Here is a 72,089-nt window from a genome sequence, read left to right as displayed (position 1 = left end):
CTTTTTTGGGTGGACTGTAGGCAAAATTGACAATGGGCAGGGCAAAAATATACTAAGTAAAATACTTTACTTACTGTTTTTACAGCTTGAGTCATAAACAGTAGACTGTTTCTTCCACACAGGAAGAAAACTTAAAAATCAATTATCATGTAACTGAACAACAACTGCCAAAAAATTTGCCACACACAAAGTAGTTTGTTTATCTTTGTCTCTGAGTAGCCAAGATGATTTCACTTCTGGAGAAAGAGAATTCTGATTATATAATGGGGAGATCAAGTCAGCTCTTAATTCTCAAAATGTAGGACAATTGAAGAATGGTCTACAGAGTCAATTTTGTTGCTGTCACAATTGTAGAGTCTATCTGAATACGGAAGTCCACTGAACCTTTCTAGCATCACAGCTGAAGGAATGGCATAAAAGCCCTTCTATACTTTGGAATAGTTACTTCAGATAGGTAATTTGGCATTTTTGTTGGAGAAAGAATGCCGACTGAGAAGGATGAATATGCTCTGTGTGCTCTAATTAGTGTGCTCTTATAATTGAAGACCCTAAGACATCCTCTGATGAGCTGGGTCAATTCTTGTCTGCTCATTGTTTCCATCACATCTTGGGTAATCCCCAGGCATTACAATTTGTGATCCAGTAGTCTATCCCAGGCCATTTTCACACGTCTTGGATCCCTTCCTCTAGAGAACTCCTTCAATAAGCAGGCAGATGTTCAATCAAAAAGGGTTTTTTATTTAAAATACTCCAGATCAATTGCTCACAAAGCACACAGCACACACACAGCGCTAACTAGAAAAACAGGGAGGAAAGTTGGACAGAGTTGCTGAGTTGGACTTACAGTTATCAGGAGCATCCAAGGAAGAGCAGCTTCAATGACCAGCACTTCATGGCAAGAACAGGGAGAAGGGGCTCAGACATGGTTTCTGAGAGTATGTGGAACATCCAAAGCACACACACACTGAGCACATGGTAGGACAGTCATATATACTGTGAAACATGCCCTGAGGCAGGACTGAGAGTTAGACATGGGCACGAATGGGGGAAAAAAACGAACATGTTGTTCGTTGCCGTAGACGAACATGAACAGACGAACAGTAACGAATATGTCCCGTTAACTAACATGTTTAGTGTTCATTGTTTGTGGGGGCCAGAACGGCCCCCGTTAGACTTAGAGAGCCCATATTCACAGGGAATGTTCAGCAGGCTCTCCTCCAGCAATCACCCAAGTTTGATCAAGGTTGCAATACGGATCTTGTAGTTATACATTCCAAATCCAATTCCCCAGGAAACTCCCATTCGATACAATTGGAGCCACCAGTTGACTTTGGCCCCATGTACAAGTGGTGGACTCGAAGGTGGGCCACTTCCCTTCTAGGGGGCAGGGGGGTTGGCAGCTCACCAGCAGGACCCCCCATGTGCTCACCCACAAGGCCTCCCAGAGGCAACTTTCTGCATGGCTGGAAGGTGGGTCAGGTCGGCGGCCTCTGGGCCTGGTGGGCTGGGAGAGGCTGTGGTGGGCTACTTCCCCTCTAGGGGGAAGGGGGTTTGGCTACTCACCAGTGGCATCCCCCATGCGCCCACCTGCCAGGCCTCCCAAAGGCTACTTTCCACCAAGGCATTAATATGGGTTATGTCGGTTGCCGCTGGGCCTGGCAGGCTGGGGGAGGTGGTGGTGGGCTGCCTCCCATCTAGGGGGTGGGGGTTTGGCTGCTCACCCACAGCACTCCCATGTGCCTGCCAGCCAGGCCTCCCAGAGGCTACTTTCCGCACAGCCAGAACGTGGGCCAGGTCGGCATCCTCTGGGCCTGTCAAGCTGGAGGAGGCAGTGGTGGGCTGCCTCCCCTCTAGAGGGAAGGGGGTTTGGCTGCTCGTCAGCACCATCTTCCACGTGCCCACCCACCAGGCCTCCCAGAGGCTACTTTCTGCCAAGGCGTTAATATGGGTTATATTGGTGGCTACCGGGCCTAGTGGGCTGGGGGAGCCAGTGGCAGGCTGCCTCCCCTCTAGGGTGCATGAGGGGGTGGCTGCTTGTCCATGACACTCCCCATGTACCCACCCGCCAGGCCTCCAAGAGGCTACTTTTCACCATGGTATGAATGTGGGTAATGTTGGCAGCCACCGGGCCTGTTGGGCTGGGGGAGGTGGTTGGCGGGCCATCTCCCTTCTAGGGGGTGGGGGGTTGGCCACTTGCTGGTGTCACCCCCCATGTTCACGCCTGCCAAGCCTCCCAGAGGCTACTTTCCGCATGGCTGGAGGGTGAGTCATGTCGGCGGCTGCCACATAACCAAATGACCCAGCAACAGTTGCAAAGAAAACCCTCCAGAAAGACATGATGGCCTTGCACACACAAACACACACCCTGATGGGTCAGAGACCTTGAGCTTGTTTGGAGGTTCTAGCAGGGGAGCACAGCTATTGTATACACTTGACCGAAGAATGGTACACTCCTTCTATCTGGGATGGTCGTCCACTTCCACCGAGCGCGCAGCTTCGGGAGGGATGCACATGGAGCTGTGAGGGAGGAAGGGGACACCCGCCTAGCCAGTCAGATCAGTCGAATCAACCCTGGCGATCAATGGGGTGACAGATGTCGCAGCCAGATCGCCCTCACACCCAGGGTCAGAGACACCAATGTACGTCCACCAGATGGGGACACCATGGCATTGGGGCCAATGCTGTTGTCCACACCTCACATGGTGCAGAGGCTGTTGCCGCCCAAACACACTGGCTGGACATGGAGCATTGGATGTTTAGGTACATCCAATAGACAGTTGCATAGCTGTATGGGATACGTGTATAGGATAGAGTGATGCACGTATACATGCACGGATGCACGGATACATTGAATACCTGTATTGGATTGACAGGAGAAACAGATACTGTGTACAGGGATATTGGGGAGACAGGTAGATTGCATACATATCTGGGTTATCCTGTCATTAGAAAGTTGGAAGGAAAGAACCAAGGGTGGGAGGTGGGGTCTGCCCCTAACATGTAGAAGTGGAGGTTCACATGCTGGCCATCAAGGCAGTGGAGGATGCCTTCCCCCCCCCACATCGTAAGGGGGCATTGGTTCCCCTAGGAAAGGGGATTGTGGGCAGACAGGTAGATGCCCATGTGGGGAGCTGTGGGCTGCCCCCCACATCACTCACCTGCCTGCTGTCACCGACGTGGCAGTCTATTCAGCACCTTACAGAAGATGGCAGTTCCACAGAATCCACACCACTCAGAGACACCTTACCTGTGCAGGAAGTACAGGCACTTCTAATAAGTAGTGCAGGCTGCCCCTGCATCACCCACCTTCCTGCCTTTGCAGAAAGGATGGGAGTCATAGCCAGGTCCCATTCCCCTCTGCTCAGAGTGGCTATCAGGTGCCCATGGATTGGGGGCACCGTGCTGTACAACCATATGTGCAACAGCCGCTGAGGTGTCCCTCGTGCCCAAAAGCAGCGGCTGCAGACATGACCCACCTTTCTGCCTTCGTGGAAAGGATGGGAGTCACAGCCAGGACCCATTCCCCCCTTCTCAGAGGGGACAGCAGGTGCCCTGGATAGGGTGCACCGTGCGGCACAACTGTATCTGCAACAGCTTTTGAGCTGTCCCTTATGCCCAAAAGTGGCGGCTGCAGACATGACACACCTTCCTGCCTTCATGGAAAGGGCAGAATGGGCAGGACAAGAGAGGTTGCGAAGGGTCGGAGTGGTTCCATACTGAGAGGGAGAGGTTGGAAGAAGGACCATCAGAGAACTTGTCAGGGAGATGAGGGCAAAGGGTTACCAGCCGCATTGCGGAGCAGGACCCAGAAGACACAAAGGCGGCGGCAGTGCCAAGGTAGTCCCACATGCCCAACAGCGGTGGCTGCAGACATGACCCACCTTCCTGTCTTCATGGAAAGGGTGGGATGAGCAGGACAGGAGAGGTCATTGGGAATTGTAGGAGTGGTTCCAGACAGGGAGAGGTTGAAAGAGGGACCAGCAGCCCCAAGAACTTAGGGGGGCTAGAGCATTTCCACAAAATCCACACAACTCAGAGACACTGCACCTGAGCAGGCAGTACAGGCACTACTAATAAGTAGTGTAGGCTGCCCCCCACATCACCCACATTCCTACCTTCACAGAAAGGATGGGACCCATTCCCCCCTGCTCAAAGGGGAAAGCAGGTAACATGGAGAGGGGGCACCATGCTGTATAACTATATGTGCAACAGCTCCTGAGCTAACCCTCATGCCCAAAAGCAGCAGCAGCAGCAGATAGCACCCACCTTCCTACCTTCACAGAAAGGGTGGGAGTTGTGGGACCCATTCCTCCCTGCTCAGAGGGGACAGCAGGTGACATGGATAGGGGGCACTGTGCGGTACAACTGTATCAGCAACAGCTTTTGAGCTGCCCCTCGTGCCCAAACGTGGTGGCTGCAGACATGACCCACCTTCCTGCCTTCACGGAAAGGGTCGGATGGGCAGGAGAAGGTGTTGAACAGGGTCGTAGTGATTCCATCCGGAGAGGGCAAGGTTGAAAGAAGAACTGGGACCTTGTCCGGGATAGGATGCGATGAGCAGGACAAGTCATGGGGAAGGGTTGGTTGGGCACCATCCAGAGAGGGAGAGATTGAAAGAGGGACCGGGAACTTGTCAGGGAGAGGGGGACAAAGGGTTACCGGCTGCATTGAGGAACAGGACCGGGAAGACCCCTTCATTGGTGAGCCATAAGCCAAGAAACCCATTGAGTCACGGTGCAGCGTAGGCAGCTGACATGATCCACCTTCCTGTCTTCGCGGAAAGGATGGGATGGGCAATACAGAAGAAGTTGGAAGGCATCTGAGTGGTTCCAGAGAGGGAGAGGTTGAAAGGGGGACCATCAGGGAACTTGTCAGAGAGAGGAGGACAAAGAATTATTGGCTGCATCGAGGAGCAGGACCAGGAAGACTCCTTCATTGGTACCAGAACTTGGAAGTGGCCCCAAGAACTGAAGGGGGCTAAAGCAGTACCCCACCACTCACAGAAACCTAACCTCAGCTGTCGTGGGAACAGGTGATATCAGTAAGTAGCTTTGGCCCTGCAGCCAGGCAGCAGGCCAGAGATCTTGAGCTCGCTGCAGTGCGGCTTGGCCTAGAACCACAGCTGACAAGGCTTGCTCAGAGCCCAACTAGGTCAAGGTCCACAAAGGGATATACCAGCAGGTTGAGGTTGACCTTAATGAAGGTCAACATGTCCATCAGGTCCGGATGCAGACGAGCATGGCAGGAAGGGAGGAGGTCTCCAAGGAGGGAGAACACCCGCTCGCTCTGCATGCTGGTGGGAGGGCAGGACAGGATGTTGGTTGCCATGATGGACAGCAGATTTACTCACCCAATACTTCAAGGGGTTGGAATGGGGGGGTTCGGTGGGCTCTGCAAGGTGCTCTCACACTATAGCCCCCGCCGAGTCCTCCACTGCAAGAGATGAGCCTACTGTACTGCAGCCAACCACACAGCCCACTAACGAGGCCCAGAGATCGAGTGGGCCCATTTGGGTGGGTCTCTCCTGCCGTGGCTCTCTTCCCACCTCCTCCCCCTCCTCATCCTCCTCCTTCTCCACCGCCTGCCCCTTGCCTCTGCCTGGTTCACTCCATCCTGCCTTCTCTGCCTAGAAATGGAGCACTGCTCTGCTCAGCTCCTTTTTCCAGTGCTGCACCTCACCTGCCCACATGGCAATGTTGCCCTTGATACGGGGGTCACAGAGGGAGGCCATTTGGTAAGGCACCTCATGGCGCACAGGATGGAAATGCTCAGCCATGCATGCCTGGATCTTCCTCACAAAGTCCCAGACCCTGGGGAGCAGCTCTTACTCATGCTCGTGCTCCTTGGCCAGGAACTGGTCATGCCCATGGATCAGGCGGATGACCTCGCCCAGACTGTCTTTGTACGAGCACATGAGCTTGGTGGCCTCCTTAAAGAGTTTCATCAACCGGGACATCATTGTAAGGACTCCCCATTCCATGGAGCTCAGGCTGAGCTCCTCTCCCTTCCTCAGAATGTCTGGCGATGACAGGATGTCCTGCAATGGGCCCTTCTGCTCCACCAGATGACTTACCATGTTGTAGGTGGAATTCCAGCGGGTGGGCAGGTTCTGATAGAGGTGGTGCTCAGGGTTCCCTCTCCCCCACCTCTGGAGCAGCTCGCAGGAAGAGTTGATGCTGCAGGAGAAGTGGGAAGTGATGCACCAGCAGCTGTCCAGCAGCTTGCACATCCACAATCTTCCCTCGTCCCAGCTGTTCCTCAGCTTGCTCCCTAGCCTGAGAACATCCCTCATGACCAGGTGCAGCTTGTGCGCCATGCACACCAGGCCTGGGAGGGATGCCTCTTTCAGGGCTGCCAACATGTTGCTTCGCGCGTACATCACCATGAAGCCACGGGCAAAGCCTTCCCCCCAGCTATACACTCCCTCAGAGCTGCCTTTATGGAAGTGGCAATGTTCTTCCCAGTATGAACCTCGTCCATCCCCAGGGCCTAAAGAAGAACTACCCTGTAGCCCGGTGTCAAGCTTGGCACCTTTTTCTGGGTGCCAGCTCTTGGCCTGGGGCAGCAGAGTTCCTCTAGTTGCCACCAGTGGGCAGTGATGCCAAGGTAGCCGTGATGGCAGCCACTCCAGAGGTCAGCTGGGAAGTGTACTGTACGGCTTTTGGCAGCCGACAGCTCCCTGAGCACCATGTCTCACATGCACTGGTAGAGGGCAGGCAGGACTTGACGGCCAACGGTGCGCCATAATGGCATGGAGAACCATGGGGCGAAATGCTGAAGCAGTCTGCAGAAACCCATGCCGTCCATGACGGATAGGGGGAATCCTTGTAGGGCAATCGTCTCTGCCACAATGCGAATGCCTACCTCCTGAGCCCTCGACCTCACCCTTTTCAGCGGTACTGTGCCCGACCCCGAGAGAACAACCTCCACAAGGGCGGCCTGCCTGATCATTCTGCTCCCACCAGCAGCAGCCCCGGAACAAGGCTTCTTGCTTGGGGTGGATTCCAGTGACCCTCCCACTGATTCCTGCTCAGAAGAGCGGGTAGTCGTCTCCCCACCCCCGCTGGATATTTTGCTGGCTGAGGACGGAGACCACAGCCTCGGGTGGTGCGTCTTCAGGTGCCTATTCAGGACCATCGATGACAGGTGCTTCGGGTTATTGCCCCTGCGCACCAAGCCATCACAGGCATGGCACTGCACCACATGGGGGTCATTCAGAAGGGCCTGAAAGTGCCTCTATATGGAGAGCTTGAAACGTGGCCCACTAACTGTTCCAGGGTAAGGAGGATGAAGGGTTACAGGCCGCGCTGCAGAGCTGGCACTAGAAGATGGAGTGGGGGTGGACTGCAGGCAGGGACAGCACTGAGATTTTGGGATGGGGATGGGATGGATGTTTCATCGAACCCCCAACCATTCCTCCACAGACCCCTGGCCCTCCTCCTCCTCAAAAAGTTTAAGAAGATCCTCTTCCCCTAGCAGCGAGAGCTCTTTGGCCTCCTTCATAGCAACCACAGCTGAATCTTGGGGAGCAGGAGATTCTGCTGCCCCTGAGCCCCATTCAGTACTGCTTCCCACATGGCAACTGGGACAATCTTTGCACTTCCCCCCATGACCACCCTTGCCCCCGCCCGAAACCTCATTGTGCCAGGAAAAAAGAATTAAGGAGGAATGAGGAGAGAACACTGAGCCCTCAGCCGAGCTGCCCACTGAGGTTGCCCCAGGGCCTGTCAGCAGCCCTGGAACCAAAAGGAGAGGGTAGAGCCCTAGCCCGGCACTACCAGAAACTTGACCAGATCAGGCACTGATAGTAATCAGTGTGAGCCCTCAGCCGAGGTGCCCAGTGAGCTTGGCCCCAGGGCCTAGCAGCAGCCCTCGTGTCGCGCACAGGGCTGGGCACAGCAGGCAGGAGGCTCACTGGTACTGCAGGGCTGAACACAGCAGGCAGGAGTTCAGTATTACAGAAGACAGCAAACCAGGGTCCAGGAGTCAGGCCAGGTGTCAGAGTCAGGCTATCAGTCAGAGAGAGAGGGGCAGGCAGAAGAGTAGTCAGTAGGCAGGCCAAGGTCAAAGTCCAAGCAAGCAGTAGAGCAGGGTACACAAACGTCCAGGTAGCAGGGAGTGGCGAGCTGAGTTGCTTCCACGCTTGGTTTCCTCAGCGTCTTCCTTTATTGCTGTCCTAATGAGGGACAGCTGTTGCCTCTCCCTCGAACAGCTCAGCTCGGCGTTGTGCTTGCAGACGGCCACTCCTACGCCTCTCCAGGAGTACTGCCTTATCTCTAAGTTTCCTCCTTTCAGCTGGCCCCAGAGGCTCGGATTTCGCTCTTGCCCTGGGGGAGTCTTTGTCTCTTACAGCCTCTGTGGAGGTTTCTGGCTGTTCCTCGTCCCTGACAGTCTCTGCAGAAGCTCCAGGCTGTTCTTGCTGAATTCCCTCTGGAGCAGCAGCAGTGGTTTCTGACTGCTCCTCCTCTCCCATAGCTTCTGCAGGGGCTTCCGACTCTAGAGGAGATCCTGCTGGCCCTTCCTGCTCATCTTCTGAGGAGGACTCTGAGGAGGACTCTGAGGCACTAGGTAAGGTGGCCAGTCGGGGCTGGGGCTGACTCATGACACCTGGGACCAAAGGGAGAGGGTAGAGCCATAGCCCGGCACTCCCAGAAACCTGACCAGATCAGGCACTGATAGTAATCAGTGTGAGCCCTATTCTGAGGTGCCCACTGAGCTTGGCACCAGGGCCTGGCAGCAGCCCTGGAACCAGAGGGAGGGGGTAGAGCCCTAGCCCAGCACTCCCAGAAACCTGACCAGATCAGGCACTGATAGCAACCAGTGCGAGTCCTCAGCCGAGGTGCCCACTGAGCTTGGCTCCAGAGCCAGGCAGCAGCCCTGGAACCAGAGGGAGGGGCTAGAGGGAGTAGAGCCATAGCCCAGCACTCCCAGAAACCTGACCAGATCAGGCACTGATAGTAATCAGAGTGAGCCCTCAGCTGAGGTGCCCACTGAGCTTGGCCCCAGGGCCTGGCAGCAGCCCTGGAACCAGACAAAAAATTCAAGCTCCAGTGCACTCTCCTTGTCTCTCTCCCAAAATGCTAACAACAGCTCTCTCCCACTCCACTGCTTGCTGAAACTGAAAGCCAGAGCTTGGAGCACGCTTCCTTTTATAACCAGAGATCCCTTAGAAAAAAGCAGGAGGTCTGTGGTTAGCAGTCAGAACTGATGTGAAACTCACATTAGAGTGGTTAAGACTTTTTTCACAAGATCTACGTGTTCTTCTTCAGATTCTGAATAAATTAAAACGTCATCTAGATACACCACTACTCCTTTGTACAAAAAGTCATGCAATACTTCATTGATCATGGACATGAAAACCGAAGGGGCCCCGGCCAGGCCAAGAGGCATAACTAAGTATTCGTAATGGCCGAGGGGCATATTGAACGCGGTTTTCCATTCATCGCCTTCCTTTATACGAACGTGGAAGTAAGCATCTTTTAAATCCAATTTCGTAAAGATCTTACCTTGTGCTACGACGTTGAGTAGATCCCGGATGAGTGGGATGGGGTAGGCGTTGCTGGAGGAGACTGCATTAAGTCCTCTAAAGTCTGTGCAAATTCTTAATCCTTTTTTTTGACAAATAGCACTGGAGCCGTATGCGGGCTATTTGCGGGTTGGATGAATCCTCTTTGAAGATTAGTATCAATGAATTTGCGGAGCTCCTCCCGCTCATTTGGGCTCATGGGATACAGTCTGCCTTTGGGTAAAGATGCACCCGGTAAAATTTCCATGGCACAGTCCGTCCTCCGGTGGGGAGGTAAGGAGTTGGCTTCTTCTTCGGTGAAGGCTTGGACATAGGCTCTATATTGTTTAGGTATTTGGTTAAGTTCTTCTTGAGTTAACAGGGCTTGTTCAATGAGAGTAGGGTTTTTACCCCAGTTTTGATTCCAACGATGATTTTCACATTTCTCATGGGAAAAGGTAATGCTTCCTACTGTCCAGTCTATATAGGGGTTGTGATCCCACAACCATCTGCTTCCCAATATTAAAGGGTACTTTGCTGTAGTACTAATTACGAATGATCTCGTCTCCCAATGTTGTCCCATACCTGTAATGACAGGTATGGTTTCGGTAGTGACAGGATTCATATTAGTGCCATCCATTTGTTCAAAAATGACTGGAGTTTCCAGTTCTTTTACAGGGAGTACTAATCCATTTACTAAGGCTGGTGCAATAATGTCTCTAGAGCAGCCCAAGTCTATGAGGGCTTGCACACGAATATGTGTTTTTCTTTCTGGGTTAACTAACGTTATTGGTATGAATAGTATGGACCCATGAGGCCTTTCTGGAATTGGAACTGACTGGTTTTTGATCTGCCGCTTGGGTCCTTTTACGACAGATCCATCTCGTTTCCCGAGGCAGGACTTTCGGGGTTTTCCTCACTGATTAGAGCTGTTGAATCATAGTCCATAATTTCTTCAAGCTCTAAGCTTTTTTCGGGAGGATTTCTGTGGAAAGTCCCTCTGCCTCTCGACACTCTGGGAGCGGGTGTCGGGCGGGCTGGCGTGGGCTGAGAGGTGGGGGCTGGACGCCTTGGTAGGAACGGATTTCTTTGCACAGGCCAGAACGGACATTGTGCCGCAAAGTGACCACTTTGGCCACACTGTAAACACAATCCTTGTTGCCATCTAGCATCTCTCGCTCCTCTAGTTGCATATCCAGCACCCTTGCTCCCTCTCACAAGTACAGATGAGCGCCGATGCCCAGCGGTTTGTTGCTGTTCGACCAAGCGTACTTCTTGCATACGATTTTCCACTTCACAAGCTAATTGAATCCACCCAAGAGTGTGGGGGGATTATCTTGCATAAGGGCTCTGTCCAATAGTCTGGGATTCATGCCCTGTTTGAACAGAATTATTTTGGTGGACTCCTCACACCTTGGACATTCGGCGGCCAGCTGTCGGAATTTTGTAACATAGTCTCTAGCCGACATGCTGCCTTGTCTAATAGATTGTAATTCGGTTCGAGCTCTACTTTCTTCCAAAGGGTCTTCGTATTGGGCGCGGAGCGCAGCTACAAGACCTTGTAATGTGTTTAATTCAGGGGCCCCCAATTCGTAAAGGGCTACATACCATTCTGCTGCTTTTCCTTGTAGGCGAGACCCTAAGTGTTCGATCTGGCTGGCTTCATCTCTGAACAAATGTCCCCAACGGTTAAAGAATTGTAAAGCTTGTACTAGGAAAAATCCTAATTTGGACGGGTCTCCGTCAAACGTGGCTTCCAGTTTTACCCACCCCATCGGCAATTCCGGGGGTCTGGCGACCGGCGCAGGCCGTGGGTAATATTCTATAGGCACTTGTTGAGGTCCCCCATCTGGGTACTGCGAATAAGGTTGTATCGGGGGAGGTTGTATCGGAGGAGGTTGTATCGGAGGTTGCTGGGGTCTCGGTTGAGGTTGTAAGGGAGGAGGGGGTCCTCTCGGCGCTGGCTGAATTGGTGGAGGAGGCCCCCTCGGAACTGTTTGGACTCGCAGAGGGGGTCCTCTAGGCACTGGCTGTAGCAGCGGCGGAGGTCCCCTCGGAATTGGTTGTAGCGGTGGAGGAGGTCCTCTCGGAACAGGCTGTATTGGGGGAGGAGGTCCCCTCGGTCCCGGTTGCAGTAGAGGACGGGGCATGGTGCCCCGTCCTATCGATCCCGTCAGCGGGTATTGCCATGGAGTGGTGCCCCGTACAATCGGTGCCACGAGTCTCGGCAGGAACGGCTGTCCTTGCTGTACGGTCGTAGTCGGGGGGGTAGCTGGTGGTCCTGCAGCAGAATTGGTGTGGGCGTAAGGATCGGAGCTTCCCCTGGTGGGTGTTGCGGGGTACCCCCGGGAGGCAGCGGAGTTCTCCTCGGCTCCTCTCTCGGTGGTCCCCCTCCTCCTGCTACTTCCTCTTCTTCCTCTTCTTCTTCTTCCTCTACTTTGGAGTCGTTCGGCTGCTCATCGACTGGCACTGGTGTGGGGTTCAGTGGCTGTACAGGTTGTTGCAAATCATCAGCTAACGGGAGTTGCTGATCTGGTACCACGGTTTCTGTCCACGGAATGATTCCTTGTAAAGTTGACAAGCTCTGACTGATACTCTGTACGCCTGGGGCCGTCTCTTGGCTCCCATCTGATCCTCCAACCACCAATATGGATAACAAATGGACTGCATGGGCCAGACTCTCTTCCATACTAGACAATCTCTCCTCTAGGATCTGTACCCTATTCGAGTCCACCGCTGTGGTCTCGGTTTCAGCATACTTCTGGGGAGGTTCATTAGGGACTTGCGTAGTCTCTAAGTATTCTGCATAGGATGCCAAGGTCTTATTTTTCCCATTCCCTGGGCCCCGTTACCTTGCTCTTCATGCGATCTCCCCGCCAGGATTCCTTTCGCTAATCCTGTGACTGCCGAAATTCCAGCATCTACTGCTATGGTTTGGCTCTGTAATTGTATCCACGTGTGTTCACTTGAATCTTGTTGCCCCGTCCACGGAGCGACTTCTGCATAGTCCCAACTCATCACATCGCGGCGGGACATTTCCCACGTTTGGGTACTCTCCGAACCTCTTTGATCCCACTCCAACTGGTCGGCCTCACGGTTCCAATAATGCCAAGGTTGGCTACTGGAATGCTCTGCAATCACACCCAAATTCCGTCGGCCTTCCATCAGGGGTTGCGTGAACACAGTACTCGCTCTCCTTTCCCTCGCGTCTCTAGGCCTCGATCCCCACTGTGTCGGCATTGGTAAGGATATTAGTGGGTCAGCTGCTGCTGTGGGCTGAGTATCCGTTCTGCTAGGAGCGAGGGTGTATATTGTAGTAACAGAAGACCCTGTTCCCCTTTGAACAGGTCCTTGAGGTTCCAGTCCTTCTGAACCGGGGGAGGCATAGGGATCGAACAAAGGGTCCCTGTCGGAAACGGCTTTGGTATCCGGCTGCCCCGGCTTAGGCATTGGAACAGATGTGATTCGTAACAAAATGTCAGATCTGTGGCTAAATAATAGTTGTATCCAGACTACCTTCTGCAATCAGACAAGAGTCCATTGTTTTCAAAAGATTTACTGAAAAAAGCAACCATTATAGTCCACTGGCCCAGATGCAATATCTGGGCTGGTACACGTGTATTGTTACGAATGAGAGGCAAAGAATACAGTACAAAGTATCAAGACTCAGTAGGCCCAGCCTCCCCCCATAGTTCTCAAAACAATCCCTTTGAAGCTGAGAAAGTGAAAGTTTCCCATGATTGGGAAAGCTGTAGTCAAAACATTCCTCCTCTGATAGATAGCTGCTAGGGAACATCTTGGCACCTGTGAAGAAAGCACTCAGAACACTAAAAGAATTAAAATGGAGTCTCTTTGGTTACAACATATAGGGAAACATTCTGAACCTGACACCTAACAGGGTTTACAGGGATGAGATTGGCATGCCCATGGTTACAGAACAACCCCCTCCCCCTCCCTCCCTCCTGGTCTCTGCTCCCATGTAACCAATTGTCACTAATTTGGAGCTCCACACTTGGAAGGAAGACCTGCCTATCAAGCTAAGTTGGGATTTGATTGGGGTTTCCAGGGCAACAGAAGGAGTGCAGACAGAGTTCAGGCAGTCCCTGCCTCCATTGCCAGGAGAATTGATTGAAGGTGCCCTGACTATCTGGCTTCACAAACAGTGGATGAACACAATGAACAAGGCTTGTGATGACCACTTGTTCATTTAGAATGGGGCTTCATGAACGGCTTGTTCGCGAACAGCCGATTGGGCTGTTCGTGGGTTTTTTTTAGTTCGTATTGCTGTTTGTGCCCACTTCTACTGAGAGTCTCTGCCCTAAAACAATGCCTTAATGGTTATTCCCAGGGTGGGACAATAGGATAGAGAAGGCTTGATTAGGTCTTCCTGAGAAGAAATATAGATGTAAAAAGATTATTTGATGGCCCATGATGGCTGGATGGGTGAGGCTATAATTGGAGAGTAGGTAAGGGTGGGATTGGAAAGGTTTGTGAATGGCTTCATTCAAGTACTTCTGGAGATCTCCATCATTCTATGGTTTTGCACACCTCTGGGCTGTGGGGCTGAGTTAGTTTTACTTCATGTCTCACATTCCAGTACTTTCCCATCTTCTACCTAGCAAGGCAGCTTGTCTGTGTTTTAAACACATGAAGAGAGGGGTTTGTGATATATCCACAAGCCTTCTTAATATCATGAGGGCAAATTTGATCTGTTACTAGGCAATCACTACAGTATAGCCAGTCGAAGCCTTGGTTTCTGTCAGTAAAAGACAGGGGGAAAGGGCAGGGCCTGTTCCATGGTTGTTTTGGCCTCAGAGGCATGACAGCAACCACCATGCAACTTGATACCATGTTAGTTGCATAACCTGCTCAGCTCTGTCTGTGAGGGTTGCCAGGTCCCCTTACTGAAAAGATATATTGTGACATACTAACTAAACAATAAATCAATTTTCCAATATTATTTGTAATAAATATTTTCTTATACATCCAGCAGGAGGGTGGGAACCTGGCACTCACCATTTTTATGTCTTTGAGGATGGCATGACGACGTCACTTCCGGGGAGTGACATCATCACACAGGGGCTAGGAGCACTTCACAGCAGGCTGATTTGGACCCTAAACAGGCCCAATTGGGCCTGTTTGGGGCTCAAATCAGTCAGCTGCGAAACACGGGATTGCTCCTGGGGTGGTACAATGGTATCATTTCCAGGAAATCACAACATTGTTCAGGGGCTGGGAGTATGCCCAGGAGGCCAATTCCCCTACCTTCCCACCCCTCCCGCCAGGTGAATGGTGGCGGGGGACAGAGAGTGGGAGATGAAGATCCCCTGTCCCCACCAGGGGACCGGGGATCCCTACTATCTGTGCTGTTCAACAGCAGCCACCACATCCAGCCAATGTGGAGCACTGATTAGAGTTTCAGACTAGTATCTTGCTGCAGATTTCAAACATATGATAAGACATCTCATTAGCTATAGGAAATATAGAACTTTCACTCATTATTTATTCAACAGAAGGGAAGGAAATATAAAAAGGTACAATTAAGAACTATGCCTAGATGGCTGCCATAAACATGTTTTTGTGCTTCCCACAGGTACAAGATATTTGTGGGTGTGTGTGAGAGAGATCATTTTGCTTTGATTTATGTTGCATCTAATCAATGATTCTGGGCATCTTTATATTGTCTCTTATGCAAACATCTGATGGCAACACAATTCCATCTGTTCCACTCCCCTAAAAGGATGCAGATTAGTAATCTTCACACCTTCAGGTTTTATTTCATAAGTGAGGCTGAAAAAATGCTAACAAGCTGAATAATCTCTGCAGTTGCACCAGTGGCTGTGTATACACTGTATGTTCTGGAAAGGAAAACAGGCAGTTCTTCCTCTGAATCACAGACAGCTAATTAATCCTATAGGGACTTCAAGCATGCTTGCCAAATCCTTGAGGGGAAAATCCCTTTGACAACTGAATCTGAAGGAGGACTTTTGGAAGAAAGGAAAATCCATCCACTGAGCATAATAGCGTTTGCACTAGGGAAAAAAATCTGTATTATTCATTGTTCTTTCAACCTGCCTAGTAGTATGCCCAAGAGACAAGGGTGAGCTGCTCACAAACACCACATATTTTCCTGCTAGCCACTTTGAAAACCAGTTCTAATGTAGAAATTAACTTTCAGAACTGTATCCCTCAAAGAGAGGCAAAAGAATTTTGTCAACATTCAGCAGTGATCAGTGAAGCCATCAGCATTATAACAGGTCCTTCTTTGAGCTATATCACTTGCTCAAATAGATAAAACAATTCATGAAATGAGGAACCCTCAAGAGATTTAAACTGTATGCTTAAATTTTTAAAGTATATGCTTAATTCTCAGTATGCATTCCATGGAGTAAGCCCACTAAATGTAGTATGAAACAACATTGTAGAATCTGGCTGTTTTATCAGCTCAGTCTATGCCATATGTTAAACTGCAAAAATAATATATATGTGGCAAAATGAAGGCAAAAGTACACAGAATCAAATAGCAAATCAAATGCAAAAGAAAATCAAACACAGAAATGGACTGCCCTCATCTATAGAATATTCAGCTTTGTCTTACATATGAGGATATGCCTCCTTATGTGTTTTTTGGAAGTATTCCAATCTTTTTTTTAACTGATTGATTGATTGACATATTAAGTGTCAGACTAGTTGGGTTTTGGTAGTGCTGGAGAAAGAATTGGATACTGGCTTCGTTAGATAGTTTGAGTTTTTAAATTGTTTTGATGTGCAATTTTGAGTTGTTACTTGTTCCTGCATTGAATTATATTGTTATAAATGAAAAGCTCACTATATGAAAAACTCACTTTAAATATTTAAAATATATGAACAATTTAAATAATCATGATGTGGAGCTAAAGTCTCCACAAATTTGTGGAAAATGAAATGAAATATTCTATGAGCCTGAGGACTCGGAAACATGGCTTTAGAAATGGTGACCCACAGAACTGGTTTGCTAACATTATCCATTGTAACTAAAATGAAAATCTCTGTTGTAATAACTGAATGAGGGTAATCTGTTTTCTAGTTTCATTTTCTTGCATTATTATCTTTCCCACCTCTTTTGCTGCTTCTATTGTAGCCTTAGCCAGAATGAAGAGACAGACACAGGTTTGGAAGAAAAGGGCCGTTTATTGATAACAATAACCATAACTAAACTACGGCAAGGGCCAACTAAGCAGTACAAGTCAAGCCATGGAGTGCTCTGTGGACCTCCGCCTTGACCTGTCTGGGCAAGCCCCACAGCCCCGGGTGTAGGCCATCCATAGAATGGCTGCAACCAGGCCAGTCAGGCAAATGGATCCCCCCATCAAGCTCCTAACACCCCAGCCGTACAACATGAGGGAAGGACTTGTCCCTGGGGATCCCTGCAGGCATCTGCCGTGCTGTGGTAGCCGTCACAAGCATACCACACTGATGGCAGATCCTGTTCCCCATCGCTGGGGAAGTGCCACTGGATGTTCACCGGCCCGCTCCCTATTCCCCAAGAATCTCCTGTCAGGGGAAAACAATGGCGGCACCCAGGCCAAAAACCTCAAACCGCTGCCAGCAGAGCAAAGTAGGCAAAAAAACCCCCATACTCTTCAGCCAATTAAGCATAAGGGCAAAAAATTCCTACCTTGCTCTAAAACAGCAACCGGCTAATCCTGCACTATGACAGGGTGAGGTGGGTGGGCTGAGCAAAGAAAGCGACTGCTGGCCAGGAAAGCGGAGCTGCCTGCTAAGGCAATGGCTCCGCCCCTGGCTAAATCCCCATATGCCCAGGAAGGGAGCCTGCCTCTCCCTCCGTGCAAGGTTGCAATGCACGGCCCCCAGCTAATGCAGCGTTGCTGCAGCTGGGTGTGCCGAATTCTCTCAGTGAAACTGCTTAATTCAGTACCTCTGATCATATAACCAAATAAAATATTCAGTCTTGTCTGGACCCATAAGCGTCAAGCTATTTCACCTTTTAAAATTCTGGTAAATATATGAATTGAATGGCTCTTCTCAGAACTACTCATGCTGGAACATTTCCATTAATAGACCCCTGTTACATCTATGGAATCTTTCTTCAATTGTATCTAAGGCCACAGCCACCTTATTCAGTAGGTGGGGCTCCAGGATGGATTTCAAGAAATCAGTTGAAAATCAGTGACTTCCTCATAACTTAACAGAAATTGCTATGATCTACTGTAAAGTTCTAGATAGAGCAGGGGTCCCTGGAGGAGGTGAGGGGGGCAGCTGTAAATTTTCTGCATTGTGCAGGGGCTTGGACTAGATGAGCTTTGGGATACCTTTCAGCTCTATGTTTTTATAGCTCTGTACTATTTTTGCATCTATTCATTGTATCAGAAGCATACATGTTGAATAAAATCTTTTTTTTTACATTTAGAAGCTTTAATATTCTTTAATGACTTCCTTCCTGAAATCAGTACATTCTTAGATGGGTCAAATCAGTGTGCCGTGTGGTATGTTACACCCCACTGCTTCTATGCCCCTTCTATTATTATGCCCCTGATTCTATCAGTCTTCTATAATATTATAGAGCAAGATTTGTTTGAGCTCAGTTTCTGTGGTGGAATGCTGGTGTGTGGAATGCTGCAGTGTGCTGGATCTCAGTTCTAATAGATGCTCCTCAGGTTATCTCTTCCCAAAGTGAATCATCAATATTTCCACCTATTAGTGAATTAAGTTCACGTGATATTTGCAGAAGTGTTTGTAATTGTGTATCTGCAAAGAGACAGGGTTATTGGTCTTTGATCCACAAGGAAATAAGCTGCTCAGAGGAAATGGTCCCTTTGTTTCATTGCAAGTAAAGGAGATAAACTACAAATGCTGTGAACTTAGTAAACAATGCAATTAATAGTCAAGTTTATAATGACTGAACTGATTGTTTACATGTGATACAAGCTAATCAATGGATCTGCTTGATGTTTTGTTCAAAGTTTGAATTGGATGTCATTTGTTTTTTTATGTATTTATATGCCATCTTTACTTGTGGCTCAAGGCAGCTTTTGCATCACTGTTAAACACTACACAATTTAAAACCAGTGGTTTAAAATCCCAAACAACCCCTTCCCCCAAAGAGATGCCTACAGGTTATACCCCTTTAAAAGTCCTGGCAAATGAAATGGCCTTGCAGTGCCTTGTGTATTTCTAACAATGGAGCTCCTCTCACCTCTGGAGGGAGCCTGTCCCACAGAGCAGAATGGTGATTTATGACAGCTGGGACACCTTAAAAGGGGGACAGTCAGTAAACAACACAGGGATGTATGTGAGGAGACAGCAATGTAGAATTGTCAGTCCTAAACTGTGAGGGTTTTAAAGGTCAAAACCATGCCAATCAGTTTTGCAACTGCACAAGATCCACTTTTACAGGCTTTCCTGCATAAGTTGATTCATATGCTGCAAAGCCATGGGCATTCCATAAGTAAGCAGTATTTGTAACATGTGCTCTAACTTGCAGTAAGTAGCTTTTGTACCAAAATGAATAAAATTTGCCCTTATAAAACCTTGAACCTCAAAGAGGTCAAGCTTCATATGTACAAATCTGGAGGACACTGCAAGTCCCATTTCTTACCACAAAGTGACAGATATGAACCAGAAAGCACTGGCAAGGTGACCTTAGTAGATAAAGGAGCCAGCCAGTACTTGAGTACTTCAGAAAGAAGTAAAAATGTAGACCCTTGGATTGGACTTAAGAACAAGGACTTAATTTCCTACCCAAACAATAAAAGCAGGTAATTTTAAATTGATTTATGTATGTTGAGAAGTTCAGGTGCCCTCTCCCCAAGCAGCAGAAGAGGATGCAATTAATTATGCTGGAAGTAGAAGAAAATAGAAGGAAGTATGAGCTGGTGTAGTGTAGTGGTTAGTGTTGGACTAAGACCTGTAACAAGTGGGTTCAAACCCCCATTCCATCATGGTAGTTCAGCAGAGTCCTTGGGCCTACTATAATATTTCAGTGTAACATACCTGACAAGGTTATTGTTGTTATGATAAAGTGGAGGATGGGAGAATAGTGTGATTGTCGAAGGCTTTCACGGCCGGAGGACGATGGTTGTTGTGGGTTTTCCGGGCTGTATTGCCGTGGTCTTGGCATTGTAGTTCCTGACGTTTTGCCAGCAGCTGTGGCTGGCATCTTCAGAGGTGTAGCACCAAAAGACAGAGATCTCTCAGTGTCCACTGAGACACTGAGAGATCACTGAGAGATCTCTGTCTTTTGGTGCTACACCTCTGAAGATGCCAGCCACAGCTGCTGGCAAAACGTCAGGAACTACAATGCCAAGACCACGGCAATACAGCCCGGAAAACCCACAACAACCAATAGTGTGATTGTTACCCAAGTAGGCAGTCTTCTAATTAGTTGGGGGAATTAGCTTAAAGGAGACAAAGGAAGAGGGGGTAAGGGGATTGTACCCTTAAGAACCAGGCAGATGTTCAACCAGGAAGGGTTTTTTTAAATTAAAAGAGAAATAAAAGGGCAAACGTACAAAAAAAAAAAAAACACAGGCAAACTAAGAGGAAATCAGGGAGAAAAGGAGGAGAAAGCTGTTTCGGGGAAGGTTTTTTTTTTTTTTTACATTAACTAACAATACAGAGGGAAAGAAGGGGGCAGGGGAAGGAGAGAAAAAACAACAACAACATATAACAACACTACACTACAAATAATGCTTTCCCTTCATACTGCCATTATTAAAAAATTAAAACTTTGTAAGATATTGATGGAGTGGTTGACCTTGCAAAAAACAGATTACAATCCAAATTAAGTCTTCCTCCCCCCCCCCCCCGGGCCTCGGACACAGTTCTCTCTGAGCAACTGCAACCGCAGTGCTCGTTCCCTCCCCCCCCCTTCAGACTTCAAAACCTTTTCTTCTTGCTTGGTGTCTTGCTGAAATTCTTGATTTTTGTCCTCAAAATCCCTTAGTTGATCTTCTGATGTTATCTTGTAAGCTTGATCTTTGTAACTAAACCAGATACCTTCCGGAAATAGCCATTTATACTTTATTCCACGTTCCCTCAGAAGAGCTGCAAACTTTTTATACTTAAATCTTCTTTTCCGAACTAAAAATGGAACGTCCTTCAGTATCTTAACTTTATTACCCAGAAAGTCCAGATCTGCATTGTATGAGTTGTATAGGATAGTGTCTCGGATCCTCTTAGATGAAAAATCGATGATGATCTCCCGAGGCAGCTGACGCTTCGTTGCATATTTTGAAGAAGCCCGATGGACTTCCAAAATGGCGCTTTTTACCTCTTCTTTAGTTGCCCTCGCGGGTGTCGCCAATAGTTCCGAGGCCAGATCCCATAAATCCTCATTTTCCTCCTCTTTCACATTCTGGATGCGCAAAATTGTCTGTGTTCATTCCACTTGTAGCCCGATCAGCTGGTTCTCCACCAGCTTTAACTGTTTATTCGTTGCCCTCATGAGTGACGCATTTTCCCGAGCAGACTTCTCTGCCCCCCCCTGCTGCTTCCTTAATGGTTTTCACTTCGCTCTCAATTAAGCCCACCCTTTGATCTGTTTCATTCAGCTTGTCAACAAAGGGCTTTATGGCTTCGATAACCGACCTCTTCACCAAGTCCTCGAGCGACTCTCCTTTCCCCTGCAGGGCAGCCGAGATTGACTTGCCCAAAGCGGGACCCTGCTTTTTCGCTGCCATTTTAGGGGGGGGGGGACCGCCGACCAAATTCTGAAACTCAGCGAGGGGGAAGAATGAGCCTTCTTAGCTTCAGATCCCACCACTCCTTCGCGTGCGCTTGTAATAACAGAAGGGATTCGCTTACTTACAGGCTTCCGCCTAGTTCTGCTCTTTGCCGTTTTCCATGGCCCAGCAGCACTCGAGGTGCTGCGCACGTCTGCCGGCCTCCATAGGAACAAATGGGCAATTTACCCCCTGCATAGATTTCAGGGGGCTCTTCCCGCCGCGTTCTGGACCCTACCTCCCTCACTGGGAGTTCTGGGGGCTAATCTTCGCAGATCAGCTGCCTGGTCAGGCTGCTCGGGCGCTTCCTCCCGGACCTGTGGAGAGGAGCGTCCGACATGGCCGAGAAAATGAAACCGAATCCAGCTGTTTCGGGGAAGGTTATAGTTACTAGTCTCAAAGATAGAAGTCTGCAGAGGCAACAGCAAAATAATCAGCAATTTATGAAGAAGAGAAGAGGCCCAAATGGATTTGGGGGCATACGTTCGGATCCAAAGACACACATACACACACTGGTGACTAGGGAGTCCAGATATAGGGCAAAATACTTCCTGGGGCAAGCTGATGTCTTCTCCCCCGAAACAATGACTTAATGGCTTTCTCTGGATGTGGACAATGGAGTTGGGAGAGGCTTAATGTGTCTACCTGAGGTGTACTATAGGTGTAAATGGTACATGATGACCTGGTAAGTACTGGATGGGAAAAGCTACCAGGTTTGCTGAATAGCTTTTAATGTTGCTAGATTAGGATAAATGGGTGACAAGATGAGTTAAGAGTTTCTTGGGAGCCTCATTGTCCTAAGTTATGCATCTCTCTGGGGTAAGGAGGGGGTGTTTAGTCAGCCAGCTGCTCTGATTCTCCTTTTAAAATATTTTCCAGGTTCTTACCTGGCTGGCATCCATTTTGTTTTATTTCAGGCCAGGCAGTGTCTTGCACTTATGCTATATGAGAAAGGGGGGTTATGATTTTATATCTATAAACTGCCCCTCAGCAGAAGAAGGGGTCTGACTGCTTACATGATAAAACTATTTGGGTTCTGGTTAGGGAGAAAAACAGGATATAAATAAAAAATAAGTGCTGAAAATAAAGAGGTAGTAGCCCTGGAAAACTTTAATGATGCTTTGACTGTTCACACAGGATAACCTGATACTGAATCACATTTTATGTTTCAAAAAATGCAGAAAAGAGATTTGAAAAAAGAAAGAAGATCAATAAGGAACATACTGAACAAGTTGCCAACATCATCTGAATTAAAACTGAGTGAATGAATCACAGCAATTCCAGACTAAATGACAAGTCTTAATAGGTCCACTTCCATAATCAGCAGAACACATACAAAGCAAAGAAAATTTATTAATGGCAGCTGCAAATCTGAGGGAAGGCAGTGTCAGAATGAAGAAAAATGAATTCTCAGTCCAGTCCCCAGCAGTTCCTCCTGAAGTCAGTGCTCAGAATCTAACAAGTTGCATACAGAGCCACCTCTGGGGTGAAAATAGAGTTATGGATGTCAGTCATAAATTTCTGTTATTGCTGAAGGCAAAGAGATATTTTACCAGAGTAATCTTTGCAGAGATTATGTGAAATGACTTGTGGGCTGGATGTGACCTCAGTAGAGCTGCATTCCTAACAAGAACAAATTTTACAGCTTTGGTGAAATGAAGCAGGAGCCTTGCTATTAATCATAATCTCATATACAGTGGTGTCCAAAAATCAGATACATTGCTTCTCCAGAGATGTTGTTTTTGCCTTAAAAAAACTTACCTTGATAACACACAAAATACAGTTTCCAAATGTTTTTGTTTTTATAACATTGGTTGGATCCCATAGATCCATTGTGTTAGCAAAGGTGCTTTTCTCTGGTGCATGCAGCATTTCCCTAATGCAAAAGACCCATCTATGGAATCTATTGCCTAACAAAAGACTGACCATTTATAAATGATATGATAAAATTCTAGACATCCATTGTCAAGCAAGGAACTGTGCTAAATAATTGGGACCAGCACAATTCACATCCTCTTGATCTTTAATGAGCATATGACAGGTGTTTGAGATGATTTCCATGAAGAACACATCGACAGAAACCTAACCTAATATAGCAGCACAAATTTTAATAAGATGGTTGTGGGAGATTCTCTAGAACCATCTCCCAGATAGATCAAGATAGGTAGCTGTGTTAGTATTTCTGTAGCAGTAGAAAAGAGCAAGAGTCCAGTAGCATCTATAAGACTAATAAAATTTGTGGTATAGTATGAGTTTTCGTGAGACATAGCTCACTTCTTTAGATACAGCTAGAATGTGAATCCATCCATCCTTATAGCTTGGAGAGTGGAGTGATTACAGAAGCTGAATGATAATAGCCAGTGCAGCCATAATTGATAGGGTGGGGTATGCAGAAGGGTAGTGGGTATAGAGAAATCAGCATTGGTAATGAGACAGGAAGTCATTGTCATGATTCAGTCCAGGTGGATGCATTGTCTTGATCTTTGTTATCAGTTGTAATTCAGCAGTCTCCCTAATATCCCATTGAAATTCCTCTGCAGGATAACTGCTGTTTTTAGGTCAGCAACTGAATGTCTTGGAAGGTTGAAATGTTCCCCCACTGGTTTTTGAATGTTGTGGTTCTTGATGTCAGACTTATGTCCATTAATTCTTTGTTGAAGGGACTGGTCAGTTTGTCCAATGTAGAGGGTGGAAGGGCATTGTTGACATGCGATGGCATAAATCACATTGCAGGATGAGCAGGAGTATGAACCTGAGATGGTATGGCTGATGTTGTTGGGTCCACTGATGGTGTTGTTCGGATCTATATGAGAGCAAATTTGGCATCTTGGTTTGTTACAGGCCTTGGTACTAGAGTCTATGTTAGTATAAGTAGTTTATCATTGTGTGTGAGTAGTTGTTTCAGGTCAGCAGTCTGTCGGTAAGCAAGAAAAGGTCCCCCCCCCCCCAGTGCCTGTGTGAGGAAAGTGTCACAATCCAGCATGAGTTGTAGGTCATTGATAATGTGTTGAACTGGCTTGAGTTGTGAGCTGTAGGTGACCACCAATGGTGTTCTGTTGTTACTTTCTTTGGGCCTGTCTTGTAGCAAGCTGTCCCTGGGTGTCATTCTGGCCTTTCCAATCATCTTTCTCACTATATCAGGAGGAGACTGAAGTTGCAAAAATGTCTGCTGCAGATCCTTAAAGTTGCTATCTCTAAGGGGTTGGAGCAAATGCAACTATAGCACAGGGCTTGGCTATACACATTGGATTACTTGATGAGGCTGGGGTGGTGCTCAAGGCATGTTGATATGTTCATTGATCTGTTGGTTTCCGGTATAATGGGATACTTATGTGTCCCTCATGTATCTGTACTGTGGTGTCCAGGAAGTTTATTTCTTGTGTACTTAGATTGATGGTGGGGTGGAAGTTGTGGAAAGCCTGGTGAAATCTCTTGAGGGCTTCTTTGCCATGAGTCCAGACAATAAAAATGTCATCAATGAATCTCAAGTAAAGGAGAGGTGCCATTGGGTAGGAGTTCAGAAAACACTGTTCTAGATCCACCATAACACATTTTCTTGCCATTCTGAAGGGGGCAGGAGGGGATGCACCTAGTAAGCAGTCTCTATGCTATGCTTCCCAACTGATCATAGCTTCAAAATTCATTTTACTTACTTTATTTCTAAGATCATGTTGAATTTTTTAAACTTATTGCAATGATGAAAATTTCAGCAGGATGTATTTGTGATGTCTTCATGAAACCATTCATGTGTGCAAATGTTCCTTTATTCCTAAGAGGTGGCTAATTCATTTGACTTCTTGGCGAATGTAGCAGTCAGTCACTTTACACTACTGTTGTTTTATTTGCGGTTTTCAAATATGCCCATGACTCATCGCTTATCCTCACAAATATCTCTCTCTGTTGAGGGATCTATTTTATCATCCTATAATGTTCAGTATATATAAACAGTATATACAGTATATAACAGTATCTATTGGTCTTAGCTCTACTTAACTTAAAACATTCACTACCACAAGATGTGTGATAGTCATTGGCTCACCTTTAAAGGAGGATTAGGCACATTCATGGAAGATGTCTATTAACCACGAAAGCAAATAAACTTTCCAGTCTCCTACTGAATATGAGATGTGGAAGACCATTACTGTCACTCCCTGCTTTTAAGTTTCCCAGAAGCATTATCAGCCTTTTTTAATGAGCCTGAAATGAACCTGGAAGTTGCTTTTTGTGATCAACTTATATCCTGATAATGCTGGCCTTCTGTTACTAATGAAAAACCTCATTGTGGATCACTAGAAGACTTATGTCTTCAGAATACCTTCTGTTTGTGTATAGAAATTCAGTTATTATGATTACACTTCTTCATAGTTTTGGTTTCCTCATTGGTTCCATTTTTTATATTAATTGTTCTCTCTCTCATGCATCCAGAGGTCCTTTGTGAATCAGGTACAATAAACATAACAAATGAATAAATAAAAAGTGGAATCCAAGTCATGAAAGTTCTAGACAAGTATAGTAATGGAATAGTTCATATATCAATGGTGTAATCATAAGCAGAATTATTCCATCTAAGACAATTCACTTCAGTGGTCTTATAAGGGAGAGACTCTGCTTAGGAGAGCACTATAAATGTGGTTGATGAAGGAGTAGTTTGGGCACATTCCTAGATGCTAAATGATATAGGAGTTTGGGGAGCCTTTCACTTGCTTAAGAAAATGATTTTGTAGAACACTAGAGGAAGCATGGCAATGCTGACATGTTACAGGTTCAAGTGCAATAAACATGTCTTGTTTCTTCCCTTCTTCTTTTACATTGCCACATTACACAGATCATAATATTGTCCTGAATTATTGGTAATGTGTTTTGTAATTCATTGTGGTTATTCATTATTAGTCAAGTTCAAAGGAAGAATTCTATATGTGCTGATTAACAGAGAGAAGTCAAGCTTCCAAAGTGATTTGCCCACTGAACAAATAAACTGGCAATGTTGTTCATTACAGAGGGGGAAAAAATCAAGGCCAGAATTGAAGATTTTTCATTTTATGAATGCAAGTGAAACCCAGTTGACAATTTTCCCTTAAAACCCTGGATCTGAGAGAGTTTCAAACAAGAGGTAGTGATCTTTCTTCCAATACTTGTTCTATTTTATATTTTAAACAATTATTCATATTTCATACATATTTAATATATCCTTTATATTTAATATTTTAAACAAACCTTGCAGATAATCTAAGGGCCTGCAAAACAATATTTTACAAAGATGAAGAAAAAGTTGCTTTTCCTATGTCATGTGTTCTGTACCCTTTATTTACTCTCTGCAGTACTGTAGTTGTCTAGTCCTATAATCCTGCTCAGTTACCAATGCTGTATTACTAGACTGGTAATCAATAGGAAGAGCCACAATGCCATTCACAGTGACTGCTGCAGTTACACTGTTCCCTATCACTTTGTAAATCATTCCAGGCAATCTCTCCTAGCAAATTTTCATGAACAGTACCAGTAAAAAGCAGCAGTGTTTTGTAAAGCAACATCCAGCCTGTTGCCTTTATTTCAAAAGTATAGAAAAATATAGCAAATCTTCTAAAGATGTGTGAAGGCTACAGTCCCTTTTCTATAGTCGTATCTGTAGATCAGTAACTAGAATTGCTACATTAGGAATCAAACAACGTGATTTGGAATTAATGTTTCTGATTTATACTATTATTCTTTCTCCTTGGCACCAAGCCTTCTACAATGTATGTGATCCATGCAAACTAAGCTTGTTAATTTGCATAGGTGCCCTGAAGCTCAGCATCTCTTTAAGGTCACTCTGAGAGTGCATCCCTATGATATGTTTCTCAAATGTATGGATAATAGTGTTGGTTGACAGAAAGAATGGCATCCACTACTGAGCTCTATCCAGAAGTCCCTGTTAAAAAAGAGATTTGGGGTTAGCTGTGGAGAATATGAAAAACCACTGAGGTTAGCAATCATGTTGTTCTCACAGTTCTGTTGAGGGCATGCCTTTCTTTCCGTCTCTGGGACTCTCTTGTACTATTTGGGCATTTCAAACAGAATGCTCACACAGTAGAAATGTATTGTGTGGGCATATAGTTAATCTCAGTGTCAAGGGATGATGTATTGTATGCTCTACATGCTTGTTCCTTTAAGATTTAACAGAACTTAGAGTCACTCGACTCTTCAGGAACTCAATTAAGTAACTATACTGCTGTATTTGCAGGTTATTCTGGTGTTACCCAGGTGTTACAGTATATTGTGCGGTTTAAAATTGGACAAGTGCTATCTAATACAAAGTATATCTTTAGTTATTATCTGAAAATAAACCTTAGTAATGAGGTTTTTAGATCTATTGGTAGTGCACTGATAATAAATTCTCTGTGGAGTTGACTCCAACCTATTAAGCAAGCTGGTTCCTGCCATCACAGTTGTTAATTTGACAGGACTGTGTCACATTAAGTAGAACAAACATGTTTTCACCACTCAGCCATCCAGAACAGACATGGCTGTTACTCTAACAACTGGATATTGATTGGAATCATTCACCCTTCCCGACCCAGAGCTGGTCTACGAAAGCAGAAGCAAGGCTGATTAAGTAATGGGCATGTGTTTTCTGCACATGTGCTCAGTGTAGATGTTACCTATCAATCTCCAGTCATTTGACTACCTGTCATGTTAATGCTTTGAGCACTGGATCTGTCACTCACTTCCCAAAGGGCTCCAGAAGCCTCATTTATCTGGAATTATTTATTTATTGCAAATATCCATGCACCCATCTGGCCAGACAATGCTTGTGCAGGCCCGCTGCCCTGCATATCCAATAAACAGCTTACAATCAGCAGCTGTAATAAAATTTCAAAGTGATTGCTTGCATGGTCCCAACAGGAAACTTTAATCAACCTATTAGAATGTATGAGAGAGAGATGTATTTCTCACGTTAATCTGAGAAGGGTGGATGAGAACCAGCTGGCAGTGGGGATAGATTTATACCTGAAATAGAAAATCTTTTTAAAAGTGGAAATAAAGGATGGATTCAGAAAAGTCAGGATTCTCCACTCACATTCTTGTTAATTACAGTGGGACTTGGATGGGATATCTAAAAGTGAAAAGAACAAACACTGTTCTGCTGAAATCAAAACTTGGTTTGTTTTCAGTGGATCCAGACTGTCACTCTAAATGCACAGTACACATTTCTTTTACTTTATATAATGACTCCACTTGTCACACACTTTGGGTCATTTCACACATCATTTTACAATAAATACATATTTGCTCCTAAATATACAATCAATTAGAAACTATAGCCAATATTGGCTCTCTGATTAAAATCTCTCGGTGCTACATGCATTTGCAAATGTTTGCCACAGCTACATGTGAATTAGCATCTACTGCTACATCGTGTCCTGTACTTAATTTTTTCTGAGTTTAATAAAGGCTGCTATGGTCACACAGAATATCAGACACTCATATTAGTCTGTCTTGAGATTTGATTAATAGCATCCTAAGAACACTGGGAGTAAGCCCCATTGAATAGACTTGAACAGGATTTAGAATGAACCTGCTTTGGATTGCTCTTTATGTCTCTTTCACTAAAATTAATGAGACTCCACTTTGGCTGGATCATATAATAACAGAAAGCTATTTAAAACTGGAAAATTATTGCAAAGAATGTTTAACCCATTTTGTCTTTTATTGTCCTTCAAAATTGTTAAAGAAGATGACCTTTTTGCATCATATGGTTATTTAACAGAATGTGGACTGTTTATGTGCCATCTAGTTTGCAATCAAGCCTAGATTGATGGTTTTCACTAGGGAGCTACCAAGATTTATGTGTGGGTGTTCTGATGAAAAGTGACTTTGGCATCACAGGGCTACAATAGAATTAAGGATTCATGAGAGCTCTGCTGAGGGTGAGAGAGAGAGGAACCTGACTGAATGCAGAATTAGTCACAAGGGAAAACATAGGCAACACTGTGAATTTCAAACAAGCAATGCCTAGCCTTCTGATACTGAACTATAAATATTACTACCAAGGAAAATCAGGATTCCTGTTACAACAAAAAACGCAGGACCAGAGACCGATCAATGTTTAGTTATACACCAACATTAAGCATATAAACAAAGACAGACCCCTAAGTACTTAGCCATTAATTACAGATATTGTCTCATTTACTGTCATTCTAGAATTGCAGTCACCATGCCAATAGGCCTTAAGTTCATCCAGAATAGCTTCAACATTTATACAGCTGCTCATTTGTGGATTTTAATATTTTACTTGGAATAGAGGCTCCAAATAATAATTGTCATTTCCCACTAAAACTTCTCCTATGATAGTTCAGCAGAAAGGATAGCCTAAAGAAAAACAAAGGTTTGTCAATGGAATATTAAAGGTAGGCCAGATCATTATGCCTTGTTCTGTAACTTGATCACATGACAATCATGCCACTGGATGGGAATTTTGGCTGTCTCTCAAAATATACATTATTTAAATTAAATGTTTGAAATATATCTGTAAAGAGAAATGGGGGTGTGTGAGTTTTATTTGACATTTATTAGAACTAATAAAAATTTTAAATTATTATACATTATTATTAAAATATTATATAAACATTAAAGACTATACTGATTGTAGACATGCAGGCAACAATATAAGCCATATGGGGTTTTTAGCAGTCACTGATGATGTACCTAACAGGCAGTAAATGATGATTTTTTTTAAAAAAAAGATCTACCCAGATCAGGTCAGAACAAGGATAAACAAAATTCTTGTATGTTCTCCTATGAGCACTATTTTTTTTAAATGGAGTCTGACTAACTACTGTCCAGGAGAGTTTCCAAAGAGTACCCCCTTTCAGGCTACAAATCTCACAGTGGCCCTAGCAAGCAGGACATTTCCCAGTTGGAAATCACCATAGGAGACATTTATTTTCTGACAGAAAAGCTATTTTCTTTAGGGAATATATCTGGAATTTCTTCAGTTATATCATCATTCACAGTCACCCAACCATTTTACACAGGAAGTGAAGCATTAGGTAACTCCCATTATATATGGTGAATGTTATTCTCATGTAGTGTAAGGAGTTAAATGTCTGCCTAGTGACAGGAGAGGAAGGCTGGAACCTGTGTATGCAGTTTTTAGTGCCTGACAGAGGAAAAGTGGGATAGAAATGAAATAAATACATTGTTTATGGAAAACTTGTTTGCTCCCCCAAAGCTTACTAGCATCTGAACCCCATAGGACATATAAAGATCAATATATGGCAGTTACAGTAATCAAGTGAACAAACCAGGCCACCCAAAGAAATTTACAGGGAAAATGTTAATCTGCCTGTTCTGATTCCATCAGTTTTCTTTGGATGTTTGCACAGCAACCCCTTTCACCTACTATAAACAATACCATTTTCACACTCCATTTACCCCCATTGAGAATCCAAGTAACATTTCTGTCAAACCTAAGTTTGACATGGGCCTAAGTTTCATTCTGGATACTTGTTACTGTCTACCTGGAATATATCATTAGTTCTTCAGTGATCAGTCTCATTTATGTAGAGTTGCCAGTCCCCCGCTGTGGGTGGGAGATCCCCACCCTCCATCCCCTGCCCCCGCTTACCTTGCTAATAGGGGAAACGGTAGGAGAACGTGCCACCCGGGATGTGCTCCCGCACACTACAGTGGGCCAGTTTGGGCCCACCCTACATTTATGTGAAACTGTTGACCACAACAGTAAACAAATGTGGCCTGATTTAATAAAAATAAATTGTAGGTAAGGAGGTTGGTTTAAGCAGCTTGACTCATCTTTCTGAAGCTGAGCAGAGAATTAAGTGAATGTCATCAAATTACATAAGAACATTTTTAAAAAATAGCAGTATTTCCTCCTGTGTCATGATTTGCCTTATTATTTTTGCACCTTTTGCCTATTTAATGGTATCAATCTCTAAAACCACAATTTATGTTGACTTACTGCTTTCTTCTCAGGCCCTTATATTCCAGGAAGGCCAATATAACTTTGCACCGCCCTCAAAATTGAAAACAGATTCTTAGGCTAGGTTCTGGCAAGCTATGGTTCAAATTAAATCTTGCAGACTCCAAGTCAAATTCTTTGTCTTTTGCCCAGTCTCCAGTTCTCTCTCACCCTTTACACCAAATTCCAGAACAGTGGCTCATATGGGAATTGAATCTGAGAATTAAGTTTTTCTTTCTGTAGAAGCAACCATACATATTATTGAGACAGCTCCTCCAGAAATTGATAAGGGGTTCTGTGGGCACTTCGGAAGAAATCTGTTTTAGATACTGATAAATATTAAGATGTGCAGAGAGCAAAATAGTAATGTCTGAGAATGGGTCAGATGGTATTTTTACTGCAGAATTCAATTCTGTAGTGCAAATATTGACCAAATTGGTATAATGAATTGATTTGCAATAACTGAGCACTGCTGAATGTGCAGCCTTTCTTGACCCAATAGCTACTATAAATGCATAAATATTTTAAATAATGTATGGGAAGGAAATCCTGATTCTTGTATTATATTCATACAGATAAGGAAATCCTGGGAATTGTGCAAATATTCTATTGTAATTATTATGATACTGCATCAGCTTGAAAGATGTTAGTACTTTTTAAACAAATAAAATATGCTGCTGTTATTACTGAGACTGTAATTTTTTTTAAAAATTAAACATTTCTACTCTGCCCTTCCAATAGCTCAGGACAAGTTCAATCCCCACCCTCCTGTGTAGCTCACTGGGTGAGCTTGGGAGTTGGGACAGTTACTTTCTCTAAGCCTAATGTATTGCACAGGGTTGTTGTGAGGATAAACTGAGGGTGGAAGAACAACATATACTACACTGAGCTCCTTCAAGGAAGGTTAGAATAGAAATTAGAGAAAATGGAAGGCTGGAAATTAGAGAAAATGTAGTGAAATCCAACTGTACCCAGAGTGTATTCTTTGGTTCCAATCAAGCCCTTTTTTTCCTGTGGAATAATTTTCAATTTGGTTTGTCTCAAAGCTTAACATGCCCATCCTTCTCACTGCAGTCAAGAAGAAACAAATGAGTAGTTATGTACTTTGTTTATATGAATGAGGCATTTTCTATCCCTGACAAGAGTTGAGGTTTTAATTGCTTTGCCAGGACATGGTTATATCATAATTAGGTAAACTTGGTATAGTCTAGTTTTCTCTGTGAACAGGAGAATGCCTGAGACTCATAGCAAATGGGACTGCAATTATATATACAAACATGGATTTTGGATTTGTGTTTACTATTTCAGAAATCACAGTAATATACCCAAATACAGGTATTTTTGTGTATATTTTTGGTTCAGGAAATTTCAGATGTATACCCCTAATGCAAATCAGACTTGAATGAGAGACCTGGACTTAGCCAACATTTCATCTAATGTAACTCACCCCTCCAAGCTCTGCACATAACCATTTACTGTTTTTAATTTGTTGTCAAACCGCCCTGAGCCCGTCTGACGGGGAGGGCGGTCTAAAAATGCAATTAAATAAATAAATAAATAAATTCATCAAATTTATTTTAATTGTATTTACTTCTTTCTCCCCTCTGAGGACTGAAAACAGCTTACATCATTCTCTTCTCCTCCATTTTATCCTCACAACGACCCTGGGAGGTAGGTTAAACTGAGGTACGTAACGTTACTGGCCCAAGGTTACCCAACAAACTTCCAGAGCAGAATGGGGATTTCAGGTTGGGTGTCTCAGATCCTATCTGACATTCTAACACCTACACAATTGAGGGTGTTTACTATGCTCAGCCAGAGAACTGGTCTATTGAAGACAGGCAGTGACATAGCAAATAGCCTTGATGACTTGAGCATGTGAGTGAAGTCACAAGAGAATGTAAATAAATCTCCGAAAGCTAATTTGATCCAGTGGAAAATTTCTTGATCACAGCTTAGACAACCAATCAAAATCTGAGCATGTGCAAAACTGAAGTTCAAATGAACAGCAAGTTTATATCTAACATCCTCACCCTTTTTGAGGCAGCCACAGAGGAAGGCTGGAACTCTCACCAGGGAAGTAGCATTCCTGAATCCAGTGAGTCACAATTAGCTCCAGAGAAGAAGGAGAAATTATTTCTATGTCAGCCATTTCAAGCAAATGAGGTTGTATGGAATAAAAAATCAATAGGTATAGCATGGAGATTCAGTGATGAGGAAAGCGTTCTCAGTTGAATTTTTATTTGTCAACCAGTAGCTGGGGTGGAGGAGTGTTGCTACACCAAAAAGTTTTATATACTGACCTGTCACTTTAAGAGCTGGAAGGCATCTGTTCCTCTTGGAATTGCCAGAGCTGAGATCTTTTGATGGATGCCTTTCTAATGAGGCCTGCTAGTTGTCTATCTGACCTATTAGCAATTCACAATCCTTTGCCATTTACAATGTTATCAGCCCTGAACCCTGTGTACAGCTCAGTTTAGAATGCCACCAAATTTGCCCCCTGAAGACTATTAGCTGAGTAATAAATCAACTTTGAGTTAGTGTATGTGGTTGTGATGAAATTATCCTCACTCAGGTTGTTAAGACATACGATATGCCATTATCAGGAGCCTGTAATCCCTCTAAGGACAGGAAAGGTACAGCTGCAGCATCTTTTGAAATGATTCCATTGAGACAAACATTATTTGAGCATCAGGGTTTAGAATTATAAATATTCTTAAAAGGGGTGTTTTTTTCCTAGTATATATTGATCTATATCAGCTCTTCAAGATATGGTATTGCATTAAATCTAGATCTATATATATAAACACAAGTGTCCTGACTGACTCATCAATGCCCAGCCCAAACCCCTGGACCTAAAAATGTGAAACGTGGGCAGGACCTTCCTTTTGTGATGTAGGGGCTTACTAAGAAGGGATTTTAAGAAATTCATCCCCTAAGGGGGTAAAAAGGGGGAAATGTGTTTTCCCATAGGGATACAGCTTCCCTGTGTGGCTGGCAGGGTCCTCCTCCCCCCTCCCTGCCAACTGCCACTCTTCCCTGAGGTCATTTGCATATGTGGCCTTGATTGGTCATATCTCCAACATTCTAAAGAGTATATACTTGCTATTGGGAGTCACTGAATGTGTCCTGATGTAAAAATACACCTCCCAGTCTAGGGTTGCCAATCTCCCTATGGGGCCTGGCTTTCCTGTGTGGCTGGGAGGCTGATGGGTCAGCTGTGGAACTCTGTGTTCTAAGGTAAAAATTAAGAAAGGAAATTGCAGACAGTTGAAGAAAGACAGTACAAGACTCCTGAAAAGGGATTTTATATAAAAGTCAGTATGGCAACTGAGTTTTTAAATGTTCATGGGGAGACGGTGTACAACCTTTCTAGGGGCCATTTCAATGCGAACTTCTCACATGAACCTGCCGAAGTGCCCACCACACCATCCCTCCCTCAGTTCAACTCCACCTCACATCTCTTGCAGCCATCATCTCTTACTGCCCCCAAGAAGCCTCCTGGCAGACGTTGTGCAAGATATACCGATGCTAAAAGGAGGAAGCAACTAAGAGATGTGGCAAAGAAATATGCACATCATACTTCTGTGGTGCACTGAGCAGCAGTGGCCAAATACCAGCAAGTCCCGAGTCCAAGGGAAAGCTGACCATCCCTGCAGGCCTGGGCACAGCAGTGATGAACCTAGCAGACCTAACAGCCATGATATACCCTGATATCACCACTATTATGGCGTAGTCCATGGACAGGCTGTGCAAGCATGCCATTCTGACCCCCAAGAACAACAAGGCTGCCATCATTAATGAAACACAACTTCAGTCCCTCGAAGGGGCAGAAATGGAGTACAGATCTGTGGACTCACTTGTGCAAATGGATGATGCGGTCCACTACCCTGTGGAATTCCTCAATATGCTCAACCCTCCTGTCTTCCCAGCCCACAAGCTTCTTCTCAAAGTGGAGGCTCCAGTGATGCTGGTCCAGAACTGCAGCTCACCCAAACTCTGCAATGGCATCAGACTACGAGTGAAAGCTCTCCACAGGAACATCATTGAGGCCACATTGTTCATCAGCAGTGCTTGGGGGGAGTCGGTGTTCATACCACACATACCATTCATACCATCAGATAACCTCTTTGAGTTCAAGAGACTGCAGTTCCCCCTCAAGGTCTGCTTTGCTATGACGATCCACAAGTCCCAGGGGCAGATACTGAAAGTGGCAGGAATTGACTTGAGGAAGGACTGCTTCTCACAGGGGCAGTTTTACATGGCCTGCTCCAGAGTGAGCTCACCCAACAGCCTGGTGATCCTAGCAACTGAGGGGAAAATCACCAATGAGGTCTACAAAGAGGTCCTTCAGTAGAAAAAAAAAGGTTGTACGTATTTTTCACTTTATTTATTGCACTACAATTTTCCTTTTAAAAATCTCTTCAATAAATGTTACATTTCGAAATTCACTTCATCAATTTTAGGCATCAACATGCTTCGCTTTATTCAAACACTTTTGTGACACTCAAGTACTATGCTATTAGACTACAAAACCAACTCACTCCCCCAACCAAAAAATGTTACATATCCATAAATATTATAACTGGATTTAAAGTAGTGAAATACTGTAGCAAAGAACGGGCATCAAGCTAGTCATATATAAATATATATATTGCCTGAAAGTATTTGGAGGTCATCTTTTCCTTCTGTTGTTCTGTTTCTATTTTAATTGAGTTTCCCTGTTCATTTATAGATCTTCTTTATCAAAGTGTTTTATTCCTAAAAAGGGAGTTATTGAGTTTCAAGTCTGTTTGGAACTCACAGAATGTGGTGCAGAAGAATGCACTCTCAGTGCAATCCTAAGCAGAGTTCACACCTTTCTAAACTCATTGACTGTACCTCTATGTTCACAGATACAGTAGAAGGCTGTTCCTCTATGTCCAGAGTTCACCTTTATTCACCAAGACATACCCAAGAAGAGCTGTGTTGTGCCTGTCCCTGGGTGGCAGGGCAACAAGAGTCTGCCCCATATAGATTTGTGGGATGAGCATGGAATTGGCAGAGATCTCCAGCCCTGCTTTTATCCCCAGCAGGCTGCACACACCCATCTGGTAAGGGGAGGGAAATGAGAGGCATGTACACCTCTAATGAGGCCAGCTGGGTCTCTTTGCCCTGGGAGAGGTATGGTGATTTTCCCATTAGCAAGGGCAAGGCTTTCCCTCCCAGAGAGTTTCCCAGATGATGGTGCGTACTGTGATGAGTTGGGCAGCTCTGGGCCTATGCCATTACAGTGTGGAACTCTCAAAAGGGAGGACAGACAGTCAAGGAGGAGGTAGGTGGCTGGATAGTCTCTGACATCTAAGAGATGTCCACCAGGAGAAGAGCCACAAAGAGGGTAGATGGAAGCGGCTGGAACTCTTTCCTCAAGCTTGCTTTGTCTGTACTGAGGCTGTCTGTCTCAGGGGAACAGAACATTGGAGGGCTCGGAAGTGCCAGAGGCAACCCCCAGATCATCATCTCTTCACACTGTTTACATTTGCATTATCTATTTAGCAGGGACAGCACTGACTTTTCTAATACAGCCCCTGGTATGTTACTAGACTTGTTTTCCCATTTTTGCATTATTCAGATTTTGCTACTGTGAGTTGCTAAAGTTGTCATTTTTCTGCTCCCTCTCCCATGTACCTAGAAGTTAAATCTTTCAAAGGGTGATAATGACCAGGTAGATAAATCTTGTCTCTAGAACATATACATATAAATGCATTCATATGAATGCCAAAGTGCTATCTAGCACAACTGGACATGTTGCAAATTTTTGTGACACCCATCCTTACATCCTGGGGCAAAGATGTGGATTTAGCTGATCGCTTCAGGACTGAGTAGCATTTGGGGAATGGGGGGAGGGGAGGGTTCCCTATGTGACAGCCCAGGATAAGGGGACTATTTGCTTGTTTCATTTGTTCTGTAGTTGGGTTTTATAAATAAGCATGATCCTGAGTGGTTGATGAGGCCCTAACTGGGGCTGGCAGGATTTTGTGGGTGAGGTGCTTTTTGCTTAATTAGATTGGCAAGATATCCTGAGGCATCCAAGGATGGGGGGAGATACACAAACCAGCCACTCATGGCTGTATGGTCCAAGATTGATGGTGGGGGTCAATCCCTCAGTGCTGTGCATCAACTCTTGAACATTTACACTGCGTAGTCTAGGGGGATGCAGTTGATGAGCAGCATATCTCTGTACAAATTTTGTGCAGGTGAGGAAAAGCAGGCAAGTCTTGTGGACATATTGAACTTGGAGCCATGGCTGGTTAGGGTTGCCAGATGATGTCCCAACTAATACCAGGCCCCAGGAAGAGGTGAGGGGGGACTTACTTTTTTATTCTCTGATTGTGTGCTCAGCGTGCACGTGCTCCTGGGCTGACATTATGATGTCACTGCAGGAAGTGATATCATTACACCAACACCCCCCCACACACACACACTTTCAGGAGCCACTCTTAGGTGGTGCTGCACACCTGCAGGAGCTGCCTAGACTGGCTGGCCATTCCTAGGCAATGCCACTCGAGGCTGCTTAAGCTGGCAGGCTTCTCCTGGGTACCTCCGTGCCACTGCAAGAGGTTAGCCAGGTGCCCAGGCTAAGTGGCTGCTCCTGGGTAGTTCCGCACAGCTACAGGAGTCTGCCTGGGCACCCGGGGCTGACTGGCCATTTCTCCAGGCTGGTAGCAGTGCCGTGCAGCTGCAGAAGGGGAGGGGGAAAGGGGAAAGGGGAGGGGCTAGGTGTCTTGTTTTTAGGGAATGTTTTCCCTGGCTCTCAGGGAATCCACACAATGGGGGAATGAGTTTAATGTGCAGTTTGGATTGACATTGTTTAACCCATCCATTTTTTATGATTTCTTCATTTTGGGGCATAGCAACAAATTATCTTTGTTAAACAACAAAATTAGTCTATTGGCTGCATGATGTTGTGGTATTACAGCTTTTATAGCACTGTAGTATACTTCAACTTTAACTTATAATATGTTAATAACATGTATTTTCTAAGTTTATAATCCTGACTATTTCTTGATTATTCCATTAAGTGATTATATCTACATTTCAGAAAAATCCAGTGGGCAAATGATTACAGTAGCCTTACATCAAATGACACATGAATCCTACAGGCACAGGGGATGTCTAAGAATCAAAATAAAATTTTAATACTGCTAATGACAGGAGAAGTAGCAGTTATGCTGGCTGTAACTGCAGTCACAATCAGAGTTATGCAGATTACAGTTGAATACAGTCTTGCACAGCCCTGACGGCTGTCTTTGGGACACAAAATGATAAAACATAATTATAAAAGACTGAACTTAATATTATTAACCTGAGTGTAGCTTCCCACAGGACGAAAGGTGTGATCCTAAAATAGGGTTGCCACCCCCCCCCCACACACACACTGAGGACAGGGGATTGCCTGCCCCCAGCTGCTGCCCCCCACTCATTTGGCTGGTGGGAAGGGGGGAGGAAAGGTGTGGGGAAGCAGGCAGAGCATGCGGCAAAAAGGTGTGCGCATGCTTCATGAGATTGAAATGGTATCACTTCCAGTTCAGAACACTTTTGGGCCAATGGTGAGACACCATTGTTTCTGGTTCAAACTGAAAGTGATGTGATTTCAAGTCCTGCTGAGCGTATGCATGCAATTTGCATGAGCGCACAGAGGAAGAACCAACACTCGCACTCCCACTCAGCCCCCCCACCTAACAATACAGTCCTAAACAGAGTTACATCCTTGAAGGTTTATAAGAATATAACTCTGTTTAGTATTGTACTGTTAGCATTGTATTATTATTTTATTTTATTAGGCTGGTGTCGAAATCTGTTTTATTTTTAATATCACTTTTGACTATTGATATGTCGGTTACTACCAGCAATACTAATTTAAAATGAGTGGTTTAGAGGGAAAACTTAGCTGTCTCTGGGAATGATTAACTTCTTCCTGGTCTATGATCAGACAAACCAATCTTCTGTTTTAGTTTCTGTATTTTTCCAGATGTAACACTTTGCAACATTCTTCAGAAACAGGTCTGTCACTTCTGTTAATCTACTTCAAGGAATTTTACCGGTAACATTTTAAAAAGAATTATTCCTCATCTAGAATGCGTTATTAGGTGTGGTTAAATATTAAAATTTAGAAAGGCATAACTACTTTAAAATATTGTTCTAGAATAAAGCTTAATTTTCAGCCATGGACTAAAGGAATAACAGGGTTGTACTGTGGGTTATAAATTCCTAAGACTGGCCTGAAACTAATGGTAGAGATTGATTGAAACATCAGCTGGACTCAGTCATGATATCCAGAAGAATGGAATTGCAGATTGTATAATAGAGTGATACTGTTGAAAAGACTGATCAATAAGGATGTTCTCAGAGAACTCTAATGTGTGACATTTTTGTGAATGCTATGAACTTAATGCGTACTGGTTGCTGTAAAATAACATGGAATCTATACAAGCAAGAGACTGTTTCTTGTTATGTTTCTGTTGTTTATTTAGGAAAAGAAAGGTATCCTTCATTTGTTAAAACACCATGATCATATAAGCACTTAAAATAAATTCATGAGAAAGCATTTCCTTACAGTTAAAGCCATTATTTTGTATGTGCACAAAAAGAATTGAGAATGAGATTTCTTTCTTCTCTCCTGTTTGAGAAAAAATTGATAAAGTGTAATTAAGACATAAATTATTTAAAGCTTGCCTGCTGGCATAAGACCTGCCAAGCAATTCAATTCAGGGCAAACTCCAGGGACTGGTGGGGGAATGTGTACAAAGCTAGAATTTTATCAAAACTGAAAAAAAGCTTAAGGGGAAAATCTTGGTCTCTCAATGAGGAAAAAATATAAATTTTCCATTGTACTATAGGCTTAACTAGCTATACAATAAGTCATATTGCACAGCTAAATCTCTCTCTAATTGTTTATGGAAGAATCTAATGCTTCTAGTTTAGAAAACAAGCATTCATTTTGCCACTGTTCCTCCTCTGTGCATATAAAAATTGTTTTGTGTGCCATAGATTATGGAACAGAGCCAGAGATGCTGATCACTCATTGGTCCGGCTCACAGTCTGTTTACCAGTTGTGATCAGCCTAATTGAACATGCTTCCACCTGTTTGTTGGTGTTCAAATAAACATGTCTGATCATACTAAGAAGCTAACTGAGCATATGTAAACTCATACTTCTTCCCTACTATCTCTCCTAGCTGCCATCTTCCCTACTGCCTTCCTGCCTGCCATTTACCATATTCTTAAAGTTAAAAAAGTAACAGTCACTTACAGATATGAGGTGTCTCTATGTCCCTAATGGCTGCCTGACAACATTCTTTCTTGTTAAATACATGCAAATTGTCCAGATGTGGATAACTTTGTGAGTGCTATTCTCATGCTTCCTCCTAGGACTTATAGATTTCCCCACCATATTCATATTGTTAAATATTTGTTCCTCTAACTAAAGATGTCTCTGGGAGCTTTGTGACTTGTGTTTTTGGCTTGTCATCCCCTCTTGGCCTGATTTTTTTTAATAAGAAAAATATTTTGGCAATATGTTATACATGCACATTCTTGCACTGCCTTGTAGGAGTTGTAGTAAATGGGCGGAGGCAGTATTATTCTCTAGCTAACCATGTGATTCTTGCTCTGTTGTGACAAAGAGTTGCTCTGAATTTGTGCATTCATGTGCTCATGAAGCTATTAAAGCATCACTATGGCCCTCTAAACAACTTTTCAGCTATAGTTCATACCATAAAAACACAAGTTTAATAAAAAGGATTTTAGTCCTCTTTATTTATTTAATTGTTTTACTGTTTTACCATCCTCTTGAAGAGTTCTATAGAACTCAAAAGCTTGCACACTTTTGTTGGTCATTTTGGTTGGTCCTAATAAAAGGCAGCACTTTTTTTTTTTTAAATGATGATATATAAGGGTACCCTGATTTCCAGCAATTCCCCTGTCAAGACCTGGAAGGACACCACTGAAAGGTGCCAGGGCTCAGCACCATTGATTACTGCCTCCCTCTACAAAAGCCCTGATTAAAAAGTATTAGGTGGTTTCTGCTTTTTGATTCTGCTTTGGACCACTGCAACTACCTGAAACCTCATTCTTTTCCTTAGCTCCTTTCCTTTACATTAGAGCCTCTCTTCCAGCATATGATTCATGCTAAAGAGCCTCTTTACATGCAGGAAAACTGAAACAACACTCTGAAGTAAAAACAAAAAATCAATTTGCTTTCCTGACTAATGGATCTTTCACTCTTCTTGAGGTTTATTTTTCTCCCTAATAACTTGCCTAGGCTTTGAATCTCATGGATCAAACCCTGAGTGGTTAATTTCTGCTCTCTGAAGCAATGGATCTGCCCTAAACAACTAGGGCCAAAGAAGAAGGAATAATTACATTCTTTGAGCCTTCTAAAACCTAGTGCCAGACTCTAAATCATACAAAGTTCAAGCCCAGTCATTCCAAAGAGAAGCCTCTAGACGGTGCCTTGACACATGCTGCCTCAGTTTCCCAGATTGTAAAGGGCCAGTGAGACTGCCTAAATTCTCATCCAAACACAGTACAAAGCAATGACTCTTCTTCATTTACTGGCACATGAAGCTTGCCAGGCTGAGGGAGTGGGGAGGGGGAAAGCGTTAGCTGCTCTGAGCAAAAGCAGTGGGGATAACAAGAGGTGAGAGACAGCCTAAGTACATCTGAGATACATCAGCATAGAATCATAGACTCATAGGGTTGGAAGGTACCTCTAGGGTCATCTAGTCCAACCCCCTGCACAGTGCAGGAAATTCAAACTACCCCCTTGACTGCCCAAGACCCCCCACTCCATGCCCAGAAGATGGCAAAACACCTCCAGGATCCCTAGCCAAACTGACCTGTGGAAAATTGCTATCTGACCCCCAAGGTGGTGATCAGCATTACTAGCAAAACAGCCCTGGCACTGCACACCAGCACAAGGTTCAAGTAGGAGAGCACTCCATTGCCAACCAGCACAGTGCAGCAAAATTTTAAAAAATGCTTCTTTATGATAGAGACAAAGCCAATAAATTATTACTTTTGAGTTCTGCTGTTACGTTATGTTTCCTTGTGCCTTGTAGTTTCATTTCCAGGATGAAGGGTGAATCCTCCTCACCCTGATCTGCCCGGGATTCCCTGTTTAAATCTGCTGGCCACCAGCCTGTCCTTACACTGTGTGTAAAAGCACAGAGAAAAGTAGGGCTAGATGTTTGTTTTTTCTTCACAGGAAGGGAAGTAGAGTGAGAATTGACCTCTTTCCCCCTCATTTTTTACCAGTAAAAGTGGGTTACTGGACAGGTTGTTGGCTGCCAGTCTCCCTTTACAGCTAAAACATTTAACCCAGAGTTGAATGAAAAGGGAAAAAGAGAAATTTCAGAAAGTCAAGCAGGAAGAAAAAAACATGACCAGATCGGTCCTCACATGTGGAACACTGATCTGGAAAGACTTGAATGTGCATGCGTGTGCAAGTGTGCAATGCATACACTTGCTACCTCCCTGTCATTTAATGCTGGGTTAACAGTTTTAATCAGAAAGCTTCAGAGAAGATAAAATTCCTCCTGGTGCTCCTTGACCTGCCATCTTTGGAGGACTTCTTTAGTCACAGTGGTGGTCCTGGCATCATTGCACCTAAGTGAAGGACAGCAGCAGCAGAAGGCCACTGGATGAGCATGAACCAGGTTCACATGCCTGGGACCTCCTTAATAATAGCTTTTTCTTTCCAATTTTCACCCTAATCTGCATAATATGAGACTTTGTGGCAGCTGAGGGCACGGAGGCTGAAGGAGACCCCTCCCTCTTTAAATTCATGTGTGCACACATGTGTGGATGTTGCAAAATAGAAAAGAGTCCGGTAGCACCTTTAAGACTAACTGACTACTGGACTTTTTTTCTATTTTGCTACTGTAGACTAACACAGCTAACTCCTCTGGATCTGTGTGGACGTTGCTGGCCTTCCCTTGCATTGTGCATAAACATGCACAGAATGGGGTGCCGATAGTGAGAGTGCTGATGGTACCGTGCCATCTGCTGCTCCCCTCCCTAGTGCAAAGCAAACCTTTGTGATATAACCCCTATGAGCCCCTCAATGCCAATGCCATTGCCCAGAAAGTGCTGAAGAAAAAGTACACTCATGCATGCAGTGCACATCCCCATCCACCAAAGGAGTTAATGCTAATGGTTCAGTCTCTCCCTTTTGGATCCAATTGGTTGTATCATTGATGAGTGCAGACAGGCTTGCTGTTAAGGAAAACAAGATCCTGCTGGCTGTCCCTCCCTCACTACCTGGCCTGCCTGTGTGGCAAGAACCGAAATAAAACTCACAAACTTTCAGTGGGTGGGGAGGGTTGTTACAGCCTTGTTTCTCAAATTTGTTCTGCCATTCCAGAAGTTGCTTTAACAAGCTGAACCAGAGATTTCCATGTGTATTTTTGTCTCTCTTTTTTTTGTTATGCCCACCCCTATCCAGTAGCACCTTAAAGACTAATTAGATTTCCAGGGTATGAGCTTTTGAGGGTCAAAGCTCCCTTCATCAGATACTGTAAACAATGTGACTACTGCCTGCTGGCCTTCTGGCCTCGCAGAGCAGCAGAAATTGGCATGCCGCACTACTTTCTGCTTCTGGTCAGTATTCCAGGAAGTCATTGTCAAATAGCAGTAGGCATATATGTTTTCATAACTTTGAGAAAATGCCTTTTGTAATTAATATTGCTATTCTACTGAAAATGCATTTTAAAACAGAGTAATGTCCAATAATATGAGTTAATGTCTGCACCTGTAATACACTTTTTTGATGCCTCAAAGGTACACCACCACAATGCACTCTAGGAAATTATTAATACCAAAGACCCTGGAACCCATAATTCCCAGAGTGCTCAAGTGACCATTCCTCAGGTGGTCTATGGACCAGTTTTCAGACTCTTTTCTTGCATTCTATTCTCATCTCTTTCCTGGACTTCTCTTCTACTTTGTTCAACATAATTCTGCAAACAGGTGTCTGGGAAGTAGTGTAGAAAGAAAGGTTGTATTGTGTACTATTCAGGGCTTCCTTGAAGGTGAAAGTATAGGAGAAGGAACACTTTGATGAATCTTTGCTGAGAGAAAAGTGCCACAGTATGGTCTTTCCCTGGCTGACCAATTTCAAATTTATCCCTGGAAAAGCTACATCACCTCCATTTTAAGGGAAAGCATTTAGCTTCACTGGAAAAGGCTAGGATCTTGAAGGAGGAGAACATGGCCAGAAATTCTGTGCAACAAACAAGGAGTGTTTCCAGAAGGAAGCTTTGGTAGCAGTACAATGAAAAACATGGCAGAAAATAACAGTTGGCCTCAGTGGTGGCAGTGGCAACATTATCCAAACTATTAGATGCCTTGACAATTAAGGTGGAAAATTCAAAGCATATTCCCTCTCCCTTGTGAGCTTTGTACTGGGATACCACATGGAGGGGCTGGAAGCAGCAACATAACACCACTGGTGCACTACTGTTTCACATAACTTCATGATAATACCAGCATTGCAGATTAAGGTTCCTGCTAAGGCACACTCCCTAGTCAATTCCTCAAGTCCTTAGGACTTTGTGTTTCTCCATTGATTCTACACTCCATCATCCTCTGCATATCTGAGAGAACTCTGCAATTGCTGAGATAATTTATCCAAGATGGAGAGGTCATAAAAGGCCTTGACCTTGGCAAAAAAAAATGATTCTCTTTGATGGTTGTTGTGGGTTTTCCGGGCTGTATTGCCGTGGTCTTGGCATTGTAGTTCCTGACGTTTCGCCAGCAGCTGTGGCTGGCATCTTCAGAGGTGTAGCACCAAAAGACAGAGATCTCTCAGTGTCACAGTGTGGAAAAGATGTAGGTCATTTGTATCTACTCAGGAGGGGTGGGGTTGAGCTGAGACATCCTGTAAGAGTTTCCCAGGGTGTGGAATGCTAATGGCGGGAGGCTTCACTGTATCCTGAGGAGGTTCTTTTGCATATGGATTGGTACTTGATGTGCTAATCTTCTCTGCAGGGCTATTGTTGGGGATAGAATGTTTTGTTAGCCTGGTGTTTTTCAGAACTGGAAACCATGCTCTGTTCATTCTTAAGGTTTCTTCTTTCCTGTTGAAGTTTTGCTTATGCTTGTGAATTTCAATGGCTTCCCTGTGCAGTCTGACAAAGTAGTTGGAAGATGTAGGTCAAATGACCTACATCTTTTCCACACTGTGACACTGAGAGATCTCTGTCTTTTGGTGCTACACCTCTGAAGATGCCAGCCACAGCTGCTGGCGAAACGTCAGGAACTACAATGCCAAGACCACGGCAATACAGCCCGGAAAACCCACAACAACCATCATTCTCCGGCCATGAAAGCCTTCGACAATACATCGATTCTCTTTGAATTCACTTCAGGATCCAGTTCACTACCTTAAATTTGTATATAAGTCTGAGGCTAAGAAGAGCTCGGGAGATATTCTTGGTTTCCCAGAACAATACATTAATTCTGTCCTGAGCTGTGTTGGCTGCTAATAAGTTTCTGGCTACAGCTTGTTTGCATGGAAACAGAATACCAGCATAATCAGCATAGTTAAACAAGCCATTACTCCAGCGGAGGCCTGAAGGCTGAGTTCCTGAGAAGTGGTAAGCCAAAGGTTATTTGGTTTCAGTGTTAACTGCAAGAGCTGATGTTTTAAAAATGCATTGTGTTGACTCTTGAAAGCGCTATCAGAGACTTAATGTCAGCCAAAACAGTAATCAAAGTCTCATGAAGTGAGCGCCCCCCCCCAAATATGTTAGCAAATAGAACATCAAGAATTTAATAAAAAGAAGTGACTGATAAAATTGGTAGAGTCCATTTGAGTTCAGAATATAAATGTTAGTTGTAAGCAATATATGGGAGCTAAGGTACCTCTTCTCTTAGAGAGCAGTGCAGAATGTATATTGCAGGGGCTTTCTCCATCTATCAGAGTACCCCATCCAGGCTGGTTTTGAGACTGTGTACCTAACGTTGGGACTGAGATACCAGATTGGGATTCTGTTGGTGTTCCACCAACCCCATTGCACAGTATCCCTGACTGAGCTGACAGAGGTGGCATCAGGGAGTAGTGCTGAAGCCCCTTTAGCTGATTGTCAGGAGGATTTCAACATTCATACTGAGGCTGTCTTGTTGGGAGCACCTCAAGATTTCATGGCCTCCATGACAATCATGCGTGTCTCAGACAGTAACTGGTCCTACACATTGGGCAGGTCATGTACCTGATTTGGTATTGTTCTGCACGGGAAGAAGGTGATTTGAGGGTGGAGGAATTGATGATGGACAAAGATAATTATTTGCTTGGTGTCACCCCCCACACCCCAACTTCAACATGGCTCAAGATTGCCCCCTAGAGCATTTCAGATCTTGGACTCAGGAGTTTACATTAAAATAACCCATTCGTTTCTATCCTATATTGGACCACCTTGACAAATTTAAGCTTTTTTAGACAAAAGGAAACCCATTCAGATGGAACCACCTGTTTGTCATGGTAGTTCAGAATTAACAGTTACTTGGAGGATGGGACTATCATTTTGGCAATTTTCTGATTGGTAATGTTAGCCTCTGACATCAGAGATGGAGCTTTATGTTGGATTGGCTAAATCAGATACTCAGTCTTAGAGAGGAGGCTGGCTTAGGTTAAATTCCATTGCCCATAAATAGTTGTGGGATTTGGATTTATTGTTGACTCTATTGGAACTGTGTGAAATATGATGACCACAGGATGGTGCGTGGAGTTAATGACCTCTCTGACCTCTTGTTACTGCACAGAACTATGCTCTTGCTTTGAGGAATCTACTACAATCTAGGTGAACTGTGACTAGCTAAGTAAAACCAACTTTATTGCTTTTATTTGAAAATCTGAGTGCTGTGATACTATGCGCTTTTCCCTGTATTTTGTTTTTCTCCCTTTTTAAAACACCTTTTCAATCCAACCACCCTTTCCCTTTTTCTATATTAAAATGCCATTTTTATAAGACTTAAAATACTTTTGTATTTATATAATTTTAAAAATATCTTAATCTCTTCCCTATGTACCAGACCACACAGATACCACATAGCTTTTTAAGATATTGTCCAGGGTATCCTGACCTGGATGGCTCAGGCAAGCCCAGTTTCATCTGATCTCAGAAGTTAAGCAGGGTCTGCTTGAGTTAATAATTGTATGGGAGATCTCCAAAGAAGACCAGGGTTGTAGAAATAGGCAATGGCAAGCCACCTCTATTAGTCTCCTCATCTTTCAGAAGGTGATGCTGGGAGTTGCTACTCAGCCTTTTGCTGTCCTGAAATGATCCATATTCTCCCCTGTGTTTTTCAAACATCTACATGAACCTGCTGGGTGAAGTCATCCAGAGACATGGGCTGGATTGTCACCAATATACAGATGGCACACAGCTCTATCACATACTTCTGGTCAATCATAGGAAAGTTGTAGAAACCCTGAACCAATGCCTAGGAGCAGGTTTGGAGTAGATGCAGCTGATAAACTGAAGCTTAATCCAGACAAGATGCAAGTGCTACTGGAGAGTGGAAACTCTGATCCAGGAATTAAGGTGTTACCCAAACTAGATGGGATAGCACTTCCCTAAAGGAATGAGTCTGCAGTTTGGGGTACTCTTGGACCTAGGCCTGCTGCTGGATAAGCAGATAGCAGCTATGGCCAGGAGTGCCCTTTACCAGCTTTGACTAGTTAGCCAGCTGTGAATTTTCCTGAGCAGAAAAGGCCTGGTCACTGTGGTGCATGCCCTGGTTACATCTAGATTATATTACTACAATGTGCTGCACGTGGGACTGCCCTTGAAACTTCAATTCATGCAGAATGCTGCAGCTAGGATGCTGACTAAAGCATGTCATAGAAAACGTTGTTACAATCCTGGTCTGTCTACACTGGCTCTCAATCTGCTTGGGGGCACAATTCAAGTTGCTGGTGTTGACCTTTAAAGCCCTGAGTGGCTTGGTACCAGCATATCTGAAGGACTGCCTACTTCCCTATGAACCTACCCAACCATTGTGATCATCTTCCGAGACCCTGCTTCTGGTGCCCCTGCCTTCTAAGATTAGGTGAGCCTTCTTGGTTGTGGCATGAAAACTCTAGAACTCTCTCCCAGGAAAGACTCAACTGTCACTTTCTGCTACCATCTTCCACAACTGGGTGAAGACTTTTGTCTGGCAGTTCCTTGGTGATCCCTTTTTCCTGCACTGTTTTTATTATTGTTTTTATATATGTGCATTTTATTGTATTGTTTGTGTATTTTAAATTGGTTTTAGTCATTTGAATTATGTGTTTTTGTTTGATTTTAGTGGTTTTTAAGATGTGTTTTTATTATGTATGTTTTTAAATCTGTTTGATGCCTTGGTAGTCCTGATGAAGGTAGAAATACGGGGTATAAATTCTGTAAACAAACAAAAGTATGGTTTGGAGATAGAGGGGATTACCTTGGTTTCCTGCCAGTGCTTCTGAGGGTCACAGGGGGAAATAAGAGGAAACGGGGAATGCAATATTACTTCTAGCCAAAAACTGGAAGTGATGTCATTACATTAGGGTTGTCAGACTATGGAATCCCAGTTATCTAGAGTTCGTCTCCCCCCTTCTGCAAGAAGCACAAGGTCTCCTGGTTTCAAAGGGTTTATTGGAAGATTATGCTCAGGATACAGGGGTCCATGATCCAAGGACTTGAGACCCTTGGCTGAACCAAAGCTTTGTTGAGAATGACACATAAAATGAAAGTAACAACACTTCAAACACCCCTTCCCAGCCTCCCCCCTTAGTCCTGTCTAGAAGGTCTGGGAAGGCAAGGACATCAAGGTCGGCCGGGCTGATAAAAGTTCTTCGTTCCCATGGATATAGGCAGCCTGGGCAGCACCTGGGCCTGGAGGGAGAGAACTAAATAACTACAGATTATAACAGGAGAACATGGCATAGCTGTGGCTTGAGAACCGACATTCTGACATTCTGCCTCCCTTAAGACCCCTCCCCTCACCCTTCTGCCTCTGCTTTTTCTGGGTACTTTTTATTAAACTTAGCAACCAGTCTAGGAGCATTTACATGAGAAGCTTCCACCCATTCTCGATACCCCTCCTCAAAGTCTTTCCACCTAATTAGGTAAAAGAGCTTATTGTATCTGCATTTGGAATCCAAGATTTCCTCAACTTCATAGTGGACTTGGTTGTCTATCATGGTTGGGTGTGGCACCAATTTGCTGGGATACCATTCATCAGGAGGTGGTGCTTTCTTGAGTAGGTTGATGTGGAAAGTTGGGTGGACCTGGCATAGATTTTTTGGTAAATCTAGTTCTACAGTCACCTCATTGATCACTTTCTTTATTGAGAAGGGTCCCAAGTATTTCAGGCTCAACTTTTTACTAGGTTGTTCTGTTCTGAAATTTTTTGTGGAGACATACACCTTATCTCCTGGGTGTAATTTCCATTGTGCCACACGATGGCAATCTGCATACTTTTTGTAGTCAGCTTTGGCTTTGATCAAAGTTTTTTGGATTTCCACCCATTGTTTTGCCAGGGCGGTCCACCATTCGCTCAAGTTTCCTGAGCGGACGCTAGGAGGTTGTTCTTTGAAGGGGAACGCTACTCCATCGTAGCCATGGACGATTTTAAAGGGAGTTTCTCCTGTTGAGCTGTGTACCATGTTATTATACACGTACTCGGCAAGATGCAAGAGCTGGGTCTAATTATCTTGTTGAAAATTAATATAGCATCGACTGCTCGAGTACTTGATTAGTTCTTTCGGACTGCCCATTGCTCTGGGGATGATGGACGGAGCTTATTCCTTGATCGATGCCTGCCACTTGTAAAAGCTCCCGCCAGAAGTTGGCAACAAATTGAACTCCGCGATCCGATATTACCTTGGAAGGAAAAGAATGCAGTCTTACAATATGTTTCATGAATAGACTGGCCAACTTTTTTGCTGACAGAATATTGGAGCATGGGATGAAGTGGGCTTGTTTGGAGAACAGATCCACCACGACTAGAATACAGGTGCAACTCATGGATGGGGGAAGATCAGTAATAAAGTCTATAGAAATCACTTCCCAGGGTCTGTTGGGGATCTCTAAGGGTTGTAGTAGTCCCAGGGGCTTCCCCCTTCTGGGTTTCGCCTTGACACACGTAGGGCAGGAAGCTACATATTGAGACACATCCCTTCGGATACTGGGCCACCAAAATTGTCTTTGTATTAAATGTAAGGTTTTTAGGTATCCTAAGTGGCCAGCGGTCCGAGCATCATGACATTGTTGTAGCACCAGCCTTCTCAAACTAGCAGGGATATACAGCCAATTTCCCTTAAACCATTCTCCAGCCGCCGTTTGTTTCACTTTTTCTGGGGGTGCTTGTTCCCCCTCCTTTTCCACTTCGCTTTTCACTTTAGCTTTCCACCCCTTTCTGTCATCGGACTGTTTGGTTGCCTGGCTATGAGTAGTATCCCCTCCCCCTAAGTGAGTGGGGGAAAATACTGTGTCAATAGTCTCCTCCTTCTTGCTCTGGTGTTGGGGCATGCGCGAAAGGGCATCCGCTAGAAAGTTAGACTTGCCCGGTAAGAAATTCAGAGTGAAATCAAACTTAGAAAAGAATTCTGCCCAGTGGAGTTGTTTAGCATTAAGGCGTCGGGACGTTCTGAGCTCTTCTAAGTTTTTGTGATCAGTCCAGACCTGAAAGGGATGTCGTGCCCCCTCTAACCAATGGCGCCAAGAATCAAGGGCAATTTTAACCGCAAATGCTTCTTTTCCCCACACACTCCAATTCCTTTCTGCTTCTGTAAACTTCCTGGACAAATATGCACAGGGACGTACCTGACCACTTTCCCCTTTTTGCATGAGGACGGCTCCAACGGCAGAGTCACTGGCATCCACTTGTACTATGAATGCTTTATTCTCATCGGGGTGTTGTAGAACTGGCTCAGTAGTAAACCGATCCTTCAGCGTTTCGAACGCTAGCTGACAGCTTGGGGTCCAAGGGAGTCGGGCCGTGGGTTTGGCTGTTTGCTCCCCCCTCCCTTTTGTCTTAAGTAGTTCTGTAAGGGGGAGAGCTATCTGGGCAAAGCCTTCAATGAACTGTCTGTAAAAATTAGCAAAGCCCAGGAACAATTGTAATTGTTTGCGTGTGGTGGGCGCCTGCCACTCTTGCACTGCTTTGACCTTTGCTGGGTCCATTTTTAGTCCTTGTCCTGATACGTGGTAGCCTAAATAGTCCAATTCTTTTTTGTGAAATTCACATTTGGACAGCTTGATTGGGAGCTTGTGGCACCTCAGGGTGGCAGGGACTTTCCAGATTAATTTTACATGTGCTTCTTTATTTTCTGAATAAATAAGCACGTCATCAAGGTAAACAACTCCTTTGTACAAAAATTCATGTAGGACCTCATTTATCATTGACATGTAAACCGAAGGGGCCCCAGATAAGCCAAATGGCATGACCAAATATTCATATTGGCCTAAGGGGGTATTGAACGCGGTTTTCCATTCATCCCCCTCCCTTATTCTAACATCAAAATATGCATCTTTGAGATCCAATTTTGAGAAGATCTTACCCTGTGCCACTTCACTTAGCAGGTCACGGATTAACGGGATCGGATAGGCATTGGTCATAAACACGGCATTGATGCCTCGAAAGTCTGTACACAGTCGGAGCCCCCCATCCTTTTTCTTCACAAACAACACAGGAGCTGCATGTGGGGAGCTAGCCGGGCAAATGAATCTTCTCTCCAGATTCTTGTCTATGAATTTTCTGAGTTCTTGTCTTTCTGCCAGACTCATGGAATATAACTTTCCTTTCGGGAGCTTTTCTCCTGGGATTAATTCGATAGCACAGTCCGAGTTCCGGTGCGGCGGCAGGCTATCTGCCTCCTCCTCACTAAAGGCTTGAGCCAGGTCTTGATACTCTGGAGGGATTAAACTTAGTTCTTCAGCGGTTAACAGAGCGACCTCTGAATTCATGGGGGCTACCACACCCCATTCTGCTTTCCAATAGTGTTTTTGGCAATATTCCGGATCAAATACTATCATTCCTTTAGCCCAGTTGCTGTAGGGATTGTGATCCCACAACCACCTACTGCCTAGGATGAGTGGGTATTTGGCTGCTTGGCTTACAATAAATGGACGCACTTCCCAATGTTTGCCCATGCCTGTGGGAACTTGTTCTGTTTCTAGAACCGCTGGGTTCATATTAGATCCGTCCATTTGTTCAAAGACAATTGGGACTTGCAGTTCATGCGTTTCTAGACCCAGTCCGTTTACTAACGCTGGTGCTATAATATCCCGGGAGCATCCTGAGTCAATTAAGGCTTGGACTCGAATGTGGGTCCCCCTCTTAGGATTTACTAGCATAACGGGAATGAATAATATGGCCCCTCTTTCTCTCACCTCCTCCGGGGTGGTCTTCTCCTCAATCTGCCGTTGGGTCCTCTTCACGACAGATCCATCTTGTTTCCCAATGACTGGCTGAACTCATCGGCCTCCGAGATCTGTGCTTCAAACTCCATGCGCACTTCTTCCGCCTCCAAGCTGGTTTCTGAGCACCCCTTCTTAGGTAAGCCCCGGCTTCTACTGGACTGTGGGGCTGGAGTGGGACGCGCCGGGGGCTCCGGCACTTGCCTCCGAAGAGGGCATTGGGCTGCAAAATGCCCACTGTCTCCACATTGGAGGCAGAGTCCTTGTCTCCATCTCGTCTCACGGGCTCCTCTCGCAGCAGGAGCACCCCGTCCTCCCCGCTGACTTGGCAGGGCTCTTTGGGTCCCCGTGGCTTGTTGTTGCTCCACCATTCGAACAATTTGAGTGCAATTCTCCACTTCACAAGCCAGTTGTATCCACCCCAGAAGCGTTGGTGGATCATCTTACATTAGCGCCCTGTCCAGTAACCTAGGGTTCATCCCGTTCTGAAGGAGTATGATTTTGGTTCCTTCCTCTTGATGTGGGCACTTGGCTACCAGCTGACGGAACTTGGCTGCATAGTTCACCCTCACCGGCTCCTCCCAAGCCAACTGGTTGGGCAGGTGGTTGTCGTGGCGCAGGAGGTATACCTTGGGGATGTGGCTGAACCGGCACAGGTCTTGGCAGCGCTCCTGGAGCAACCGGATGCGGCTGAGGTGGAGGTGGAACAGGGAGTCTCCCTGGTGGTCCGACTCCCCCTGGTCCCAGTTGTGGCAGTGGCGCCGGCCCTCGAGGTTGATGTACTGCTGCCGCAGGAATGGCAGGCCCAGGTCCTGTAGGGGCTGCTCCTCCGGCAGTAGGATCCGGGGGGCTCCCTGCTGGAGGGACTCCTGCTGCTGGTCCCTGGGGCGCTACCCCTCCTTGTGCACCATTTGCGGTGGGTGCGACTCCTCCCGGTGGCGGTGGCAACAGGAGTGGTGGGCCTTGCGCAGGCAGGGCGGCCAGTCTTGTGTTGCCCCTGGCCACCACTAGTTCAAGCAGCTGGCGTAGTCCCGCTGGGGCATGGACACCGGTGCATCCCGCACCTTCCTCCCCTTGGACTAGCAATGCAATCAAATAGGTAGCTTGTGCTAAATCTGCCCGCATCGCCTCCATTTGTGCTTCTAAGGCTTGGCAGCGGTTCTCCTCCTCTACATTGAGATCTGGCTGCATCTCTTCCTCTCCGAGCTGCTGGAGCAAGCTCTCCTCCCAAGCTCTCTGCTGGCGGTCGGCTCTCTCCATTGCTTCCTCCGTGGCTTGGGCTCCTTGCAACTCAGCTTGGGGACCAGATGTTGCAGTTGCCCCCAAAGGGACTTGGTCCGACATCTCAGTTGCGCTAGCCACCCAACCCTTTGCAATTCCAGTCACTGCTAGTACTCCGTACTGTAGCACTTGGGCCTGCCCCTGCAGAGCAGCCAGACGTCCCTGTCTTTCAGGAACTTCCACATCACTCTCCCAAGTTCCGACCGAACTGACATCCACATAGTCCCAGCTCAAGGGCTCCATGCGCAGCGTAGTCCAATCTGGGAGGCTGGTCGTCTCTTCTGGTGGGTTCACTTCCACCAGGCATTGCACCGCCTCATCCCACCGATACCACGGCTGAGTGCTGGTCCGAACTTCCCTGGCAGAGAGTGTGGACCTCCTGCCAGTTTCCCACCCCGGGCCTCCTGTTGCTCCCAGGTCTTCCGACACTGATGCGAGGTTCATCATAGAGTGGGAGAACATAGTGCTGGCACGTCTTTCTCTGGTTTCCCGGGGCTATGGGCCCCACTGCCGGGGTTTAGGCACGGACGTCAGGGGGTAACTTCTTTTCCCACGCTGATCCGGGGCCTGGCGCCTTCCCTGCTCACTCGCACCTAATCAGTAACACCGTCAGGCTGTAGAAACTGCCCTTCGCCCTCCATGCCTGGGTCAGACGGTTCTGTTGGACGCGGTCTGGTATCCATCTCTTCCAGTTGAGGGGTCGGGGAGTTAAAAGTGATTCTCAACAAAATGTCAGACTATGGGAATGTCAGACTATGGGATCCCTTTTTCCTGCACTGTTTTTATTATTGTTTTTATATATGTGCATTTTATTGTATTGTTTGTGTATTTTAAATTGGTTTTAGTCATTTGAATTATGTGTTTTTGTTTGATTTTAGTGGTTTTTAAGATGTGTTTTTATTATGTATGTTTTTAAATCTGTTTGATGCCTTGGTAGTCCTGATGAAGGTAGAAATACGGGGTATAAATTCTGTAAACAAACAAAAGTATGGTTTGGAGATAGAGGGGATTACCTTGGTTTCCTGCCAGTGCTTCTGAGGGTCACAGGGGGAAATAAGAGGAAACGGGGAATGCAATATTACTTCTAGCCAAAAACTGGAAGTGATGTCATTACATTAGGGTTGTCAGACTATGGAATCCCAGTTATCTAGAGTTCGTCTCCCCCCTTCTGCAAGAAGCACAAGGCCTCTTGGTTTCAAAAGGTTTATTGGAAGATTATGCTCAGGATACAGGGGTCCATGATCCAAGGACTTGAGGCCCTTGGCTGAACCAAAGCTTTGTTGAGAATGACACATAAAATGAAAGTAACAACACTTCAAACACTCCTTCCCAGCCTCCCCCCTTAGTCCTGTCTAGAAGGCCTGGGAAGGCGAGGACATCATGGTCGGCCGGGCTGATAAGAGTTCTTCATTCCCATGGATATAAGCAGCCTGGGCAGCACCTGGGCCTGGAGGGGGAGAACGAAATAACTACAGATTATAACAGGAGAACATGGCGTAGCTGTGGCTTGAGAACTGACATTGGTGCTGCGCTAGGATTTGCCCCAAACTCTATAATTTGCCCAGGCCCCCTTCCAAGTTCCTCCTGGTTACAGCTGGCAACTATTTGAAGAATTTAGTACCTTGATTAAGATGTTAAGGACATTTCAAATATACTTGGAAAGTATAACTGAAATATCTGAAATGAAAATGCCGGATCAAACTAAATTGTCCCAGTAATCATACTGTGAGTAGTTGGAGTGGACTGGAGAGGGCAGTGTAATCAAGTCATTAGGATTCAACCCTCAGATTTCAACTCTCCTCCTTCTCTATAGTTTGTAAAATGAAAGGGGATTTAGCCAATACACATTCACCTTTTGAACTTTTACTGGACAATGCAACTTCTAGTACCTGAAGGGAGATTGTTTAGGAATTTTTAGGCCCCATTTCATAAAATCTTATTCTGAGCATACATTCAAGCTACTAGCACACAGAAATATATAAACAAGTAAAGAAAGGCCTTGCTGTAGTGTTAAGATCCTGTTTCTGGGTGAGATAGGTCACTCTAAGCAATGTGTAAACATTTTGTTGTTTTTTTTAATTCTAATAAGATAAGTAAGAATTAACCTTGATTGCGTTCTTTTCCCAAGAGAATGTCAGACATGTGGCTCCAGCTTCTCAAATATTTGTATAATTCATATGTCACTTAAGTTTGTCACATGTCATCTTCTCTGGGAACACGAGTCATTCTGCATCATTTCTGACAGGTATATGCATCATTATGTTAGAGCTTTATCCTAACCTTTGATCTTTTATTCTGTAAACAACTAACAATTATTCTGTAAACAGTTAGGGCTAAAGAGTATATAAAGCCCTCCAATGTTACTGGTCTTTACACATGTCTCCCCAAAATGGAGGCATTGTCATGGGGTTATTTGAAATAAATAAATAAACCCATATTTTTCTTAAGCATCACGGTTTTGGTGTCTTGATTTCTGTGTAGTCATTGGCAGTAGGGGGATACAAATTAAAATGCAGAGTACTAAGAAAAATTCCTCTTATAAGGGACAATGAAAAAGACTTACCAACAAGATTATGAATATGGAGTGTAAAGTGTTATCTTGGAATGTAAATGGACTAAATTCACCGAATAAGAGAAAAAATATTTTTCACTGGCTACTAAAACAAAAATGTGATATTGTTTGTTTGCAAGAGACTCATATTCGAAAACAGGATGTAAAATATCTAAAACTGGGAAAATTGGGCAAAGACTTTGTAGCGGCCTCAAGTAAGAAAAAAAGAGGAGTGGTGTTGTATGTAAAAGAGGAGTTGCAACCAAAATTCATAATGAAAGATGTGGAAGCCAGATTTGTAGCAGTGGAATGTACTTGGAATTTAAAGAGAGTGTTGGTAGTCGGAATCTATGCACCCAACGGTGCAAAAGAGAGCTTCTTTGAGGATTTGAGGAAGCATTTAGATGATTTTTCATATGACCAGATAATTCTTGCTGGAGACTTCAATGGAGTGACAGATTTGGAACTGGATAAAAAGACTACAATGGCACAAAAGAAAAGAGGACTATTACCAAAGCTTTTTTTTGAGCTGATTCAACAAGAGACTCTTGAAGATGTATGGAGGAGAGAGTATCCTAAAAGCAGACAGTTTACTTTTTATTCTGCAAGGCACTCCACATTATCAAGAATTGACATGATCTGGGCCTCAAAAGATTTGGCGTTATGGACTAAAGATGTAGAAATAATGCCGATGGTAGGCTCAGATCACAACCCAATTATGTGGAAGCTGGGGAAAAGGAGGAAAAGGAAAGCATGGAGAATAAATGAGGATTTGTTACAGGAAAAAGAGAATATGGAAATATTGAGAAGAGAGACAAAGTTTTTCATACAATATAACGTGAATAAAGAAGTACCAACTGATAAAGTTTGGGATGCTTATAAGGCGGTTATAAGGGGTATACTAATGGACTTAAATGGTAGAGCAAGAAAGAAGAAAGAGGAGAAGAGACAAGAGATTGAGGAGAAAATAAAAGCTAAGGAAATACAGTTAAAAAAGAGACCAGGGAAAAAGAAATTATACCAGGAAATTAAAATATTGCAAGAACAGCTAACAGCAATGAGTAATAAAGAATTGGAGTGGAATCTCAAAAGGCTGAATCAGAAAGCATTTGAGGGTGCAAATAAACCTGGGAAGTACCTGGCATGGCAACTGAAGAAGAGAAGGGAAAAGAAAACAATTAAAAAAATTTGTGAAGATGATAAAACGTATTTGGAACAGAATACCATTAGTAGAGCCTTTTATAAATTCTACGCTAAACTGTATAATAAGAAAGAAGTAAATAAAGATTCAATAGCGTCATATCTGGAGAAAATGACACTTCCAGAAATCTCGGACGCTTGGAGAAATAAACTGAACAGTGAAGTAACGGATGAGGAAATAAGTAAGGCAATACAATCTGCAAATTTAGGAAAGGCGCCAGGGCCAGACGGACTTACAGCTAAATTTTATAAGACTATGGCCAATGAGCTGGCACCATTCCTAAAGGAGGTGATCAATGGAGTTTTAAGGGATCAAAGGATTCCAGACACTTGGTCTGAAGCGAACATATCATTGATCCCAAAAGAGGGCCAAGACTTGACTAGTGTGAAAAATTACAGACCTATATCGTTACTCAACAATGATTATAAAATCTTTGCGAAGATACTGGCGGAGAGACTGAAGGGGTGGCTTTCGGAAGTTATAGAGGAGGAGCAAGCAGGCTTTCTGCCAGACAGACAAATAAGAGATAATTTAAGGACAGTGATTGATGCTATTGAATATTATGATAAGCGTTGTGATAAAGAGGTTGGTTTCTTCTTTGTTGACGCTGAAAAGGCATTTGACAACTTAAACTGGGACTTTATGTTTGCCACTATGGAAAAGCTACAATTAGGAGAAAGATTCATCAGAGCAATTAAGGAAATTTACAGAGACCAGACTGCAGCAATTGTGGTGAATGATGAATTGACCAAGAAATTGACTATAAGCAAAGGAACAAGACAAGGTTGCCCGTTGTCTCCACTGTTGTTCATTTTAGTATTGGAGATTCTGATGATACAAATACGACAAGACGAGGAAATTCGAGGAATAAAAATAAAGGACTATTCATACAAGGTCAGAGCATTTGCGGATGACATAATGTTAATTGTAGAGGACCCACTGGAGAACATGCCAAAAGTGATAGATAAGATCAAGGAGTTTGGAGACTTGGCAGGTTTCTTCATTAACAAAAAGAAGTCAAAGATACTATGCAAAAACATGACTAAGCAGAAACAACAATTGTTAATGGAAACAACGGATTGTGAAGTAACAAGTAAGGTGAAATATTTGAGAATTGAACTGACTGCAAAGAATATAGATTTGTTCAAGAATAATTATGAAAAATTGTGGATTCAGATTGAGAGAGACTTGATTAAATGGAATAGGCTCAATCTGTCATGGTTGGGTAGGATTGCAGCGGTTAAAATGAATGTGTTACCAAGAGTGATGTTTTTGCTACAGACAATACCAATCATCAGAGACTCTAAACAATTTGAAAAATGGCAGAGGAAAATATCAGATTTTGTATGGGCAGGCAAGAAGCCTCGAGTGAAAATGAAAGTTTTACAAGAGGCAAAGGAAAGAGGCGGAATGCAACTGCCCAACCTGAGACTTTACCACGATGCAATCTGCCTAGTTTGGTTGAAAGAGTGGATGACATTAAAGAACAAGAAACTATTAGCCCTAGAGGGATATAAAAAAAATTTGGATGGCATGCATACCTATGGCATGACAAAGTAAAGGTCAACTCGATGTTCCTGCACCATTTTGTACGGAGAAGTCTATACACAATCTGGAAGAAGTACAGAATTTATCTACAAGAAGGAACTCCTTGGTGGGTGGTTCCATATGAGGTGATAGACCCGAGAGCTGTTGATAACGAAAGACAATGTTTGACTTATAAAGAAATAACTAAAATAGAAGCATCTAAACTTAGAATAAAGACGCAAGAGGAACTATCACCGAATTACGACTGGTTCCAGTATAGACAGATCAGAGATTTGTATAACTCGGACTCTGTAAAGGGAGGTATACGAATAGAGAATTCGGAACTAGAGCAGACCCTTCTTAAAGAGGACAAGAAAAGAATATCCAAGGTATACCAAGTACTGTTGAAATGGTATACTGAGGATGAGACAGTTAAAACACAAATGGTGAAATGGGCTATAAATTTTAACAAAGAGATAACAATGGAGGCATGGGAATACTTGTGGAAGACTACAATGAAGACAACGACATGTACAAATATTAAAGAGAATATCTATAAAATGATTTATCGTTGGTACATGACACCAAAGAAGATTGCGCTAGGGAATTTGAACACTTCTAATAAATGCTGGAAATGTAGGAAGCATGAGGGCTCCCTCTATCATATGTGGTGGTCGTGTGAGGTAGCTAGGCAGTACTGGGGGGAAATAATAAGAGAAATGAGTGAAATTTTACAATTTCAAATAAATAAGAACCCAGAACTCCTGCTACTGAACTTGGGAATGGAGGGAATTCCAGCCCATCATAGGACGTTGATATTTTATATGACAGCAGCAGCTAGACTTTTGTATGCGCAAAAATGGAAAGTACAAGAAGTGCCAACTATTGAAGATTGGACCTACAAATTGCTGTACATGGCAGAAATGGACAAGATGACAAGAAAACTGAGAAATCTGGACTCAGGGCAGTTTAACACAGATTGGGAGAAGCTGAAACAATATCTGGAGAAGAAATGGGAGGTGGGAGGAAAACTGTGGCAGTTTGAGAACTACTGAAGTATAATAAAATGTAGAGGGGGGTGACTTTACCGGGGGGGGAAGAGATAAATGTGAATTTATAAGCAGTTAGATTAACAGATTGATATATATATAGATATATATTGGTTAATAAATAGAATATTGATAGAAAATAATTAAGGATAAGGATTAAATATACGGATTGAGTAATCAACAATATTTTCTTTCTTTGATAAGATTTGTATAATGCACCAAACTGAATGTATAGACGAGTCAAATTGATTGACTATGTGACGAGAGTTATATAGAATTACCATAAAAAGATAGAATGAGTAATACATAGAGAATAAGTCAAATTGTTTGATTTAAATGTGTAAGATTTTTATGGTTTATGATATATAGGTTTATGATATATAGAAATATTCAAAATTGGAAAATGGGATAAATTGTTTATCCAAGATGGAAACAAAGACTTACAGTTTGGGTATACAATAAGAAAAGTAGTTAAGGATGTACTGCTTAGTATAATGGAGAATATGTATTTGTTTTAGATAGAGAAATTTAATAGAAGTAAGGGAAAAGGGACAAAGGGTTGGAAAACTGTTGGAAGTCAACAAAAGGGGGGGAAAGGGAGGGGGTTAGAAATGAAAAATTTGGGGAAAATTGAATGTAAATGTAAAAATAACGGATTCTAACCCAATAAAAAAATTTTCAAAAAAAAAAAAGAAAAATTCCTCTACAGAGATATGTAACAAAGGCCTTTGCATGTGAGATACCCTTACATTTCTGAACTATTGAAAAGTAAGTACCTTCCATAGGGATAAAAGAAATTAATTCTGTTCAGAGATCTATATATTGTAATTGTAGTGTAACACCACAAAACCCATCATTGACAAAGGAAAGCAATTAATATTTTGGGATTGGATCCAGAAATAATTGTCTGCTAAAGAAAGTTTGTAGCAATTTGCCTTACTTGTAGCTCACTATAAAACATGAATGAGATAGACAAGAATATCATGAAAGACTATTTAGACCCCCATGATTTGTGATACAGTGCATGCAAAGGTGTTCTCTGTATACCATTGACCAGATGCTACTCATAGCAAGTTTTTCATTCTTTTTCTGAGTCTACTTCTGTGTTTTTATCAGCAGCCCAACTCTTAGATCAGGATTCCCATTGTAATGTTCATGACTACCATGGTGCCCACTAAGTGTTTTTAGAAAGCTGGCAGAGCCAGGTGGAGCTTTTGCCCAGGAGGGTTCCTGATTGATCACTGGAAATCTGATTGGCTATGTAGATTGGCTGAGGCGACTCAGTGGAAAGCTTCTTAGCAGACTATGGATACTGGATTGGGTGGGGTGGGGGGGTTGACTGTCTCCATATTCAAACCCCAATATGGTATGCAGCATTTCCTTCCTTTCTGCCCTTGTCTACAGTACTGACTATACATACAAATAAAACATTTCCCCCAACATGTAAAACAGATAAACAAGTAAACAGATCAGCAGGCAAATGGGAGCTGCTGCACTTTTTAAGAATAAAATCAAAGTCCTGTCAAAGGTGAACGTATGAGTGCAAGCCCGTTCAGTGACAAGATTATATAACTGTTGATGGGTAAACATGCCAGTCATATACATATCAGCAGAGTCACTCTCTTCTCATTCTTCCTACTTCTTCTGACCTTTTTGAACTACGCCAGAAAGCCAGCAACCAGGCACAGATACCTGAAAGTTTCTAGATGTTACTGACTGTTGTTAATGGCTCCAAATGAATAAGTTATAATAACTGTATTAAAGAACTGGGTGTTTGGGGTCCAAATTTTGATTAGTTAAAATCCAACTACACCTACTTATTGGAAATAGAAGATTAGTTCCAATTTCAAGGAAACGTGAGCTGAAGGAAAATAAGGTACATGGCAATATTGTCAAGACATTTTTTCACAATGTAATAAACTCCTGAAACCTATCTGGTTATTGAAAAAATTGCAAAAGGTCTGATAATCAGTTTTGAATGTATTTTTATCTTATTAATGTGGTTTTATATTTTTATACATGTTGTTATCTGCTTTGAGCCTGCTTTCAGGGAGCGCGGGCTATACATTTAATAAAATAAATAAATAAAATCCTTAGGGGATTTGTTCATTGTAATTAAAGCTATTTCTATTCTTTTTAAGTCATGGCTGCCGCTGGATAAGTAATATTGTTATTAATAAGTGATATATTTTATAGAAATCCAATAAAATCTGATTATCTCAAACATACCCAGCCTTGTTTTAATGATGTTTTACATTTCCATTTATAGCAAATTCATACTTTATATGACCAGCATTTTTTCCTCAAAAATAATAGGCAGATTCCTTAAATAAGATTTGTAATTTTTATATAAATTATGTGTACATTAGACTGCATTCCAAGGCAGAGGATGTATTTATTAAATAAGTGTGTAAACTAACCCAGACTGATGCTTGCTTGCAAGGAGATCTTTCTGAGGGCTGGATGAATGCCTTTCCTTTGATCTGCAGCTGCTGGTCATTTGGATGCAGACTCTACCTCCACCCTGCTCTGTTTCTTCACAGGTAATGCTTGCTAGGCTGGCTATTTAACTGGGGCACCATGCAGGGAGGCTTGCACCTCTTGAAATGAGCCAAAGGGTGAGAGCACAAGGGCTCTTGGCCTGTGGCTCTTAGCCCGGGGCATGCAGCTGAGGAGCAGTCATCGATTACATGAGTTGGAGAACATGAGAGGATAGAAAGAATGTCACTATATGAAAGATAGGATAGAAAGAATGAAAGATAGGAAAGATATTCTATCCTAAATGAAAGATAGGATAGAAAGAATGTCACTGCTTCTGGGATGGCTGCATCACCTGTTTGACACTGCTTCCTTAAATATACCACGATTGTAGCCATAGACTGTTGCTTGAGTTGAGACCACCAGTATGTTTGATATTCCAATACGTGGTTGTTGGGTTCAATCCTGAGCTCCTTACTTATTACTTACTTGCTTGGTTGAAAATGTTTGGCAAATTTGACGGAAGAAAAAATGGCGACGGACTGGTAGTACACAGGCTTGTGTGCTCCCATGCTGGCTGTTTCAGTGACAGCAGGTTTATGAAAATAAATCCCAAGCCCATCTCCTAATGATAGGAGATGTATTAGCTAGGCATGCTGAGGAATATCAGAGGATTTTTGAGCCCTTTTAATTAGGGGCTTAACAATCTGTTTCCTCCAATGCAAAAACATCAAGCAAAGAAACAGTTTCATGCTGGCAGATGCCGAGTAAGTCTGCCTTGCAATTTTTTTTCCTTTTGTGGATCTTGGACTTGCTAGAACCTTATTTTTTTCCTCTTTTAAGTGATTTGTTCCTCCTCCCCCCCTTCAAGAGACTGTGAAGTTTTATTATGTATCCTGTATCTGTGCTCAGGACAAAAGTTATTTCAACGCTGGAAAACTACAAAGATGTCTGCTAGCATTGAGGAATTTACTGACTGAGATATAAAATAATTGAGATTTCCTCTTTGATTGGCAAGTTACTGATAATTAAGAACTGAGTTTGGGAACTCAGCCAGTATTTTACTCTGCTCTTCTAATTGTTGGGAATTTTGCCAGATCTTCTTCGTCTCTCTCCTTTCACTTTGAGCTTGCTTTACTAAACTTTTTTTAAAGAAGGACTACAACAGTGTTTTTGTAAACAAACAATTTATTTTAGCACATACATTATTAGGCTAACCTGGACTGTAAATCACCTAAAGGCAAGGATTTAAAACTCTTTACATCAGAGACTTATTGAATTTGTGGACATAAATAAAAAAGGGAGGGTATGGTGGATTTTGGAATGGTGTAGTTTCACCATCTATCACCACCTGCTGGACTAAAAAATGGTTGCAGTCATGAATCAGCCTCGAGAAGAAATTATACTGAGGCTCTCTTCTTCCCTCACAAAGAAATTTGAAAGGTTGCTAAGCAAAGTAAAGCAAGATTATGGAAATATTTTGACCAACATGTGTCAAGGGGAGAAAGATATGCCACAACTAAATTCACAAGACAATGAACCAGCACTGCTATCTCAGCAAGCTGATCAGGCTATGGAAGGAATTCCTGAAGATCATGATTATGGATTTGAACTATCTTCTGGACTGTCCCAAACAAATCAAGAATCTCAAAGAACCAATCAAGCCATTCAAAAATTTAAGAAACAGTGGGAGAATACTATTGATGTGGGAAAGGGAACTGAAATTTGATATTCATTACAAGCAGACTTGGAATTCAGAAAAAAACAATTTAGCCTTCCAAGAAGACTCTGTGAAGATCAATGGTGATTTTGACCCAGGAGGTTCCCTCCCACTGAGATTTCAAGGATTACAGATGTAAAGGAGATACTGAAGGCTTACATTCTTTTATTCGCGATTAGGGTTGACTATCTTGCAAAATTGCCATCAATTTACTTAACAAAATTCAATTTACTTAACTATTAACAATAACAAGGTTCGATATATATTGTGTATTCTATACATTATATAATTTCTTCTTCATGTTGCATTAAAAAGTTTGTTATAATAACAACAACAACAACAACATTCGATTTATATACCACCCTTCATGACAACTTAATGCCCACTCAGAGCGGTTTACAAAGTATGCCATTATTATCCCCACAACAAAACACCCTGTGAGGTGGGTTGGGCTGAATGAGCTCCAGAGAGCTGTGACTAGCCCAAGGTCACCCAGCTGGCTTCAAGTGGAGGAGTGGGGAATCAAACCCAGCTCTCCAGATTAGAGTCCCGCGCTCTTAACCACTACACCAAACTGGCTCTCTTGATATATAATAAGCAAAGTATGCTGTAAAGTAGTCTTAGAAGATTTGGTATTTATAACAAATAATAAAAAATGGGTTAAGAGGTAAACAAATTAATTAAAATAGCAATTTATGAGGCTAATAGCTTTCTAGAATGAGTAAATGTTGGAACCAAAATATGTGGTATTCTCCTCTCAGATAGAGTATATATCCAAAGGTCACTTTTGGGTAATTTACTAAGATCCAACTTATTTTTGATGGAATGGGAAATTCTTAATTGCCAGTTTGTTTACATATCTTCTTAAAGTTATTGTTAATTTCCCTCCTTTTTCTTTTAATTTTTAGTTTTCTTTTCCTTCTGAAACATTATGTTTTTCTTTATGAAATACCATTTTTCTTAGTAATTTTATTATATTGTGTGCAAAATTGTCATCAATTGCCTCATATATAATAACTAAAATAATATTAAAATAGCAACTTATGATATTAAAGCTTTCTAGAATGAGAAAATGCTGGAATTAAATATGGGGAATCTTCCCTTTAGATAAAGCTAAAATTTAAAAGAATGTTTTTTTTTCTCTTCTCCTTGTTGGAATATCATTTCTCTTTTTGTGGAATACCACGTTTCTTAGTAGTTTATTATTACTTTGTGTGCTAATGGATTAACATTAAATAAATAACAGCTAATTCTTCCACTGAAGATTAAATTAGTTTGCTAACTGTAGATAAATAACCAAATAAAATGAATTAACTCATTGTTGACAGAGGGAAAATATTTTTTTAAAAAATTTCTTAGTAGTCTATATATTTGATTACTTATATACTTGCCTAGAGTAATTGTCAAATTTTGCTTTGTTTTGAAGTAACATGAATTTAATGTGGATAATTAGTATATAGGTGTTTATAGTTTCATTATGCAGGATCCTCAACAATAGGTGGAAGTATAATCTGTATTGCTGTTGTCTATCTGCTTGGAATTGAGGAAGGGGTGTAAAAGAAAAAATAGTTCATATATTTTACTTCATTTTGTAGGTACTGCAATGTATTGTTATTATTATTCAAAGTATTTCACAGCATATATAATCTGTTAGATTTATATAATAGCTTTCTGTATAAGGTTCTACGCACTATCAGTTGTTCTTTTCTATTTCTTAAAAAAAATTATAAAAAAGAAAATAAAGAAAATGTCTGGTGAATTTACTGTTCAAGTGCAGTTGGGAGCTGGTAGATATGGGAGTGGGACTTACCAAAGGCACCCTGCATCAAGCAGTAATGCTTGCTGTTTATCTTACCTCTCTAGTATTCCACCTGCTTACAATGGGGTCACTTCCACCTCCACTACTACACTAATTCTTTGTAATACTAGATCTGCTAGGAACAAGGTTACATGCATTACTGGGTTGTAGGAAGAGAAAATTGATGTGGCTTGCCTAACAGAGACATGGCTGCCGGAAAATGACAAGGTGTGTCTATTGCTATTATTTTTCATGAGAAGACATGGGCATGAACCAAAAAAAATTAATGAACCAGCGGTTAGCGGTTTGGTGCCGATGACGATCTCGAGATCACAAACCGCAACAAACATTTTCCATTGCTGAACTGGTTCGCGGTTCGTGGTTTGTTGGGCACAGGACGGCCCCCATGGCACTTAGAGAGCCCATATTCCCGGGGAGTCTTTTGCAGGCTCTCCTACAGCCATCACCCAAGTTTGGACAAGATTGCAAAAGGGATCTTGGACTTATACCCACTCCAATCCAAGGCCCCCAGGAAACTCCCACAAAAATCCAAGCTGAATTATACTCTCAGTCTCTCTCCCCAAAGGCTAGCAAGTGGCAAGCAAGAGCTCTGTCCCACTCCACTGCTCGCTGAAAGTGACACCCAGCCTAGGAGCCCACGGCTATTTATAAGCACAGGTCCCATTGAGCAACGCAGGAGGTCTGTGTTTGGCCATCAGAGTTACCTATCAGGGTTTGCAGGGATGAAATTGGAGTGTCCATGGCTACAGAACACCCCATTCCCCCTCCATCCCCTGGGTGTCTTCTCCCAACTTGTAAATGCTTTGCAGCTCCGTGGTTGGAAGGAAGACCTGCCGGATTTCCAGGGCAACAGAAGGAGCGCAGACAGAGTTCAGGCATTCCCCCGGCTCCGTTGCCAGGGGAATTGATTGCTGGCGCCTGACTGTCTGGATTCCCAAACTGCATCCAAACACACCCAACCAGGCGTCTCCCGAACTCTGGTTCGTTAGTCATGGACAATCATGAACCGCCGGATCGCAATCGCGCGATTGCCAATTTAGTGGGTTTTTGAAGTTCGTAATGCGGTTCTTGCCCATCTCTATTCATGAGTCCTTCAACTTCCACAGGTCTCCAGTACAAGCTAGAGCTGGTATTGACTTCATGTTCCTGTTTCTGAGAATTAAAGATAGATTGGGTATCCTGCTTCTTTACAGACCACCCAGCTCCCACATAAGCACCCTTTCTCAGTTGGCAGAGCTGCTAGCTGACATGGTGCTGGAGACACCTAGACATATTTTTTGGGAGACTTCAACATCCATGCTTAGGCACTCTCTAAAATGGTGTCAGGCCCTACACATGAAAGAGGCCAAACCCTAGACTTAATATTTTGCACTGAACCTTTGAGAGGAAACCTTGTTTCAACATTGGAGATTCAGCCTGAACCATGGTCAGACCATAATCTGCTGAAGGCGAAAGTGAATGTAGTTCCCACAAAATGGGAGATCCAGTTAAAATGATTCACACACAAAGGCTCATAGACCCTTCCAGATTTCAAAATGCCTTGGGGGATTTTAGAAATTCCAGACACATGCTCCACAGAAACTGTTGTAGGAGCATGGAACACAAAGCTCCTTAAAGCTATTGACACCATTGCTCCTTGTCAACCCCTCTGGCCCTTGGGATAGGATGATCTGAAGAGGGTCGGAAGATGTCTAGAAAGATGTTGGCAAAAAACTTACACAGAAGCTGATAGAGCATGCTACAGAACACACTGGAGGATCTATGAAGTGCAAATGAAAGCAGCAACCGTTGTGACTAGGGGTGTGCAAGGAAAAAACTTTCGGCTTTCTTGTTTCGGGATTACCCGAAACAAGATTCTCTACCGGCATTAGCCGAATGCCGAAACAAGAATCTCTTTCGGGATTCGGGATTCGGCATTATTTCGGCATTCTTTCGGGATTCTTTCGGGTTATTTTGCTGGGAAAATGCCTCCGTCTTTCAGGACGCCTGGAGGAGGCATTTTCCCACCAAATAAGCCCAAAATTGGTGGGGACCTTCCTCTAACCCTTCTCTAACACCCACCCAAGTTTCAGACAGATTGGACTTTGGGGGGCCATGTTATGGCCCCCCAAAGCAGGTCCCCCCATCCTCCCATAAAGGAGCATCTTCTTCATTATTTCCTATGGGGAAAAAATGAAGAAGCAGGCTTCCTTTGCCAGGGGTGGCATTTTGCATGCAAAATGCCCCCCAGCCCTCAGGGGCCCTTCTCCCACCCCTCCTCCCACCCCCCACCGAGGCTCAGCCTGCTCCCACTTGGGGGGGCCATTTCATGGCCTCCCCAAGTAGGTGCTCTAATCTCTACCACTGACAGCTGGGGGAGGCTTGTGTTGCCAGGGGTGGCATTTTGCATGCAAAATGCCCCCCAACCCTCTGGGGCCCTTCTCCCACCCCTCCTCCCACCCCCCACCAAGGCTCAGCCTGCTCCCACTTGGGGGGGCCATTTCATGGCCTCCCCAAGTAGGTGCTCTCAGCCCCTAAAGTCCACCCTTCACAGCCCCACACAAACCCAATTCCCCCCCAGCTGCCACACACAGACCCAAATCCCCCCAGTAGCCCCTCACAGACCCAAATCAACCCCCACCTGCCCCACACCCACCATAACCCCAGGAACAGGCTGGCCTGCCCTCCCCTTTTGGGAACCCCTAAACTCTCTTTCCCAGGGCAGTTCTGCACAGACAAGGGGTGCCACAATGGTGGCAGTGCCAAATCGTCCCTGGGAAAGAGCACCTGCCCTGGCACACAGACAACCACCCCCCTGACCCCCCCACCACCCGCAGAGAAGGCTGGCCAGCCTGCCCCATTGTTCCCTATGCTGGGAACCAACCTCCCATCAAAGAAGGGAACACAGACACACAATCATTAAGTTTAAAAAACCTTTATTTTCTCATTTTCAAATTACAAGTGGTCAACAAATCACAACATATTACACTTATTGTCCCTCATAGCACAACACAACACAATTAACTACACATCAGAGAATCTTAAACACATTTTTTTTTTTGAAATGGACAAACAGTAAAGTTTTGAACATTACAACAGGTCACATAGTGAGCGGGCACAACAGGGCATGGAAACAGAAGATGATCATAATAACTACCAGCCTAATACAACTCTCCCTCCATAAAACGACTTAATGGGGGGGAACCACTGCAACAAAATCCCCCCCCCAACCCTCTGGGGCCCTTCTCCCACCCTTCCTCCCATCCCCCCACCAAGGCTCAGCCTGCTCCCACTTGGGGGGGCCATTTCATGGCCTCCCCAAGTAGGTGCTCTGCTCTCATCTCTACCACTGACAGCTGGGAGAGGCTTGTCTTGCCAGGGGTGGCATTTTGCATGCCAAATGCCACCCTCACCCTCAGGGGCCCTTCTCCCACCCTTCCCCCCACCCCCCACCACATGCATTCCTTGACAATCAAGAAATCTGGAGTTAAATATAATGTGCATGTAAGTCCCTCAAAGACAGAAGCAATATGACCCATTTGATTTCCACAACCTCAGACACAATTAGGGATCCGTTTCCCCTTGGTGGGGGATCCCCCACTCTCACCTATCACCCCGAAGGGGGAAAGTCAGTGAATGAGCCTTCAAGGTACGCTCCAGGGGCTGCTGCCGTGATGTCACTGATGTCATCTGGCTGCCCTGAGAGTATGCCTGTGCTTTGCAGTGGGCTGATTTGGGCCCTGCAGGCCAAAGCAGGATCCCTTGTGGCCCAAATCTGCCTGCTGTGAATTGTGCGTGCTCCCCAGCCTTGTGTGATGATCACATCACTTCCTAGAACAGACATCATCATGCCAGAGCATTGCCATTAAATGATCATGCGTGTGTGAACAGACCCTATGTATCCTGTAGGCTTCAGTGATGGCATAGTAATGTTTTCACTCACATTATAGAGAGAGAGAGAGAGAGAGAGAAGGGGGGGAGGCACTGAAGCTAGATTATTTCTTCTATTTTACTGTCCCCTTCCAAAGCCAGGGTGGCATTGGCACAATGCCCCCCTCCCCCCGGCCAGAGCCTTAGTACCAGTATGCATTGACAGGCCCATGCATCATAGTCCTTTTTGAGACCCAGCCAAGTTGTGTGCCTTTTGGAGAAAAATGTTCAAGTTGCTGGTGGGGGTATGAACAATTTTTAGATATCCACTGTAGTGCAATGGCTAGAGAGTTGGTCTAGAATCTGGCAGACTCTGATTCTGTGCCTTGTAGGCTTGATGGATGTTCTTGGCTCAGCCTAAGTAAACAATTGTGTTGTGTTTTCCAGAGGCAGTCTAGGTGATTTTGGGGCCCTGGACAAATGTTCTTGACGGGGCCCCAGAACCAGTGCCGCCCCACCACTGGCTCCTTGCCAAGGCCAAGCAATTTGGCAACCTAGGCCCCAGATAGAGTGGGCAGGAGTGCGTTGTTTCCTTCCTCCCCCCCCCCTCCACCCCCTCATACAACTAAGAAGGCCATCGGTGGAGTCACTCCAATGTGAGGCATGGAGCAGCTGTCTATTGTTAGCCTGGTTGTGATGAGGGTGAAACAAATCAAGGGAGAACAGCAATGTGTAAACCACTCTAGGTTCCCATGGGGGAGAAAACCGGGGCATAAGATAAACCTTTAATTTGGTGGGGAGGGGGTATATACATTTTATGTGTATGTGTCTGTATGTTTTATGCATTCAAATCACTTGTGGTGTACTTTAGAATTATATTGAGCTCCACAGTATCCCAAAAACCTTGTCCATGTATTGCAAACCGAAGTCAATCTACCACATCTAGGGTATTCTTCTTTTCCCTACTGCCTTCAATTTTTCTTAGCATTATTGTCTTTTCTGGTGAACCTTGTCTTCTCATGATGTGACATAAGCACTATCATCAATTGATATCTTCAAGGGAGAAAGCAGGCCTGATTTGGTCTGGACATGTCTTTTTCGGAGTCCATGGTACATGTAAATTGAAACTTTCTTCCCACTTCACAGTGTGAATGCTTTTTCCTCCTATGAGCTTTGTCTAAATTTTACTGTACTGATACTGCTCATTTGGCCAAAAGGCCTGCCCTTGATCAATGCCACATTAAATACTTCATAATAAAAATATGTTTTTAGAACCATTTAAAAGTGTCCTTAAGTGCCATACGCCGATTTAAAAAACCATAAGCTAAATGTTTGGGAACACAACCAGATATGTGAATGACTGAAATGCAGCCCAATCCCACTGCTACTTAAAATCCATTTTTGATGGAGGTCTGGATTGTCTTACATTGGTGTCATTGGGCTTGGAATCAGGAACCTGGAAGCGTTCCATGGTGGCTACAACTTTCATGCCAAGGCTAAGAGGGTGGGAACGGGATCTCTCTGGGGTGGCAAACTCTGGCCTTGGAAGTTACTGGCAATTTGGGGGTGGGACTTGTGCAAAGGAAAATCTGAGTAGGGATCTCCCCCAGAATCCATGGTCCGCATTTGCCCTCTAAAGAGATTGCCCTTGGAAGCAGCCAGTTTATCTGTAGGGAACTACTCTCTCTAACCTGAACTCAAGCCCAACCAGGAGTTTGGCAGCCCTAGGAAAATTTCTGAAAAAGATGGCAAAGGAGGGCCAGCAACTGATAGAGGCATGGAAGCCCACACCAGGACAGTAGCAGGGGCCTACTTGGGCAAAAGGGACGACCAGTGCTCTCATCCCCCATAGTCCACTCCTTTCAGCCCCACACAAACCCAGTTCCCCCACCCCAGCTGCCACACACAGACCCAAATCCTCCACTCAGCCCCTCTCAGAACCAAAACCACCCTCAGCTGCCCCACACCGAGTACCCCAGGAACAGGCTGGCCAGCCTGCCC

Source organism: Eublepharis macularius, chromosome 2, assembly GCF_028583425.1.
Source record: "Eublepharis macularius isolate TG4126 chromosome 2, MPM_Emac_v1.0, whole genome shotgun sequence".
Taxonomy (NCBI): domain Eukaryota; kingdom Metazoa; phylum Chordata; class Lepidosauria; order Squamata; family Eublepharidae; genus Eublepharis; species Eublepharis macularius.
Note: the sequence above shows the minus strand (reverse complement) of the source record.